Source organism: Sinohyriopsis cumingii, chromosome 2, assembly GCF_028554795.1.
Source record: "Sinohyriopsis cumingii isolate HCF-2022 chromosome 2, ASM2855479v2, whole genome shotgun sequence".
NCBI classification, from domain to species: Eukaryota; Metazoa; Mollusca; class Bivalvia; order Unionida; family Unionidae; genus Sinohyriopsis; species Sinohyriopsis cumingii.
The window spans coordinates 157,705,382-157,777,470 of record NC_142962.1 but is presented as its reverse complement, the minus strand read 5'-3'; the positions used below and the strand labels follow the sequence as shown (position 1 = coordinate 157,777,470).

General features: G+C 37.6%; 1 protein-coding gene across 1 annotated transcript; it reads right to left on the bottom strand.

Annotated features, from left to right (window-relative positions):
* Positions 1-11,544: 11,544 nt before the first annotated feature.
* Positions 11,545-57,453, bottom strand: LOC149806178 (target of rapamycin complex subunit lst8-like). The gene is made up of 9 exons (XM_089951092.1): positions 57,230-57,453; positions 50,685-50,736; positions 44,965-45,127; positions 35,006-35,081; positions 32,470-32,544; positions 29,428-29,505; positions 25,447-25,571; positions 13,039-13,181; positions 11,545-12,530 (listed from the first exon to the last, which is right to left on the bottom strand). The coding sequence occupies exons 1-9, from the start codon at positions 57,350-57,352 to the stop codon at positions 12,412-12,414; spliced, it is 954 nt and encodes a 317-aa protein (XP_089807218.1). The 5' UTR covers positions 57,353-57,453; the 3' UTR covers positions 11,545-12,411.
* Between the last annotated feature and the right edge of the window lie 14,636 nt (positions 57,454-72,089).

Sequence of the window (72,089 nt, the reverse complement as noted above, 5' to 3'; positions counted from 1 at the left end):
TATCCGTACGTCCCCCAAGCATATCTTCTGGGCGGTCTACGAAGACGTTTGTCACCCTAGGCCTCCCTCCCGGAGATGTATGTTTCGGGGTTCCCTTGGGCTCAGATGGATGCGAAGGCACCCAAGGGGTTCCAAGATGTGAATGTCCTTAATTAAGTAACCGATGGGCCTCTCTGACGTCATAGGGCGCCAGCGGGGTTGCCAAACGGGTGTGCCGTCCATTTTTTTTATTTAGAAATAAGATGTTTATAAGAATATGAATATCGAAGACATCAATAATATATTAACCGAGATTTCAAAATTAAAAAATCAAGGAATTGAATTATCTGATGGTCTCAACAGCGAAAGAATATTATCCGATTATGAAATTATTAACGAACAATCGAAACGGGGGCGTTTTACTCTGGCCCGCGAGTACGCTTTTATAAAACGATTACAACATACGATTAATGAAAACCTGTACCACAATGACGTAAATGCATTCATTGGACTATTTACTGCCGTTGAAATAACACCAAAAAAAACTCGGACGTGTTTATGAACGACGGCGGGAGATTTCTAGTAAGATCAAAAACATTAGAAGGATTATAGACGAAAACTCCGTGGAGACCCCAATTTAATGGCATACCTGTTCACGTAGCGTACGGAAGTGAATTTTTACGTTGTATACATTTTTTTTTCCCCGATAGGTCGTGGTAACGTGCGTCTGACGCTGCCACAGGGAAATTAGAAATTACGGAGCAATTTGCAATAATGGTAGGCGAATCACTTACTACTCGGCTAGCCAGAGAGCGGCTAGCAGCGCTTAAAAAGTTCATACCGTTACGAGACAGGGTCCGAAAACAACTTCAAACGCGGCAACAACTACAAGCTGATTTTGCTGTTGGAAGCGAACAACTCTTTGCCCCGGTAAAAAGCGCAACTGTGCCCGTCCTCGGTGCGCTTGAAAAGATAGCGGCTCAGACCGAGCAAACAAAAGAGTCTCTGAAAACACTTCCTGCGAAAATAGCGGTTGCTACAACACACCAACGGAGGGAGAGGCCGCCACCACTCGCTATAACGGACCCACAAGAACCTTATGTTACAATGGCCGATGAAGAAGAACTAGGCGCCACCGCAAGAGAACCAGAAGAAGAAATACCGGAAAAAATACCGGAAGAAATACCGGAAGAAATACAGAAAGAGTGGAATATACCCCGTAATGTACTTAAAAAGAGCACAATAGACACAATTAGAAATCTTGACGATGAAAAATTAGTTAATTTTACTGTTACAAATTTTGCTAAGGGCACACGAGATGAGCATATCAATAGCGGCTACGAGAAAAATGTAAATTCGGTGGAAAAATGGACAAGAATAGTGTATTTAGCAAGTAGATATAAGGATATAATACCACGTGGTGATACCGATTACAAAGCATTCCTCGAGAATGTTAAAAGTAGGAAACCAAAAAAAGGAAAAGGATACTCTGTTGGTAAAGACGTTACTTGTCCTGGTAATGTTCTCAGTGATATATCACGGCTGGAGGTATTAATCGGAGGAAAACGAGCCGGAAATAACTCTCCGGAAATAATCAATGAGGCCGCTGATATTTGCAGGCGGTTATTTGCCGGTGGTATCATGGACATTAATGTATATCGAACGCTCATAGACGAACTCGTGGACGGTTTTGATGACCACGGTCATTACAGCGATTGACCAATCACTAATTGGAAAACACTGGTGTTTTTATAATAAAGATGATTATACACTACAACCATGATAAACCAGTCAGCGTTTACGTGGTAAACTCACGATTGCCTGTATACCGCGCGTGGTACGGAGACAGTCTCGGTAGCACCATTGCGGGGTTATTTACAAGAATGGCTCCAAAAGTGGCGCCGTTAGCTAAACAATTATCTATGAAGGCCATTGATGTTATTCGTGATAAGGGAATCGATGTTGCCGGAAAGGCGTTTTCTGCAGCAAAGGACAAACTAATGTCGTTGGTGAGAAGAAAAAAACAAACGCCGCTGCGTTCTACAACAGTGATGCCTGCAAATGTCAGCAGGGTAATAAATAACGCGGTGGAAAAAAAACTAGCGTCGATGGCCTCGCCGATGATGGCGGAGCCGTCCACTGATGCAACAACCAACGCGCTCATGAACGCGATAGCGGGAAGTGGTCTTAAACAGGATTCAAAGAATTTACGACGAAAACGACGTTGATGAATTGCAATTGAAAACATCAACATGATAAATAATAAAATGTTTGCGCGAACCGCTGATCCCGCGTTTGATATGGATGCCCCAGTGCGCAGGGATGATTCTGTCCGTGATTATCAATTTTATTCCTATCAACCACCACAAGCCGACCTACGATCGCGAATTGAACTTCAAGTCCAAGATACCAGTAAATACTTTTTGCCGTGTGAAGCGTTTATCGAAATTGAGGGAGAACTTGTAACAAATGCTGCCGATAATGCACCATACGCAAATGACGGTCGTGTTCGAGTTGGTTTTGTCAACAACGGTATCATGGCGTTATTTGAGAGTGCCAGATATCTTATTGACGGGCGAGAAATTGAATCAATAGAACGCGAGGTTGATGTTGCAACGACGATAATTGGGCTAGCAAGATACTCAGATGATTATACAAGATCGGCGGGCCCATCTATGATGTTCGCAAAGGATACCACTAATAACGCTGATCATATTCAGTACATTAACGTGCTGACGGGAAGAGATGACGCAGTTGACCCACAGGCTGAAGCAGCCAATCCAGACCGCAGGGCAAGACCAGGCGCTGATTTTACTATTATAAAAAGTACTAACGATAATTTTAATCTAGGGTTTGCAACACGAGTAGCAACATTGCAAGGACAACGCCGACAGTTTTCATGCGCGATTCCACTCCATCACATATTCGGATTTTGTAGAAATGTCAGAAAAGTTATCTATGGGGCTAAGCATACAATCGCTCTAACGCGAAGGGGCGATGATAACAATGCAATATGGCGTGCTGCTGGCGTCACTAACGGTAAAGTCGTTTTAACTAAAATAGCATTGTGGATGCCGGTGTTGACTCCATCAGTTACCACGGAAGCACGATTGTTATCATTTATGGAACAGGGAGGGAAATCGTTGTTGAGTTGGCTAGCGGTAACAACTGATGCTAAAGAGGATAATGTCGCTGATACATTTACATGGCACCTGGCATCAAAACAAGGCGTTTCAGCCCCGCGTCATATATTTATAGCGCTACAGAATAGGGATCGATTGGGTAATCAAGAACGCAGCCATATGATATTTGATCGATTAGGAGTCAAGGAGGTTTCGCTGAGAATAAACGGACAACAGGAACCATCCGAGGATATACAGCTTAATTACGACAACAACCATGTCGCACGTGTGTACCATCGATTGCTGTCATATATGGGTCGTGATCAAAACGTCGACACCGGTTTGCAAATATCACAACTTGATTTTAAAAACCTGTATCCGATTTATTACTTTTCGCTGGAACATCTTGATTTAACGAGACAGTCCGTCGTTGATATACACTTCCGAGCTCGTATAGCCCCGGGTGGTGTTGATTATAGAGCGGTTGCTGTCATTCTCAGCGATAAATCAATGCTGTTGGAAGGTGTTGGTGGACGAATGAGAATCGTTGATGCACCAGTGGAAAACATGTAATTGAAAACATAAACGCGTTTACAATAAAAATGTCGTATAGTGTTGTCGGTGTAGAGTTGACCGATGGTCAAGTCAAGAAATTACGATCAAAGTCGGCTAAACAATGTGGAACCACAATAACGTTAAAGCCGTCACAGATGGCAGGTGGTAATCATAAGATATCGTTAACGGCGCGTCAAATAAAAGATTTCAATGATGCAATGAAGAATAAAAAGGGTGTTCAAATAGATTTTTCGGCCGCAGCGATTAAAAACATGGAAAAGACCGGTGGGATATTTCCGCTGTTAGCTGCGATTCCAGCGTTGATTTCCGCGGCGGCCCCAGCAGTGGCGAAGGCGGCGGCGTTAGGAGCCGTTGGTACCGCGGCGGGAATGGCATTGAAGAAGGCAACCGGGAAAGGCTATAAAAAAAAGAAACGAGGACGACCCGTAGCCGGAAAGGGTCTAAGACTACCGGGAACCCCGTATTCATGGTACTCGGGGAAGGGTCTAAGACTACCGGGAACCGTTTATTAACGCAAGAGTCAATGACTCCTATGTCTAATTTTGATTTAATAGATGCCGCAAACGCGTTAGCGATAAAAAACTTCAGAGGTGTTTTTATGAGGGATCAATTACCGACAAAACCAAGGAATATTGAAACCGGTATAGTTAACCTCGATAAATCCTCCGGAGCGGGAACTCATTGGGTTGCATACGCAATTGATCCGCGTGCGATCGTCTATTTTGATTCATACGGGCTAGCCCCGCCGAACGAGTTCATGCGGTATATCCGGGCGTGTTCAGCCCCGGTTTTTTATTCCACGCTGCCAACACAGCAATTAAGTGACCCACCGATATGCGGCCGTGAGGTATTGAACGTACTCGTGGCGATTTCATCATCGCGGAAACCACCTCATGTGGTTGTAAACGAATACACTAGTGGGGTCGTAGAGGCCCGGCGGGTTAATTAAAAACACTGTTTTTTTTACAATAATAATGATTGATATCTGGGGACGACCGGTTTCGGCGCTGAAAGAATCCACGGAAACGCTCGCCACCGATGACATAAAAAAACTAATCGAGGATGAAATCGCTGATACGTTAAATCTAACCAGTGTTGACCCGGGCGAAATAGTTGTATTTCAAGACCGCCAGGGTAAATTGAAATCCAGTAATGTGTCGCTGGATGACGTTTTAACACGACAGCGTGATGCCGCCGAGAACACTATCGCCCTGTATACCGGCGACGGACGACTTAAATCAGGTGAATCCATCTTGACAATAACGAATAGGGTAACATTAATCCAAGACGGTTTTATAAGGTTAGATAGATTGGTCACTGAGCTTGACGCGCAGGTAAATAAATTCGCCGAGGTGGAAAAGTCTGTCACAGGTATGCAACTCACTACCGCTAGTTTTTTTGGGACCCCGACGGTAACCGAACCAAATCTTGAAAGGATAAAAAGTACTATTTCGGAGTTTACAACGCTGTCGGGCCAATTTTACACGTTACGAAAAAATGTTAACAGGATCGATGACAACTTTGATAAATTCTTTGGTAAAAAAAATACCAAGCTGGATGAAATTACAATAACTATAAATGATATCACTGCGTATGGACAGGAAATAGGAACAATCAAAACTGATGTTGCAGCGAACAAAGTGAATGTAGTCGCGCATAAACGGGAAATAGAAATAATCGGCGCTAGTATTGCAACGATCATAAATAATGCAGACGTGCATGAACGGGAAATAGAAATAATTGGCGCTAGTGTTGCATCGATCAGGACTAGTATAGACGTGAATGGACGGACAATAGAAACAATCAAAACTGATGTTGCAGCGATTAAGGGGAATATAGACGCGCATACACAGAGAATAGGAACAATCAGAGCTGATATTATAGATATCAAAGACAGACTACCGAGAATAATAGTGCAATTTGAAAAAATAAAAATCCCTTATGAGAACACCATCAACACAGTATACACGATTCGGCATGGATCATTCACTTGGACTCCTACACAGAATATAGTAAATATTACCGCAACTGTTAAGGGCATTTATCGATTGACACTGGTTTCAATGATGCAGTTTAATATATTATCGTCGAGTTCATTCGGGTTTAACAATACAATATCAACAATTATAGACAAGGACGCAACTGAACCGTTTACAATTAGAGCCGTTGATAGAAATTTAACCAGGGCAAACATTACATGGTATGTGGAATTTGTAGCGGATCTAAGTAATTAAAAACACTAGCTCTTTTAAAATAAAAATGACCACCAAGGTAATTGAATCAGAGGTATCACCGACGTCACATCAATATCGATTCGATACCGTAAAAGAATTCTCCTCGAACTTGAAAACGCTTTCCGAACAATACCGTGTAAAAATAAAAAAATACCGCCGAAAAATAACCGCCATCGACGCGGCCGTGTACTCGGTGTCAGGTATAGTAGCTGGTACCGGTGTCATTTTATCCACGGTGACCATGATGGCCCCGATCGCTGTTCCAATCGCTATCTCCGCGGCGACAACAATTGCTGGAGTCGCCAACGCAATCGCTAGAAAGATATCATCGTGTTCTCAAAAAAAACTCAACGAGTATACAGTAAAACATCAAATAGTATCCGACGCGTACTCGAAATTATCCGGGTTGATCTCGTTGGCGATAGATAATTCGTTTATATCCGATGTTGAATTCTCCACGATGGTCCAGTTGTATGACTCCGCGATGTCAAAAATCGAGGATTTTCAACTGGAAGCTGGAAACCACGTCGCTGAAACCACTTCAATGGGCTTAAAACATTCTCCTGAAAACAAGCAGGTTGTTAATATTCGGTGTTGAAATTAAACACTAGAAACAGCGAATAATAATAATGTCGCTGAACCCCGAAGGGTTTCAATTACTTCAACGGATCGCGGAGAACACCACTCCGGTACAAACAAGTATGATATCGATAACATCAACGAAGCCAGAATTCAGTGTAAACTTCCCTTCTCCGATTCCAGTGAAGGAAATAGCGCTGGCAAAATTGCGAGTATATCACAGTTGGCCTAATATCCGAGCGGATGCATTTAACGGACAACAACCTAATAACTCGCTGGTTTTTGCATGGACAAATAAACCCAATGGGACCCCAGACTGGAAGGAGGTTACAATACCAACTGGGTCATACCAAGTAGAACAAATCAATAAAGAATTTCAACGCAGGATAAAATCGATCACAGGAAAAGAATCAAAAATCGCTATTACGGTTCATGAACCGACGTTATCGTCGACGATTGAAATAAGCACACCGGGGTATATGGTTGATATTTATAACAGTTCAATAAGAACCATACTAGGTTGGCCCAAGAATCCACCTCATGAAATCCCCGCGGACTTGCACACGAATGCGCAATCGTATCATGAGATTAATCCCGGGTATCGAGATGATTTGTCTATTATAAAAAACACGTTATTACCCAGTTGGTTTATATTTCAAGACAGGAATACCATGCAATGGTATTTTCAGTATAATAAAACTCCTGAATCGTTCACCATATTCACAGTTAATTTAAATGATATCGATAGTTTTTTTATCGAGATTAATCGTAATTACCGATTGCAACTAGAACAACTACGGAAAACAAAAGCACAAAAACACGTTGAGGTGTTAAATCAACTCATATCAGACATGGAATATATTAATGAGCGAATCGTTAAAATAATATCTGCTAACAGCGATGATAATACACAAAAATTCCTAACCGAGTATAATATCACAGAAGCCGATTTACCCGATTTCAAGTTTCCAGGATACAACGCGCCAGAACTAAGAAAGTCTCTTAATGATTTTCTCGGTCCATCAACTATCCTCAGACACGATAACGGAGATGGTGGTAGGTATATTGCTCCATACAACGTAAATATCGCATCGGTGATAGCAATCAATCTAGTGTGTGATGTTATCGAAGGGAGTTACCAGGTAGATACCAAGCAATCAAATCAAGCTCAACAGGGGTATATCCTTTATTCATTTTCACCAACAGCCCCTCCCGGATTCTTAATCGTTGAGAGCCCGATTAATCCGGTCTATATGCGATGCCATAATCGGTTTTTAACGAGAATTAATTTCAGACTTACCGATCAGTCAAATAACCTAATTGATCTACAAGAGGAGGAGTTAGTGATCACTCTGTTTGTAAGATCATTGTAAATAGCCCCTTAGCAGCAGGGGGGGCGATGACATCGACGCGGTCGTCGCGCTTTTTACCCGACGCTGACGACGCTAGGATCGGCGCGCAGAAAGTATTAATTAAACCAAATGACGATTGGACGACCCCCCGATGAAACGTTGTTTTTTTTTTACCGGGCGCTGACGACACCGGATCCGCTGAGTGCAGAAAGTATTAATTAAACCAAATGACGATTGGACAAAATGTCCGATTCGCGCCTCCTGCTCAATATCTAGGCATATTAATACTGGGATTACAAACAATATCTAGGCATATTAATACTGTGATTACAAGCAATATCTAGGCATATTAATACTGGGATTACAAGCAATATCTAGGCTTATTAATACTGTAATTACAAGCAATATCTAGGCATATTAATACTGGGATTACAAGCAATATCTAGGCATATTAATACTGCGATTACAAGCAATATCTAGGCATTTTAATACTGTAATTACAAGCAATATCTAGGCATATTAATACTGTGACTACAAGCAATATCTAGGCATATTAATACTGTGATTACAAGCAATATCTAGACATATTAATACTGCGATTACAAGCAATATCTAGGCATTTTAATACTGTAATTACAAGCAATATTTAGGCATATTAATACTGTGACTACAAGCAATATCTAGGCATATTAATACTGTGGCTACAAGCAATATTTAGGCATATTAATACTGTGATCTTACATCTGATTTTCTCAACTAGTGAACACACAAGAGACTATATTTGTGCTCAGATTGATTTAGTAATCAAGTATATATCATTAAGACATTGGACTGGCTCAGTTATAAGTAAGATTCACACATATAATTACAGAAGTGATGATCTACCCATATTAAATAGGTGATCTTGTTTCTGGTGTCTGAGATTGATAACATTCTAGAGGCTAAAGTTCTGATCATATTTTGTATATAAACCTATATCCTGAAGATAATAATGAGATGCTCTGATTGCTAAAGCACATTAACAATCTAGAAACCTTATTCCTTATCAGATTTTGATCATTTTTGGTAGGCAAACTTGAATAACCAAGCTATCATATGACTTCAATTGTGAGTGAGATCCATGCATATCAATGAAGATCCAGGCTGATTGGATTGTGGGAATCGAGCCTACAACATTCTGATAAGTCTAACACCTTCACTATGGAGGCACCACAGCTCTTGGGATGTCAATGGATACCAAGTTCAAATTCCAGGAGAATGAGCCAGCTGGAAGATCAGGTGAGGGGGAGTAAGCTAAAGACAGACACAGGAATCCATGACTGCACAGATAAGTCCCCTTTTAGAGCCAAGTGACTGTACATACTTTAATGGTGAGGCTATCTATAGTCCCTAAGTTATGTGGCAAGTAGCAATCCTTGGGAAAGTTCTGGTTGTATACATTTTTGTGGCAAGTAAGTGGTTTATTATGTACAGATTGTCCAGGAAAGAAGCTACATGACACCAGCTCTAAGCTTTCCTTTCACCTCTATAGAGTTTTATTATGTATGTGATTTGCATTCACTTGCAGACATATGTCGACTACCCTGGTAAGCAATGTCAGACTCAGCTGGACTTCTTGTTAGCAATGCTGCCAAATTTGATGGCAAATAGACATCATTTGCAAAGCTGTAAGGCCTTCTTCCCAATAAGTTTTTCCTCAGATTTGGTCAAATACTCTTCAGAAATTTTGATTAGTTTTTTTCTAAAGGTTTTTATTTTGTGAGCAGTCATATTTAATAGTGGATCATCATTTTTAAAAGATTTTCATGCCAGAATGCTTTCTGTCAAATTTGGTGAAACTCTGCACATGTTTGTTAGATGTTGTTTCAAAGATTTTATCTTTTCTTTAAAGCAAGCTCCATTAAATAGCAGATCAGCATCATCTGAATCTAAATGCTGTCAAATTTGACTTAATGTTGTCCAGTGGTTCTTGAAAATAAGTTATTTAAATGTTTTTCTATTTGTAACAATGGTGGCCATATTTGATGGTGGATTGGCATCACTGTACAAATTGACTGACAGACTAAAATGCTTTCAGTCAAATGCATTCAATTGTATTCCCCAGTTCTGGGGAGAAGTCATATCAAGCTTTCATTTATTTTTTTAGAAACAAAGGCCATAACTAAGAGCATATAGGCATTTTTCATGCAAATTTAAAACCCCTTTATGCCAAGATGCTTTCTGTCAAATATGGTCAAATTCAAAAAGTGTTTTATGAAAAGTCATTTTAATTTTTAATATATATATATATTTTTAACTGTGTCCATTTTTCACAGAGTAACATCATCTGTATAAATATGAAAAGCCTGTATGCAGCAATGCTTTCCATTAAATTTGATCATACTCTGTCTGTTTTTGAGAAAAAAATGTCGTTTAATGATTTGCTGTTTTTTATAACTCCAGCCATATTTGATTGCAAATCAGCATCATTTGTATCAAACTGCATACATGCCAATCCCTGGTGAGGAAAAAGTGTAATCCAGATGAACAAAAAGAGTAATCTGAGCAGGAGAGGAAAAAGTGTAATCCAAGTGAACAAAAATAGTCATCCGAGCAGAAAGAGTCATCCACATATAACATGATAAAAATTCAATGAGCATATGTACAAAATAATTTAGTTATCGCTCTGGACTTTTAACATCAATAACTGCTACAAGTTTTCATATATAACACTTTGAGCTTTAAAAAGCAACAGTTTGAAAAATATTTTTGCTCTAACACATGCATTGACTATAATAAATCTGCTTGACTCTTAGCACCAAATACCTACAGATATGAATTAGAACAAAGAATCTGCAAGCAAAGATTAAAAGTTAGAAAACCTGTCTGTTCTCTCCTAAATAAGCCATACAGCTGCTATAAATAGAAACCAAAGTCAAAAATTTAAAGTAAAAACCAGCATGTTTCTTGGAAATAGGGCAGCCGCTATAAATAGAACATAATACTGTTAGGAAAGTGTATGCAAGTCTACGGACAAGCGTACACTTGTCATAGTTACAAAGAAGCTGTCTTTTCTAGAATATGGTCTGTGGGATTAATGGGCTCTTAATAAAAATGAGAAAACAAATTATTAATTTTTTTGGGATGGGGATATACTGGAAACGCATAATCCGAATACATTTACGCATAAGGTGTAATTTAGTGAAAAAAAAGTGTAATGATTATGCCAAAAGCATAATAATTGGCATGTATGAAACCGTAAGATCTTTACCCCAATTTGGTAAAATTCTTTTGTTTAAAGATTAAAATACTTTTAGTAAAACAGACATTATATGTGATGGTATTATTTGTACAAACTTGAAAATTCACCTGCCAGAATACTTTCTGAAAAATCTGACTGAATTCTGTTACTGGTTTTAGAGAAGTCAAGAGGGTCTTTTATGTTTTGTAATAATGACTATATCTGATCGATACTTTCTATTGGATTTGGTTGAATTGTCTTCCAACCATTTAAGAGTTTTTCTGATTTTGGTAATGGTGGCCATTTCTGATGGTGGACCAGTATCCTTGTAACAAAAATTGAAAGGACTCTAGGCAGGATGATTCATGCCAATTTTGTCTGAATACTGTTTATGAGAAGATGCTGAAAATTGCAATTAATGATGGATGATGCATACTGACCAGTCACTCCATATATGCATAATAAAACTGAAAATCATAACACTGTATCTAAATTATATTTATTTAATAAACAGTGACACACAGAATAAAATAAATATTTCATTTATTCACAAAGTATATCTTCCAGCATTCCTTCAGTACTGAAACCTGACACCATATATGGAAACATATTACATGATTTAAATTGATTTTAAACATTCAGAGTGTCACAGGTTTTAAATTTTGGGCTGAAACTCAAGTTTGATACTCATGAACTTCAATGGGTATGAAGTCAGGCCATTTATTTTCAAAACTTTCTGAACATGTAACTTGAGTTCATGCTCAAAACTGCAAAATCTGATATGATACTTTGAGTGTATCCTGTTCAGTGAACTTCTGCAGTCAAAGACAGTTACTCAGATTAAAGAAAATCCCAAATGTCCTATGATTCTAATTTGATTCTTAATAAATTTAAGGCTTTCAAAGTTTGGACTTCAAATCTTGAGTTTGATTTTCTACATTGCGCTCAAACATTTAGAAATTATGAGGCCAGATCTAATGGACATAAAACTCTATCTGTAAAAGTACATGCAGATTCAACATACTCCATATAAACTTGTTGACATTCTATTTTGATCAGGTTTGGAAGCAAGAGATCTTGATGTATGGAGCTAAACAAATGTACACTGGATATTTCCATACTCTAATTCTAAAAAATAGATGCATGAACAATGTACATAAAATTTATGATGTATTTTAGGGAGGAACAAGTACCACACTACTAATGTGGTCCCAAACTGTATAACGAACAAGTTACCTCCCTTTCTGGCAAAGGCCATCAGAGTATCTCAAGAGTCAATCACTGAACAAATTTCCAAATTCGCTCTTAATATTTGTATCACTTAATATTTGTATCACTATTAGGTTCCCTCATTGTACATATTCATCTCTGAACGCTAGACAGATGACAGCTTTCTGGTGGCCACTATATTCCTTCTTGATCTCCCCTGTGTCCACACTCCATAACCGAGCCATGTTGTCCGAGGAAGCTGGTGAAAGACAACATTAAAAAATCTTTTGCTTTAGAAAACATGAAGGCATCTAATATGACCCAAGCACATCTCCTTTCAAACACACATCCAAAGAGTGCAGTTTTGTAACATCTGAAATTCATCTTGCTTGATTATTTGATATATATATTATGTTATTTTGGATCTTCAAAATCTTTTTTGCAAAATTAAATATTTACATATATATATCTCACTAATTATAAGTTGAATACAAAACAAGTTCTAAGAATTTATTAAATGATTTCTCCATGACTCTAAATGCTTGCATAATTTTGGAGTCTTGGTGCAAAAGCTGCTGACAATCCTCTGATACAAAAAGATGATGCAATCCTTTCATAAACCTTCACATCAAACTATGACTGTCAGATGGATATTGTGACTGTTACATACTGACTTCAGTGACATTGGGACAACACAAGACAAGAACCTCAAGTGTGTCTGATATTACTCACCTACATGATGCTGACATTTCTTCATTTGGCCTTACCTGTAATGATATACTGTGAGTCACCACTAAAAGCACAGTCCCACACCCATCGCTGTGTGTTTTCCTTAAGTTCTGTATGGAGAGTCCAGTCTGTTGTCCTCCAAATCTTAGCTGTCTGATCAGCCAGGCATGTGGCAAGCAATCTAAAAGAATAAAGCAAAGTAACTGTTTAAAATGAATGCTATATAAAGTAATACAGCACAGCTTTATGTTTAAAACAAAAACAACGATCACAACATCAAATGTCAAAATTATTGGTTTACCTGAATCAAACATGTATTCGCAAAGCTGCATGAAAGAATAATACAAACAGTTGCAGTTTTGGGGTTTGATACTGCATTTGGTAAAATAGTTATATTTGTAACTAAAAGATATAATCGGCCTTTTAAAATATAAAAAAGTATCTCCTTTAAAAACTCAAATCCTTTTAGAAAATCTCCTGAACTTATCCATGAAGGAAATCCAATCATACAATGCCAATTCCTGGACCTATCTATGAAGGAAATCCAGTACCACTATGCTAATTCCTGGACCTATCCATGAGGGAAATCCAATCACACAATGTCAATTCCTAGATCTATTCATGAAGAAAATCCATTAACACTATACAAATTCCTAGACCTATCCATGAGGGAAATCCAATCACAATGCCAATTCCAAGATCTATCCATGAAGACAATCCAGTAACACTATACAATATCCTAGACCTATCCATTAAGGAAATTCATTTATACAATGCCAATTCCTACACCTATCCATGAAAGAAATCCAATCACAATGCCAATTTTCTTATACCTATCCATGAAGGAAATCCAGTAACACAATGCCAGTTCCTTGACTTATCCATGAAGGAAATCCAGTCACACAATACAAATTCCTAGACATATCCATGAAGGAAATCCAGTAACACAATGCCAATTCCTGGATCAATCCATAAAGGAAATCCAATCACACAATGCCAATTCCTAGACCTATCCGTGAAGGAAATCCAAATACACAATGCAAATTCCTGGACCTATCTATGAAGGAAATCCAATAACACAATGCCAATTATTGGACCTATCCATAAATGTGATGTGATTTGGATTTTTAATGTAGCTTTAACAATTTTCAGTCATATCGCTACAATGTCTGCAATGTGGCAGTTTATAGTGATGTCGAGCACTGGGGCATCATGCTGCAGACATCTAGCTTGATGTCCCACCCAGTCACATTATCCTCACACCAGGCCGACCTGTCCTAACACTAACCTTTTAATGCTGAGCGCCAAGCGAGGCAGCTGTTAGTACCATTTTTGTTAGTCTTTGGTATGACTTGGCCGGGGATCAAACACACGACATCCTGCATCCGAGGTGGATGCTCTAACCACTAGGCCACTGGAGCGGTTGACCTTTCCATAAAGAAAATCCAATCACACAATACCAATTCCTAGACCTATCCATGAAGGAAATCCAGCAACACAATGGCAATTCCTGGATCTATCTATGAAGGAAATCCAATCACAAAAAGCCAATTCCTGGAGTAATCCATGAAGAAAATCCAATCACACAATGCCAATTCATTATCTTTTTTGTTTTTATTAACATGATGAAATTGCTGAAGTAGAGGCTTTGTGATGGAGAAGTTCTGGATTTGATTATCAGAGCTGTGAATAGCTTAGTGGGTGCCAATCCACGTTCAGTAGCTTTCTCCAGCTCTTCCAGTTACCTAACTTAATTAACAACATTCAACAAAAATTTTAACTTTCTGAGAACTCAAACCAACAGCCACCTGAAGAAATAGATCAAACTGAATTTTTAACAAGGGTGACCTCTTAATACAGGTTCACCAGTAAAACTTTATTCTTGAACAAATACTATGTGCTAATACCATTATTATTATTATTATTATTACAGTGAACTCTGCTACATCGTGCTTCATTAAAACATGAATCCAGATATGAGATCATCATGGCATGGCTACGAAACTATAATTTTAACTATGACTAACTGCTTCCAAATTTGTTTTATTATCACTGCATCTTTCTTTATTTGAATAAAGATGTTAAAAGTCTTTAATTGTTCATTTAAATTGTGTCAACAGTCAATGTTCATTTAAATTGTGTCAATAGTCAATGTTCATTTAAATTGTTTCAACAGTCAATGTTAATTTAAATTGTGTTGATAGTCAATGTTCATTTAAATTGTGTTGATAGTCAATGTTCATTAAATTGTGTCAATAGTCAATGTTTATTTAAATTGTGTCCACAGTCAATGTTCATTTAAATTGTGTTGATAGTCAAAGTTCATTAAATTGTGTCAATAGTCAATGTTTATTTAAATTGTGTCCATAGTCAATGTTCATTTAAATTGTGTTAATAGTCAATGTTCATTAAATTGTGTCAATAGTCAATGTTTATTTAAATTGTGTCAATAGTCAATGTTTATTTAAATTGTGTCCATAGTCAATGTTCATTTAAATTGTGTTGATAGTCAAAGTTCATTAAATTGTGTCAATAGTCAATGTTTATTTAAATTGTGTCCATAGTCAATGTTCATTTAAATTGTGTTGATAGTCAATGTTCATTAAATTGTGTCAATAGTCAATGTTTATTTAAATTGTGTCCATAGTCAATGTTCATTTAAATTGTGTTGATAGTCAAAGTTCATTAAATTGTGTCAATAGTCAATGTTTATTTAAGTTGTGTCCATAGTCAATGTTCATTTAAATTGTGTTGATAGTCAATGTTCATTTAAATTGTGTTGATAGTCAAAGTTCATTAAATTGTGTCAATAGTCAATGTTTATTTAAATTGTGTCCATAGTCAATGTTCATTTAAATTGTGTTAATAGTCAATGTTCATTTAAATTGTGTCCATAGTCAATGTTCATTAGTCAATGTTCATTTAAATTGTGTTGATAGTCAATGTTCATTTAAATTGTGTCCATAGTCAATGTTCATTAAATTGTGTCCATAGTCAATGTTCATTAGTCAATGTTCATTTAAACTGTGTCAATAATCAATTACCGCAGCTTAATTTTAACTTATTTATCAAAGATTGCAGCTCTTTAAAAAGCTGATAATTGATAACCTAATTATTACTGAACTATTACTGCTAATGCCATTAAATCTTCTTTGTGTTTGTCTTCAATGCATCCTGTGTGCAAGCATTGCTTAGTCCAGGCTAAACAATAGCTAACAAATTTTGGCTCATGTGGCATGCACAACCAAGCACCAAACAATGTGGTGGTCAAAAAAGCTTCTCGCCTGAATTTACAAATTCATTAATTTGCTTACTTAAATAAGTAATTGCTAATCATCAAAGATTGTTGAAATCATCAGGCACTGCTTTATAAATAGAACTGCCTTAATGTGACTTAGTTGTGTTCTTAGACAATCATCATGCAATTAAACAAGCAGTGAATCATACTGTCCATTAACCCCACCTCCAACATGACTCAATTTCATCGACAATTATTCATTCTGCAGTCAAAAGAATTATCTACATTATTCTATTTGGAATCTAACAAAGAAAATTTTAGTTGTTTATTTTATACATAAACCACTTAATGACCTCATCAAATACACATTCATACCAACTGAACTATACCTGTTACTTCTTTCCTTATGCTATTTCAGGATTATTTTTCCACTGAATGTAGACACATCATGATTGATTCTTACTCAAATGTGTGCATCTCATGCATTTTTTTTCAAGTAATTATTCACTGTTATGGATGCAATGACATTGGATAGCGAAAACATTTATCAATACTTTAACTTTAGTGTTCATTATATGTTCCAATGCATGGTGCTCTGCTTAATATCAAATGCAATTACTGTGTTTTCATGATTTTTTTTTTGTTTAATATGAACTGATCCAAGATACTAACAGTACCAAAGAAGCAACAGCTTGATGTCTATTGTTATGAGTTGTTATGGTCATAAACGTAAGTAACAGAAAAGAAGCAAAACCAACAAGATTTTTAAAACTTAACAAACAATTTAATTATTAAAGTGATCAATGAAAAATGTGAGAGGAACTTACATTATGATGAAGTGAATCCAAATTAGTCCCTATAAAAGTCCACGAAGGTCCTCAATGAATGAAAAATCCCTAATGATTTTCAATACCAGAAATGTACTGGTCCTGTGATGTTGTCAAGATCTTTCAAATAATTAATAACAGTTCCAGAACAATATTATAGTGCAGATAATGAGCAATTTCTATTTCCAATGAACAGCCCAAACAGATGTTATTCCTTGCAAAAAATATTGAAGTACAACATAAAATACATCTGCAGACTTACAATAGGAACACAATAAGTGTGAATGACTCCAAAAATCAGAATGAAACTAAATGCTTAACTATTTTCTTATATACACCATATATTGCAACTGTACTTAGCAACAGACCCCATGTGACTGCATACACTATTGATTTTGACGAACTAAGCATATTCACGTGACCTCACACAACTAATGGAAAACAACAGAATTATTCTTGAAACTTCCATATCTTGTCAGTCACTGAGAAACTATGCCATAAGCGCCATTTAAGTCTTATTCTTACAATTTTATTACTAATTGTCAACACATACGTAAACATCTATTTATAGATCCTACACAATTTGTGTTCTTAAAACAGAACCAGGTCATGTACACAGTTTATAACAAAAGGTATTCTATATACATTACAGCCATGAAAAAGAATAATATTTTTATATAGATAAAATCATGTGCCAGGAGTTACAAAAAATATAGATACACAAAACACTATGTAATCTAACACATCTGTTCAACCCAAGGGAATATACACTTATCATTTTCTTTAGTTATGTGACTTGCCTCACAACTGCATCATTATGTTATATAACATAAGGGCAGTGTTTTGACCCAGACCACCATTCTATACTGTTGACCTACCATGCTATACTGTTGATTTACCATGCAATCCTTTTGACCCAGACCACCATTCTATACTGTTGACCTACCATGCTATACTGCTGAATTACCATGCAATCCTTTTGACCCAGACAACCATGCAATAATGTTGACCCAGACAACCAAGCTACACTGTAGACCCAGACTACCATGCTATAATGTAGACCCAGACCACCATGCTATACTGTAGACCCAGACCACCATGCTACACTGTAAACCCAGACAACCATGCTATACTGTAGACCCAGACCACCAGGCTATACTGTAGACCCAGACCACCATGCTATACTGTAGACCCAGACCACAATGCTATACTGTAGACCAAGACCACCATGCTATACTGTAGACCCAGACTACCATGCTATAATGTAGACCCAGACCACCATGCTATACTGTTGACCCAGACCACCATGCTATAATGTAGACCCAGACTACCATGCTATACTGTTGACCTAGACTACCATGCTATACTGTAGACCCAGACCACCATGCTATACTGTTGACCTAGACTACCATTCTATACTGTAGACCTAGACTACCATTCTATAATGTAGACCCAGACTACCATGCTATACTGTTGACCCAGACTACCATGCTATACTGTAGACCCAGACCACCATGCTATACTGTAGACCCAGGCTACCATGCTATACTGTTGACCCAGACTACCATGCTATACTGTAGACCCAGACCACCATGCTATACTGTAGACCCAGACCACCATGCTATACTGTAGACCCAGACTACCATTCTATACTGTAGACCCAGACCACCATGCTATACTGTAGACCCAGGCTACCATGCTATACTGTTGACCTAGACTACCATTCTATATTGTAGACCCAGACCACCATGCTATACTGTATACCCAGACCACCATGCTATACTGTAGACCTAGACTACCATGCTATACTGTAGACCCAGATCACCATTCTATACTGTAGACCCAGACCACCATGCTATACTGTAGACCCAGGCTACCATGCTATACTGTTGACCCAGACTACCATTCTATACTGTAGACCCAGACCACCATGCTATACTGTAGACCCAGACCACCATGCTATACTGTAGACCCAGACTACCATGCTATACTGTTGACCCAGACTACCATGCTAAACTGTAGACCCAGACGACCATGCTATACTGTAGACCCAGACCACCATGCTATACTGTAGACCCAGACCACCATGCTATACTGTAGACCCAGACCACCATGCTATACTGTAGACCCAGGCTACCATGCTATACTGTTGACCTAGACTACCATTCTATACTGTAGACCCAGACCACCATGCTATACTGTAGACCCAGACCACCATGCTATACTGTAGACCCAGGCTACCATGCTATACTGTAGACCCAGACTACCATGCTATACTGTAGACCCAGACCACCTTGCTATACTGTAGACCCAGACTACCATGCTATACTGTAGACCCAGACCACCATGCTATACTGTAGACCCAGGCTACCATTCTATACTGTAGACCCAGACCACCATGCTATACTGTAGACCCAGACTACCATGCTATACTGTTGACCCAGACTACCATGCTAAACTGTAGACCCAGACCGCCATGCTATACTGTAGACCCAGGCTACCATGCTATACTGTTGACCCAGACTACCATGCTATACTGTAGACCCAGACCACCATGCTATACTGTAGACCCAGGCTACCATGCTATACTGTAGACCCAGACTACCATGCTATACTGTAGACCCAGACCACCTTGCTATAGTGTAGACCCAGACTACCATGCTATACTGTAGACCCAGACTACCATGCTATACTGTAGACCCAGACCACCATGCTATACTGTAGACCCAGGCTACCATGCTATAGTGTAGACCCAGGCTACCATGCTATACTGTAGACCCAGACTACCATGCTATACTGTAGACCCAGACTACCATGCTATACTGTTGACCCAGACTACCATGCTATACTGTAGACCCAGACCACCATGGTATACTGTAGACCCAGGCTACCATGCTATACTGTTGACCCAGACTACCATGCTATACTGTAGACCCAGACCACCATGCTATACTGTAGACCCAGGCTACCATGCTATACTGTAGACCCAGGCTACCATGCTATACTGTTGACCCAGACCACCATGCTATACTGTAGACCCAGACTACCATGCTATATTGTTGACCCAGACTACCATGCTAAACTGTAGACCCAGACCACCATGCTATACTGTAGACCCAGACTACCATGCTATACTGTTGACCCAGACTACCATGCTAAACTGTAGACCCAGACCACCATGCTATACTGTAGACCGAGGCTACCATGCTATACTGTTGACCCAGACTACCATGCTATACTGTAGACCCAGACCACCATGCTATACTTTTGACCTAGACTACCATGCAATCCTTTTGACCCAGACTACTATGCTACACTTGGGTTTCATGGTATTATTATTATTTCAGTCAAATGGCATTTACTTTACAAATAATTCAATGTAAAATTGTATCAGTAGCAATTTCTGGTGGAAAAGTGCTTCATAGATTTATTCAAACTTTCCCTTTGTTTATTTTTCATACCGCATGCTATTAAGCATACAATGAGGTAGCCAGGTCAGCTGTTTGCACACTTCATTCAACATGTGTCTAAGTTTTTGTCCTTAGTAATGTACTCTTCCAAGATTCAGCTTAGCATTCCTTGGAAATTTTGGACCAATGAGTATCAAAAATGAAATAGTGACTATAGTTTTGATCCATTATCTGTTCTTGGATTAACCTAATGAGTAAATGTCTGCTAACAATTCATGTCAAACATGGATGGCTATTTTATGAAAGTCTGGTGAAAACCAGTGAATATCTTTGCTCTGCAGTCAGAATACAATGCATTTTGCATATACAAAACTCAGCTGTTTGGGGTATTTTTCTTACAATGCATTTTGCACATATAAAACTCTGCTGTTTGGGGTATTTTTCTTACATTTTGCACATATAAAACTCAGCTATCTGGGGTATTTTTCTTACTTACAATGATTATACTGGTAGTGCACTTATCTGACCAAAATGAGCAAGTATTTTGAAAGGCGAGTTTAATTTTTGGTGGCATTCTATAGTTTGTATACTGCATAGGATCAAATTTTCAAAGAAAAGAATTTCCCAAGTTTTTGTCACTGGTTAGGATATTTAAAAAAGACCTTATTTACCTTTGTTATTGTTGAAGAACTTTTATTCCCATTATTTTGATTTATGGATGAAGTTTGCGTTATAGAGCTTACAGCTTGGTCTTAGTCCAGATGTGCATTTATCATAAGATGGATAGCTCTGCTTGGTCATTTTTACTTCATGACTTCAAATGTAAATTGTTTAAAAAAATGAGCTGATAACATCTTTTTTAAAATGTTTACACATTTGGTAATTCATTCACTGCACTTTCAGAAGCTGGCATTGTCTCTTGTGGAAATTTAATTTTCTCTGTTCTAATAACTGCTAACAATAGTGCACTTCAGACTAATTCAGGCAGATTTTTTGAGCACATGGGAGCAGAAATATTGGTTAGCAGTGTGTTTAGATCATGTAGAATTTCAACAAGTACAATATCCAAAGAAATTTTAGCCACAGTACATGAAAGTAACATAGAGGTATGCCAACATTCTCTCCACTGTGCATGTTGCAAATTTGAACAACTTCACCTTACACCTGTCAATCTTTCAGAAGCTCATAATATCTGTGAGTGCCCCTTTTCAGATTATAAACAATACATATCATAATCTTGATCCAGAAAGTGTTATCGTGCAGTAAACACTGACAAAAATAGTATGAATTGTTCAAATTTGACAAATTAGTTCTCTTTAATATAAATCCAGTATGATGAATACATTAGTAGTGTAAAAAGTACAGTTCCTCCACATCACTCCATCATAAATGAGATGGGGTGAGTTATAAGAATAGCAATTTACCCTTAGTATTTATCCCAACAAACAAATTGCTAAGCAATATTGTGGCTCCATTCAAGGTTAGCCAATATAAATCACACTGGTGATATGACTTGATTGAACTGAACTGAGATGAGCCATGTTTGTACATCAATTCACATGACATGTCTATATTTGATGATTGCATTTCTCGGGAAAGCAAATGCTTCATTTATATGGTCAATATAATTCAGTAACCACTTTAAGCAGTATGAAACAACTGTGGCATTAGGAAACATCTAGCTGTTGATCAGAGAAAGCAGGTGACCATTTTAATATATAAAAATCTTAGGAAATATCTTGGGGGAAAATGGGAAAGGACACTGAGATCAGGTGACTACAATACAAATCTTAGAGCATGTTTGACTGTATTTTACAAAATTTCTGAATACATGATATAACCAATGCAGCAAGCAGTAACAGAGCAATCCACAGCATTACTGTTAGTAACACAGTACTCCATAGCATTGCTAGTAGTACCAGAGTACTCCATAGCATTGCTAGTTGTACCAGATTACTCAATAACATTGCTAGTGGTAACAGAGTACTCCATAGCATTGCAAGTAGTACCAGAGTACTTGATAGCATTTCTAGTGGTAACAAAGCATTCCATATCAAGGCTAGTAGTAACAGCACTCCATAGCACTAATAAGACTAGTAGTAACAGAGCACTCCATATCAAGGCAAGTAGTAACAGAGCACTCCATAGTAATATCAAGGCTAGTAGTAACAGCACTCCATAGTACTAATAAGACTAGTAGTAACAGAGCACTCCATATCAAGGCAAGTAGTAACAGAGCACTCCATAGTAATATTAAGGCTAGTAGTAACAGAGCACTCCATAGCAATGTTAGCAGTAACAGAGCATTCCATAGTATTTTTAGGCTAGTGATAACAGAGCATTCTATAACAATAATAAGACTTGTAGTACCAGAGCACTCCATAGCATTATCAATTCTAGTTGTATCTGAGTACTCAATAGCAATATGAATACTAGAGGAACAGAGCACTCAAAAGTAACATCAAGGCTACTAGTAAAAGAGCAATCCACAGCATTGTCAATGTCTTGGACAGTTTTTAAAATTATCTGCAAAAACCTTATTATTATATGCTCAATTTTGTCTCCGTTAACTTTACATTGTCCAAATCATGCAGATACACCTTCATAGTGCATGCAGGTGCACGACACATGTGCCTAAAAATGATAGGAACTACTTTCTATTGTAAACAATGGACACTAGAATATGTATGTGGATGAAGTAAACCAACTGTTTGAGCCATCTGAATGTAGAGATGCTAAAGTTGACAATGTGGATGAATTCATAGACTCACAAAAGAAACTGTAAATAAATCAGTCAACTGAACGTGATATCAGATATGTCCAGCAATGGCTGTACGATAGCAGACATGAGATATGCTGCACTGAAAATGTCTTTCTGGAAAATTTAAACACATATTTAACTGAGATGTTTATAACGATTCACAAAGCGAATGGTTCTGACTATGAGCCATGCTCTTTAAATTCTACAAGAAACAGCACAGAAAGGCATCTTAAGGCCAAGGGGTATCCTGTCTTTCTTAGAGACCACCCATTTTAGAAATCAATCAAAGCACTAAATTCTAAAAATTTGCAACTGAAGAAGGCTCGTTTTGGAAGAAAAACAAGAGCATCAGAGCTGATAAACCATGATGACAAAGAAGCTTTATTTTCAGCAGGTGAAATGGGCTCTCACACGTCCGTTGCTTTGCAATTTTCCAAGGTTCTACTTTTGGGGGGAAATGTTTAGATTTCAAGGTTGAGAAGAGTACTGAAAATTAAAGCTTGGAAATGTATCAGCTTCCACAGGTTCCAATATCTTCAATATACTGAGAGGGATAGGAAAACCTTTGACGATACTGGGAGGGATGACTAGAGAACAAAAATACCTTGCATTTTTCCACCAGAACAGAACCGGTGCAAGATCCTGTTCATCTTACCTGCAGTATTTGAAACGAAGACCCTTGGAAATGAAAGATCACAACAGCCTCTTTTATCTGACACAGATTCCAATGTAGAAACTGACAGAAGCTTTGCAGATATGGTAATTATATTTGTAAAGATTCAATTAATGTTCTTATTTCAAATAAGAAATATAAATTAAGCAAAAACAGACGTAAAATTTTTCAGGCAATAAAAAGAATGAATGAAAATAAAAGATATCAAAGTAAACAAAAAATATGTGAAAAATCTGTAATAAAATGAGTACTAGGCACATACCAAACAATTTTCACAATCAAATGCATCAATCAGCTGTCAATCAATGTTGCAAGATATATGAAAATATAATTTTTTTAAAATGTTCATTGGAATTTTTAAAAAAAATAAAAATATATTTTACTGGACAAAATAAAAAAAATTGCAGGTATTATCTGAGACCAATGGGGAGGTTAATCAACTGGGAACTCTGATGAAATGACCCACAGAAAGAGCAGAAATCCAGGGGAGAATTACCAACCATTCAGTAATTAAGATTACTGTGACAAACTGTCAAAAGCTGGGGTCCTTCCAGCATGGATATTGCAAGTGACTGGGTATAAAAATATGTTGCATATAATTGGCAATAAAAATGAGAATGAATCTAGTTGCCTTTCTGCATCCTGAATCTCCTCAAAATGTACTTTGTGGGCTATTTCTGCTAATGAGAATTACATAGGTCCCGAATAATGATCCACATCGTGGAAATGTACTATGTATTATGCAGGCCAATAATCCAGACTACATTTGGAATCACATTCCAAAGAAGAATTTACGGCACTCCAATTTGAAAAGAATTTGTTGTTCACTAAAAAACAATGTTTAATCCGGCATCTTCTTGAGAATTTAAATTAAAAGACTTTCATATTTTTCCAGCTCATGATTCGAAAATATCAATGGCATAACAGAAACAGTTATGCAACTTGTTGTCAATGCAGGTCCCTCAAGCCACATGTACATCGTGTGGAAAACACCCAGGAGATAACCAGAAGTTAGCTCAGTTGACAGAAAAATTAAATCTCTCCATTTCTGACCAGCTAGGGACTTTGTCCAATGGTGTAGTCATTCATAATATGACTTTGAATTTAAATTTTAGATAGAGCAAAATGGGATTTCTTTTTAAATGAATGAGTGAGTGCGCAGTAGATTATGAAGTTGAAAGGTCACTGGGTGGAGCTATGTGCATATGAATACTGTTACTGTGTATTGATGAATCTATGGTTGTAAATCTATTTCAGAATAAAGCATAAATTCAAATACATTATTTTGTGTAATGTATTTTATTATTAAGTATTAGGTAATAAAACCAAATAGCATATAATAAAAGGTTGCTTTATTTGTATCCGTAAATATGAACTTGTTGTTTTTCTGAATATACTGCACTCCACAAGGTTGTGCAGTACTTTCATGCAAAAACTTATTCATATTTTCCCATACCAATGCAGCAACCTATAAATATAATGAAATTAGTAACTGTGTACATAGATCTGTAGTAGGAAGCCTGAATGCAACACTCACGTGGAGTCTGGGCTAAAGAGACACTTGAGCAGATATCTGTTATGAGCCTTGAAGTGAGTTTTGGGATGAAGCTGGGTTGGGTCATCACCTCTTCCTCCTGTCAGTGTCCAAATGTAACAATTTCCCTGAAAAAATAAATCGAGAGTCCCTCAAAGGGGCTGAGAATCTACTGGTTGAAAGAATTCACAGGAATTCATAAGTTTGTTTCTTCCAACATTTTACTAACTGCTGAATATTTCAATAATTTAAGATATTCCACAAAACTCCAACATACCAAGTTTAGTGACAAAATATCTTCTTGTAAGTTTGAGTTAAAATGTTCACATGTTCCAAAATATCTGTCATTATCTTTACTTCGAATATCATGCCACTGATTCCCCACAGATTCCAATATACCTAATTTAGTACGCTAACCAAAATAATTGTTCACGTACTCAAGTTTACATGTTAACATGTCCAAAAAAATCTTTGCCATGGCCTAGACCCCTTAAACCTGTTATTATGGACAGATGATCGCTCATCTTATCTCAGTTACCGTAAAGATATACCTACAGAAGCAATTTGTTTCAGTCCATATATCACATTTTTATTTATAAAAATACAAGAGAACTAGCATCATTCAGAGGATGATGGGATTGATAGAAATACATTTTATACCTGTTATCTTGCTCAGAAGCCATTACAGACAAAAAACCTGTCAAGATATTTGATCCTGAAATCAATGTCCAATTGCTGCCTATCAAATAAAACAAATTCTAATCAAAATTCATTGCATACGTATAAGTGACAATGTTCATAAACTTGATGAAGAACAAACATGCAAGCCATGAACTTTCACCTGACACCAAGGTCATGCAAGTCTAATTTTCAACAAAGCAGTATAGACGAATTGGTAGTTGGACCTGCACCAGTTTCATTTTGGTTCAATGACATACAGAAAGTATTTTCATATCATGTCAATGCCACCATTACTTCAAGAAGAATAGCAACAAGATTTTTGCCTTCAATTTGACCTCAAAGTCAAGTAAGATTTTTGGGTCTGATTTTCAATAGCGTTCTTAACAGCATGGACATATTGGTGGTCAGGTCATCAAATGTGAAAACTGTATGCTGATACAATCATCCATCCTGAGTGAAAGCCATAACAGTATTTTCAAGATGACTGCTAAGGCAGCCATATTTGCAGTTTAATTCACATCATTTTTGTTAGTGAAGTGAGACAAAGCAGTCACTTTTCTGGAGCCTCAACAGTCTGCTATGGTTCTGGTTCAAGATTTGCATTGGCATAAACTTTCTAAAGCAATTCATGGATTTTCACTGGCATAAACTTTCTAAAGCAATTCATGGATTTTCATTGGCATAAACTTTCTAAAGCAATTCATGGATTTTCATTCGCATAAACTTTCTAAAACAATTCATGGATTTTCATTGGCATAAACTTTCTAAAGCAATTCATGGATTTTCATTTGCATAAACTTTCTAAAGCAATTCATGGATTTTCATTGGCATAAACTTTCTAAAGCAATTCATGGATTTTCATTACCAAGAAGCATCATGAGGCTCAGAACATTCATTCTGTGACATGTTTATTTTACTTGTGCATTATAGTTTTGATTTAAGCTTTTGTTTATATATATTTCCTAAACTCCTTGAGAGTTTCTAACTGGATTTGGGCTCTACATTCCCTAAACCACTTGACGGATTTTGTTTGCCTACATTACTAAACCCCTTGATGGATTTTCTTTGCCAACAGTCCTAAATCCCTTAATGGATTTTCTTTGCCTATATTCCTAAACCCCTTAAGGGATTTTCTTCAAACATGCAAGGAGTTATTATGAAGCTAAGACAATCTAATCTTTGACATGAAAATTTGCTCCTTTTTGATCATGGGATCGAGGTCACAGCCATGGACAATGTGCATTGAGGTGTTAGTACAGATTCTGACACTGTTTAAAAACACTATGATGGTTCTGTCTGCATACTCCAGATGAATTGTTATAAAGCTATGACCAATATGTCTGAGTGGTTTCGATAGAAGCCAGTCACCGCCATTTTATGCTGGCATTTGCTTTTACATGAATTACCATCTTTAATTTCAAAATTTCAGAAAGGTTCATTTTGAAAGCTTTAAACTTTATCCCCATATTCCATCAGAGATGTCTCCTCCAATGAAATCAGCATCTCTTTCCACTATTCAAGACAAAAAGATCTAAGCCTAAAGCACTAGCTTTTGACCAATCTGACATCACTGGAAACACTTTCTTGATGCACAATTCAATATACTTCAATTTGACATCACTGTAAACACCTGCTTGATGCACAACTCAATATGCTTCAATTTGACATCACTGTAAACACCTGCTTGATGAACAATTCAATATACTTCAATTTGACATCACTGTAAACACCTGCTTGATGCACAATTCAATATACTTAAATCTGACATCACTGGAAATGCTTGATGAACAATTCAATATGCTTCAATCTGACACAACTGGAAATGCTTGATGAACAATTCAATATGCTTCAATTTGACATCACTGGAAATGCTTGATGAACAATTCAATATGCTTCAATCTGACATCACTGTAAACACCTGCTTGATGCACAATTCAATATACTTCAATTTAACATCACTGGAAATACTTGATGAACAATTCAATATGCTTCAATCTGACATCACTGTAAACACCTGCTTGATGCACAATTCAATATACTTCAATTTAACATCACTGGAAACGCTTGATGCACAATTCAATATACTTCAATTTGACATCATTGTAAACACTTGCTTGATGCACAATTCAATATACTTCAATCTGACATCACTGGAAATGCTTGATGCACAATTCAATATACTTAAAGAGAACCATAAATGTTAATTCTCTTTTCTTTCGTACCCATTTAATGACAAGCAGTGATTACGTGTTAATAATAAAACAATTATGACACTCTTGACTTTTGACTATAAAAAGCCAAAAAGTGGTTTGTAAAAAGATATAATAAAAATTTATGTAACATGGATGGGATGGAATGATACACAGACATAACTGTCAAGCAGATGATGAAGAATACAATATATAAACAATACCATAAAAAAATCTACATGTTAACATTTCACTTACATATTTACATAACTATGTACAACAAATAAAAACATGAAAAACACAAATACAATATCAATACAACATACATTTTGTGACATACATTAAGCACTGTACGTGAGAAAGCCTGCCAGTAGCTTCTCATGGGTCGGTGGTTCTTCCTGGGGTCTTCCTCCACTATTTATACTGGCCGCCATGTATAACCTATCTTGTGCTGAAAAATGGTGTTAAACCTTACCACAACAACAACTATAAACAAATCTGTAATGTCTGGAATACAATTCTAATATTTAACAATTTCAACACAAATATATTGTAATCTAGGCCAGTATTGTTACGTTTTGCACAGAACTACTGCAATTCACCTTACACTGATTTGTGGTACTAATTTTAGTTTGTGTGTTATTATAAGACTTCAGTTTTCCTTATTATCTGACCAACTGGCAACTTGCTTTTTTCTTAAGTCTTCTTTTAGGTTGTATTTTTATCAGCTAAGTAACTAAGATATTAATTTCATGTGTGTGTGTGTGTGTGTGTGTGTACATGTATCTATGTATGTATGTAAAAAAATGTGTATGTATGTATGTGTATGTGTGTGTATGTACATATGTATGTATGCATTTATGTATGTATCTACGGGGTTTAACTGTACAACAGCACCATCCTAGCAACATAGTTCTAAAAATATTTAAGAAAACTAACTATGGAAAACTTGAATAAGATTATCCCTTCCAAATTAAGAGTAAACATTTAGTACTTCAATATAAATGGCAAAGATCTTAAACAAGCTATAAGTTGCTATCTAATAGAAAGACACAAGAATATATTTTCTCTTGCAAGAAAAAAGATAAAAGGGATGCAATGTTCTTGGTATTACCTTGTTGTTCACAGCTGCCATCATGGTTCCCATAGGGTCAATACTGATTGATTGGATTGACGCATCTTGCTCAGGAACCTGCATTGTGGAAAGAATGAAATAAAGCTCTATTTGGTACAAATTAACTGAAAGTAATTGCTGATTGCTTGTAGAAACAGTACAAATCCAGCATTTATTTCTGTTCAAGATGAATTTATTTATTAAACAATTCCTTTCTCAAAAATTGAACTTTCACTCAAGCGAGACTGAAATGTATCTATTATCTGTGGATGTAGCCTTATTTAGTGATTTCTATCACACACACACACACACACACACACACACATCAGATAATCTTGATCAATCAGATGCTTGCCAAAAGCATGAGTTATTGTTGTTGTTGTTGTGGGGTTTAACGCCATTTTTCAGCACACGATAGGCTATACATGGCGGCCAGTATTAATGGTGGAGGAAGAACCCGGGAAAGCCCCGGAAAGAACCACCGACCCTCGAGAAGCTACTGGCAAGCTTTCTCACATACCCACATTGGCTGAATCTTAGACTCGAACCGCCGCAGACAGAGGTGAGATGGCAGTGATCCGTAACGAAGAACGCTTTAGACCACTCGGCCACTCGGGGCCCCAGCATGAGTTATAAAACCAAGCATGTTGATGCACAATGAGGTCTTCCTGGACTTGCTATTAGTTGGGACATAAGCATGCAAATGATCTATAGATGGTATTTTTCTACACAAGGCCAATGTTTATGTGTTGCCCCTGATTTTTCCTGTGCTGAGTGGTGCAAGGGCACAGCCTAGACAGCATGGTGGAAACAGTTTGGCATGTACAATTAAAGCATGGTCATTCCACCAGGCCATAAAGGCCTACGAAAAGCATTGTTTATGGTCTCCACAAATTCTGCCACAGGTAAAATATTGCCATGAACAACAGCATATGTCACAGATAAATAAACTTATCAGTGCAGTAAATATTTCATATAACAATCCAAAAGGGACCAAAAAAGTTATTGTTAAATCAAATGATTTATACCATAGGAGATAATGGAAGGGATATTTGGCTATGCATAGAAATAAATGATATATTGTTGTATTAAAAGCTAAGTTTCTTGCTTTTTTATTATTGTTTCCATTGCTTTTCAAAACAAAAACCAACATGACCTCTATTTGATCCAACATGTGAATGTGTGCCTGCATAACTTCATTTCTGTAATTTTGAGCAACTATTTCTAAGTCAACTTAAGACACTGAGATTCAACCTTGTGCTGTGAATGTAGGTAGTTTACAAATGGTTGAGTATTGGGGGCGTGGAGTATACAGTGACAATTTTACTTGGCTGCAGGTTTCAAAAGTCTGTATATGATGTTCAGTACACATAATAATCTTTATCTTTTGATAAAAGTTTGACCCTTGCTGGCTTCCAAATTAACCATGGTAGAGGAATGGTAACACTTTCATAAAGAGGCTATCCACAGCAGGTGAACTTTTTATGACATAATTAAAACAAGTTTTCAATTCATGTTCATAGTAATTTGTTTATTTCAACATCTGACCCTTGTTTAAGAGCATTTTAAAGATGAGAAAACAAATGCAAGGAATCTGTTCTTAAAATAGGTATAGTTTACATCAAATATAATAGCCACAGAATTAAAGACTTAAGTAATCATCAGATTTCGCACTGCATAATTCTAATAAACAAAGAATGTCCACAATGGTACATTTAAGATCATTCCGATTGTCTAAATGAAAGCATGCATATCATTGTGTATAATACATGTAGCTGAATATGGAAAAATTATTTAGAGATATAATTGCTGATAGTCCAGTTACCATAAACGCAGAATTATGATACAGTAGCTATTCAAAAATTTATACTTTTATAGCATATATTTACCTCTGCATTTTCTAAAGTCACTACCCATATAAGTTGCCAATAACAAAGACCAGACCCTGCACTCAAAAAAAACACTATTCACACTCAGAAAGCTAATGCAGACATGAGACTACAGCAATACAAACCAATCGTAAAGTCTTTGGATATCAATGAAGTTTTGGAAGATATTAAGCATAACTGAAATAGACCTAATAATAATGGTTGCAATGGAAAGGGCCCACCTTACAACAGTCTGCCTGGCAGGGTCTACAACACAGCATAATGAGCAGGGTAAAGAAGTTTAGGAAAATAATGTTCAGGGTACATAACTTCTCTAAAGAATGAAATGGAATGCTGGAAATGAAACTCATTCAAGGTCTCAGCACTATAAAGCAGCATGAAAAACTTGGTTGAAATCATGAGGAAACAAAGCCAGGAGGGCATGTAATCAGGGGCAATAACTCTTCTAAAACAATAATGTGAAATGTTGGAAATGAGACTCATTCAAGGTCTCATTATTATGAAACATTATGTCAGCAGGGGTGATATCATGTCAGTAGGGTTGACATTATGTCAGTAGGGTTGACATTATGTCAGTAGGGTTGACTATGTCAGTAAGGTTGACATCATATCAGTAGGGTTGACATTTTGTCAGTAGGGTTGATATCATGTCAGTAGGGTTGACATTATGTCAGTAGGAGTGATATCATGTCAGTAGGGTTGACATTATGTCAGTAGGGTTGATATCATGTCAGTAGGGTTGACATTATGTCAGTAGGGTTGATATCATGTCAGTAGGGTTGACATTATGTCAGTAGGAGTGATATCATGTCAGGAGGGTTGACATAAAACAATTTTTCTGCAGAAAATAGTGAAAACTTAAAGCTGGAGGACAGACAGCCTGGGCACCTTAATGCCTGTAAATAATGCTGTGGAATGCTAGAAATCAAACTGTTGATGGACTGATGGATAAATACTGTGATTGATAAAGGTCACTGATAACTTCACAAGCAGGCCCAAATTGGACTCATTATAATTATTATTTGTCAGCTCTACTTCTACTTCAAGTGAAGTTGTTACAAAAATAATTTTTTAAAAAGAAATACGCTTTGAATTCAAATGTGCTCAGTATGTTTTGTCACTTCATGGTCAGTAGACTGACATTAACTCTTACTAGCTGTTCATTGTTATCTGTCTTTAGGTCCCAGATGTGTATAGCTCCACTCTGGTCACCGATAAACAGCTCACCCTGTAAGTACAAAATGCAAACTTTATTATAATGGAGCAACTCAAATAAAAGCTTTTTAATCGTACATATTGTACAAAAAATCATCATAGGAATCGTTAAAAAGAAGAAAATATTCTCCGAAAAACAAAAGTCATAACATGACTTAATGCAATTGTCCATCAGATACATTGGTCTAAATCTAAATTTGATTGCTGATGAAAGAAAAAAAGTCCAGAATAGAACTGTTTACTTAATTTTAGTATATACCTGTACTATATCTTCTCACACACAAGTCAGGTCCAAGTGCAAACTAAACAGACCCAGATCTACAATAGTAAAGTGTGCCAAAAAATCTATTAGTAATAATCCATGCACTGTGATGTGAGCAATCAGTAGAATAAAGAATAGAGACCCATATCTACCAGTGCATTATGCAATGGCTGTTCATGATCTATGTTGTTTGGAGTTTGACTTGACTAATAAGTGAGCATATACCATACTCTAAAATACTAAGAATTTTAAATGTCAAGATACTTTGAGGCCTACAATAATCAATACAAATTTAAAACAACCATGACAATTTTCATAGCACATTTACACTATGAAATTATATACCAGCAATTTCTCATGGATGCATGATGGATACAAGGACTGACAATATGCTCTCCTGTCCTTGCAACCCAGATTTTTAAAATTAATTTTAGATCATAAATATAATGCATTGATCAACTATTATTATCCCTGTGCCTGAAGGAAAAACATGGTAGACCGTCCATCCCTCACTCCCTCCATCCATCCATCCATCCATGTCTGTTATTAATGTAGTGTATCTCCTCTTACTCCATCCAAGATACAAACTTTAAACTTTGAAATATAATTAGGAGTGGTCTACATATTGGCATAATGGTTTCTACATTTTTGAATTAAGACTCATAGGGCAGGGGCTAAGGGACGGGAGATGCTTCAAGATTTATAAAACAACTTTTCAGATATTGTTGATGTGGATCTGAAATATGAATTTTATCATCAAGATTTGGGATATATTATACGCAATGTGCTTGGATCACACCTGAAGTGTTACCTAAGGGGCATGGGAATCTTCCTCCTGGTTGAAAGTGTTAAGATCCCAATCCTATAACCAGGTAAAGGTTTGAAGGAAATTAGGAGGCAAAATCAGATGTGCATTCAATACAGATATCATGTCATTTCCCTGGTGTTATAACTTTGAAACTGTTGAAAAAAACACCATATAACCATGTGTAGGTCATAAAGAAATTAGGAGATGAAATCAGACATTTATTCAATACTGAGCCTGTGTCATATCTCCGAGGTAGCGGATTTGACCCTCAAACGTAACTCGAAAACTTCTGAGATCTCCACTCTATAACCATAAAAAAGTTACATGTTGTAAGGGCATGAGGAGATGAAATCTGACATACATATTCAATAGACCCTGGGTCATGCACCTAAACAGGGGGCTAGCCCCTAGGTCATAACTTGAAAAGCTTTGAGATCCCCATCCTATAACTTTATGTGCATGTCTGAAGGGCATAAAGGAGATGAACTGAGATATATATCCAAACCAGACCCTGGATCATGTCCCTGATGTAGGGGAAATAGGTGAAAAGTCAGAAATTGTTAAGATTTCCAGCTGATAATCATGTATACATTTAATGGGCATCTGGAGATAATATACTTGTGTATTAAATGCATGCTCTGGGTCATGCCTTTGGAGTAGGGGACTTGCCCTTGGGTCAAAACTTGGAAATTATTAAGATCCCAACCAAATAAGCATATAGAATTTTAACTGGATATGATGGGATAAAATGAACATTTACAGTTCTACAACATGGACCCCTCAGTCAGGCCGTGCCCCAAAAAGGCACAGTTTGTAAAGTGTAGGATATGCAAAGACAAACCACTGACCAAATTCTAGCTCAGCTCTTGTGTTGATCCAATTGAATCAACTTTTTCCTTTACATGTTTAACATAGGATTAAAGATCTTATGGTAAAATTATCTAATGTTGCTAATTATGAGAATCATACTCATAAATACTTATAAAATGTGCAATCCCAAGATATCTGCAAATACTTATAAAATGTGCAATCCCAAGGATATCTGCAAATACTTGTAAAATGTGCAATCCCAAGGATATCTGCAAATACTTATAAAATGTGCAACCCCAAGGATATCTGCAAACACCTACAAACTGTACAGTCCCAAGATATCTGCAAATACTTATAAAATGTACAGTCCCAAGATATCTGCAAATACCTATAAAATGTACAGTCACAAGGATATCTGCAAAATTCCCGTTTCTCTCTTCCAATCTCAATGCACAAACTTCCTTTCCAACCCCATCCCATTCCCCAACTTCTCTCCCTCCAACCCTAATGGGGAAAATATTGGAACAAAAGCATTCCCCTTTCCTCAGGTGACCTGTAGTTATGAAACATTAATACATATTCAAAAACACTAACCTGGTTTGGGTGTAAGCATACACAGTTGACTGGAGCATTCACCTGAAAAATTCGTTGGCACTGAAGATTTCGTGATCTGAAAAATATTGCTTGACAATATTAATACGGTTATGGTCGTCTTTTTCCTACTGTCACGTAAAACAACTTGAACTCAAGGACATCCAAGATAGCTCTGTTTCATTTTAATGAAATACAAAACTGGGACCACAAAATAGTTATTAAATAAAGATATTCTCCTAAAAATCCCAGCTCATGGAAGTAAAATGGCCACAGTGTCACTTTGGCCAGGACAAAAGAGGATATGCTTACTGCCTATTAAAACAGTGTCAACTTAGTGATCAGAGTTTACATGTGAGCCCCTTTCGGCATAAAATTATCTCACACAGAGAAGGGAAGAACTGAGGTAGCCAATCTAAGAGGCCCTGACTCTAATCTAAGGTGGATTGGATGATTGCCATAGATTATAGGTTACAATGGTTGAGTGGAACCTGTAAAATAGGTCAGGCCTAAGTTGTCCCCATCCATACTCCTCACATCACCTAAAACAGGTTGGCCTAATCTGCCCCTCCTACTCCACCTGAAACCTACTGAAAAGCAGATCTAACATACCCCGTCCCATATTGGAAAGTAGATAGGAAGTTGGATACAACACCAGGCCCAAATGAACCTTGAATCCAAACCAGTCCCAAAAGGTCCTGCCATGTGACTGTTATGACTTTAACTGAACAAGAATTAATAGGGAAAACTCATTTAAAAGTTATTCCAATCAATTCACCCAATCAAGATTTCACTAAATATGACATGTAATATTCAGAGTGGGTTAGATGTATATTTTCTTTGCAGTTTTGGAGATCACATTTATATCTGCTGCCCAAAAACATTAATATATTGGTGCCTAAAAACAAATGAGTGGAAAACAAAATCACCCAGTAACAAAATTAGCACCAATTATCATATGCTACCAATGGAATAATCACCATGTTTATGTCTAGAGGAATAACTGCAAAATGTCCATTCACTACGAAACTGTCATACATGCTTTAGAGTTAAAACTTTTTGTATTTTCCAACAAAAACACCATGGCAGTAATCTCCCACCAATCTCTGCTATATATTAGTGGTATTGAAAATTTACAAATCTAACGAGCTCAAATTTCATCATTGTATGAAACAAAAATGAAAGCATGTGCATATTACCGTAGCTTACAGTACACTACATATGTTGCTGTCCGGTGTCATCTGGTTCAAGTCCAAGAGTCCAGCATCTTCAAGAATATTATTGTAACTAACAATATACTATAAATGTTGCAGTCCAGTGTCATCTGGTTCAAGTCCAAGAGTCCAGCATCTTCAAAAATATTACCGTAGCTTACAGTACACTACAAATGTTGCAGTCCAGTGTCATCTGGTTCAAGTCCAAGAGACCAGCATCTTCATAAGCATTATGTTTTCTTTCTCCCAGTATTTCTATAACTTGCAAAGTTTACCAGTTCATGAAAGTACAATATCCAAGTGGCAACATTACTGACAAAACAATGATGATTCTGAAACTTGGGCATGAGGAGTATGACCTTGTGCTTCTGTAAGTGACATGTGTCAAGTGTGCAGCATGTACAATATGATCACAAAGTATTGTTATTGTACAAAATAAACCACACAGTTAAGTGAATATGGGACTTCAGCTGGGACACTGACCATGTGACAAAGTCATAATTCATCACAGGAGTTTTCAAATAAGAATTTGGTGCCACCTTTACAGGCTAAGTCTTACAGGATCTGACATGTCTCTCAGGAAAGGTCACTTGTAAAACTAGATCTGGTCCTAAATGATCTGACATGTCTCTCAGGAAAGATCACTGTCTTATAAAACTAGATCTGGTCCAATAGGATCTGACATGTCTCCCAGGAAAGGTCACTTGTAAAACTAGATCTGGTCCTACAGGATCTGACATGTCTCTCAGGAAAGGTCACTTGTAAAACTAGATCTGGTCCTACAGGATCTGACATGTCTCTCAGGAAAGGTCACTTGTAAAACTAGATCTGGTCCTACAGGATCTGACATGTCTCTCAGGAAAGGTCACTTGTAAAACTAGATCTGGTCCTACACGATGTGACATGTCTCTCAGGAAAGATCACTTGTAAAACTAGATCTGGTCTACAGGACCTGGCATATCTCTCATGAAAGGTCACTTATAAAACTAGATCTGGTCCAATAGGATCTGACATGTCTCTCAGGAAAGGTCACTTGTAAAACTAGATCTGGTCCTACAGGATCTGACATGTCTCTCAGGAAAGATCACTTATAAAACTAGATCTGGTCCAATAGGATCTGACATGTCTCTCAGGAAAGGTCACTTGTAAAACTAGATCTGGTCCTACACGATGTGACATGTCTCTCAGGAAAGATCACTTGTAAAACTAGATCTGGTCTACAGGACCTGGCATATCTCTCATGAAAGGTCACTTATAAAACTAGATCTGGGTTACAAAAGAAACAAATACAAATCAAAACAAAACTTTTATTACATTAAGTAATGTTTACAGCAACAATGGAATTTTATACAAATATTGGCACAGACCTAATGAAAATAAAAGCAATATACTTACTAGTAAACACCAATGGTTTTCATTCTTCTTCCCCTTTCTTTCTTGTAGTCCCATTATTTTTGTGTGCTGAAAACCTCTTGTCAATATAAACATACCTTCAGGATGAGTAATGGCAAGATGGCCATCATCGCAGGAATATGGGACGTTGTTGTTGTTGTGTGTTTTAACGCCATTTTTCATCACACGATAGGCAATACATGGCAGCCAGTATTAATGGTGGAGGAAGAACCCAGGAAAACAACGGAAAGAACCACTGACCCACGAGAAGCTACTGGCAAGCTTTCTCACATACCAACATTGGCTGAATCCTAGACTCGAACCACCGCAGACAGAGGAATATGGGATGTAACATTGGTACCATTTTCCTTTTGGTCAAACTAGGTATTATAAGAAGTCTCTTTGTAAAAACATCATTGTCATTGTTTTGGGAAAAGTTCAGATAATATTTTCAAGATGGTGGCCATGTTGAGGATCATTTTGCATCATTCTCATTTAGGACCAACTAAATACCCAACATGTCTTCTGACGAAATCCCATGGTAAAATGACATCTTAAAAGGAGCATTAATAACAAGATTTTCAAGACAGACACCATCGTGGCCCTACTGGACATCAGATTTGCACCATCTTAACTCAAGATGGACACCATTGTGGCCCTGTTGAACATCAGATTTGCACTATCTTAACTCAAGATGGACACCATTGTGGCCCTGTTGAACATCAGATTTGCACCATCTTAACTCAAGATGGACACCATTGTGGCCCTGTTGAACATCAGATTTGCACTATCTTAATTCAAGATGGACACCATCGTGGCCCTGTTGAACATCAGATTTGCACTATCTTAATTCAAGATGGACACCACTGTGACCCTATTAGACATCAGATTCGCACCATCTTCATTCAAGACAAACACCATTGTGGCCCTATTGGACATCAGATTGCACCATCTTAATTCAAAATGGACACCACTGTGGCCCTATTGGACATCACACTTGTGCCATCTTAATTCAAGACAGACACCATTGTGGCCCTATTGGACATCAGATTTGCACCACCTTAATTCAAGACAGACACCATTGTGGCCCTATTAGACATCAGATTTGCACCACTTTAATTCAAGACAGACACTATCGTGACCCTATTGGACATCAGACTGCATCATCTTAATTCAAAATGGACACCACTGTGGCCCTATTGGACATCAGACTTGCACCATCTTAATTCAAGACAGACACCATCGTGGCCCTATTAGACATCAGATTTGCACCATCTTAATTCAAAATGGACACCACTGTGGCCCAATTGGACATCAGATTTGCACCATCTTAATTCAAGACAGACACCATTGTGGCCCTATTGGACATCAGACTGCACCATCTTAATTCAAAATGGACACCACTGTGGCCCTATTGGACATCAGACTTGCGCCATCTTAATTCAAGACAGACACCATCGTGGCCCTATTGGACATCACATTGCACCATCTTAATTCAAAACAGACACCATTGTGGCCCTGTTGAACATCAGATTTGCCATCTTAATTCAAGACAGACACCATTGTGGCCCTATTGGACATCAGACTGCACCATCTTAATTCAAAACAGACACCACTGTGACCCTACTAAACATCAGATTTGCACCATTTTAATTCAGGAACAACAAGACATCTTAAGTCTTCTGGTGAAAACCCCATCCTGACATGCTTTCCGTTTTGGCAAAGTAACAAGAACATTACTTTCAAGATAATTGCCATGGTGACCTTATTGGATTGGCATCATTTCCATTTAAGACCAACTAAGCTATATAATTGTTTTGGAAAAGGTTGATATGACCAGCCATCTAGGAGAGATAATAAGATTTTCATGATGGCCACTGTGTGGGCAAAACATCAGTACCATTTTCAAGATGACCACTGTGTGGGCAAAACATCAGTACCATTTTCATGATGACCACTGTGTGGGCAAAACATCAGTACCATTTTCATGATGGCCACTGTGTGGGCAAAACATCAGTACCATTTTCATGATGGCCACTGTGTGGGCAAAACATCAGTACCATTTTCATGATGACCACTGTGTGGGCAAAACATCAGTACCATTTTCATGATGACCACTGTGTGGGCAAAACATCAGTACCATTTTCATGATGACCACTGTGTGGGCAAAACATCAGTACCATTTTCATGATGGCCACTGTGTGGGCAAAACATCAGTACCATTTTCATGATGGCCACTGTGTGGGCAAAACATCAGTACCATTTTCATGATGGCCACTGTGTGGGCAAAACATCAGTACCATTTTCATGATCACCACTGTGTGGGCAAAACATTAGTACCATTTTCATGATGGCCACTGTGTGGGCAAAACATCAGTACCATTTTCATTTAAAAGCAATCAGGCAACATAAGAAGTCTTTCAGTATAAACCCAATACTGACATGACCATTCATTCAAGAGAAGTAGTGATAACAAAATTTTCAAGATGTCTGAGCAGCACCATTTTTCTTTAAACCAACAATATATTATAGGAAATCGTTTAGTAAATACCCAATGCTGACATGACCATCCAGTCAGGGTCAAGTCCATTTTAATACAGGGCAATCTAGTGATGACATGACCATCCTCTCAGGGTCAAGTCCATTTTAATACAGGACTATCTAGTGATGACATGACCATCCTCTCAGGGTCAAGTCCATTTTAAAACAGGACTATCTAGTGATGACATGACCATCCTCTCAGGGTCAAGTCCATTTTAATACAGGAATATCTAGTGATGACATGACCATCCACTCAGGATCAAGTCCATTTTAATACAGGACTACCTAGTGATGACATGACCATCCTCTCAGGGTCAAGTCCATTTTAATACAGGACTACCTAGTGATGACATGACCATCCACTCAGGGTCAAGTCCATTTTAATACAGGAATATAAAGAGATGACATGACCATCCAATCAGGATCAAGTCCATTTTAATACAGGACTACCTAGAGATGGCATGACCATCCACTCAGGATCAAGTCCATTTTAATACAGGACTACCTAGTGATGATATGACCATCCACTCAGGCTCAAGTCCATTTTAATACAGGAATATCAAGAGATGACATGACCATCCAATCAGGATCAAGACCATTTTAATACAGGACTACCTAGAGATGACATGACCATCCACTCTGGATCAAGTCCATTTTAATACAGGACTACCTAGTGATGACATGACCATCCACTCAGGGTCAAGTCCATTTTAATACAGGAATATCTAGGGATTACATGACCATCTACTCAGGGTCAAGTCCATTTTAATACAGGACTATCTAGTGATGACATGACCATCCACACAGGGTCAAGTCCATTTTAATACAGGACAATCTAGTGATGACATGACCATCCACATAAGGTCAAGTCCATTTTTATATAGGACAATCTAGTGATGACATGACCATCCACACAGGGTCAAGTCCATTTTAATACAGGACAATCTAGTGATGACATGACCATCCACATAGGGTCAAGTCCATTTTAATACAGGAATATCTAGGGATTACATGACCATCTACTCAGGATCAAGTCCATTTTAATACAGGACTATCTAGGGATGACATGACCATCCATTCAGGGTCAAGTCCATTTTAATACAGGACAATCTAGTGATGACATGACCATCCACTCAGGATCAAGTCCATTTTAATACAGGAATATCTAGGGATTACATGACCATCTACTTAGGACCAAGTCCATTTTAATACAGGACAATCTAGGGATGACATGACCATCCACTCATGGTCAAGTCCATTTTAATACAGGACTATCTAGAGATTACATGACCATCCACATAGGGTCAAGTCCATTTTAATACAGGAATATTTAGAGATGACATGGCCATCCAGTCAGGGTCAAGTCCATTTTAATACAGGGCAATCTAGTGATGACATGACCATCCTCTCAGGGTCAAGTCCATTTTAATACAGGAATATCAAGAGATGACATGACCATCCAATCAGGATCAAGTCCATTTTAATACAGGACTACCTAGAGATGGCATGACCATCCATTCAGGATCAAGTCCATTTTAATACAGGACTACCTAGTGATGACATGACCATCCACTCAGGATCAAGTCCCTTTTAATACAGGAATATCAAGAGATGACATGACCATCCAATCAGGATCAAGACCATTTTAATACAGGACTACCTAGAGATGACATGACCATCCACTCTGGATCAAGTCCATTTTAATACAGGACTACCTAGTGATGACATGACCATCCACTCAGGGTCAAGTCCATTTTAATACAGGAATATCTAGGGATTACATGACCATCTACTCAGGGTCAAGTCCATTTTAATACAGGACTATCTAGTGATGACATGACCATCCACACAGGGTCAAGTCCATTTTAATACAGGACAATCTAGTGATGACATGACCATCCACATAAGGTCAAGTCCATTTTAATATAGGACAATCTAGTGATGACATGACCATCCAAACAGGGTCAAGTCCATTTTAATACAGGACAATCTAGTGATGACATGACCATCCACATAGGGTCAAGTCCATTTTAATACAGGAATATCTAGGGATTACATGACCATCTACTCAGGATCAAGTCCATTTTAATACAGGACTATCTAGGGATGACATGACCATCCATTCAGGGTCAAGTCCATTTTAATACAGGACAATCTAGTGATGACATGACCATCCACTCAGGATCAAGTCCATTTTAATACAGGAATATCTAGGGATTACATGACCATCTACTTAGGACCAAGTCCATTTTAATACAGGACAATCTAGGGATGACATGACCATCCACTCATGGTCAAGTCCATTTTAATACAGGACTATCTAGAGATTACATGACCATCCACATAGGGTCAAGTCCATTTTAATACAGGAATATTTAGAGATGACATGGCCATCCAGTCAGGGTCAAGTCCATTTTAATACAGGGCAATCTAGTGATGACATGACCATCCTCTCAGGGTCAAGTTCATTTTAATACAGGACTATCTAGACACCAAAAGAAATCTTTCTGTGAAGACTTCATCTTGATATAACCATCTATTCCTGGTCAAGTAGAAATAACAAAGATTTAAAGATGGCTATTTTAAGTTATGGCTCCATGCACAAAGTTTGGCTTTTAAAAACATATTGAATTTTTCCAATGATTCAGAACAAAGCACAAATGCAGTTTTGTATTTATTACCTGCCCCGTCTTTAATGCTTTAGAAATATTTTAGTTTTACAGAATGAATGATTTATTTAATTCTGATTTACAACATCTAAAAATACCGATATGTGGACATGAGTGTAGCTTTAATTTGGGTGTATGATACGGTAATGCAGATTAAACATCTGTTTTGTACACCAGATCAACCTTGTAAGAAAAATGGGTATGTAAAATACTTTAAACCTGCAGTCTTCACTCAGCAATTCATATCTTCATCATTATGACCTATTTTAGGACCAAACTAGTCCACGGTACCTGTAAGAATAATGATTATTTCTTCTGTTTTGTGATTTAGATACATTTTAGTATTAAACAAGTTTGTTTTGTGATTTAGATACATTTTAGTATTAAACATGTCTGTTTTGTGATTTAGATACATTTTAGTATTAAACATGTCTGTTTTGTGATTTAGATACATTTTAGTATCAAACATGTCTGTTTTGTGATTTAGGTACATTTTAGTATCAAACAGGTCTGTTTTGTGATTTAGGTACATTTTAGTATTAAACATGTTTGTTTTGTGATTTAGATACATTTTAGTATTAAACATGTCTGTTTTGTGATTTAGATACATTTTAGTATTAAACATGTCTGTTTTGTGATTAAGATACATTTTAGTATTAAACATGTTTGTTTTGTGATTTAGGTACGTTTTAGTATTAAATATGTCTGTTTTGTGATTTAGGTACGTTTTAGTATTAAACATGTCTGTTTTGTGATTTAGGTACGTTTTAGTATTAAACATGTCTGTTTTGTGACTTAGGTACGTTTTAGTATTAAACATGTCTGTTTTGTGATTTAGGTATGTTTTAGTATTAAATATGTCTGTTTTGTGATTTAGGTACATTTTAGTATTAAACATGTTTGTTTTGTGATTTAGGTACATTTTAGTATTAAACATGTCTGTTTTGTGATTTAGGTATGTTTTAGTATTAAACCTGTCTGCTTTGTGATTTAGGTACATTTTAGTATTAAACACGTCTGTTTTGTGATTTAGGTATGTTTTAGTATTAAACATGTCTGTTTTGTGATTTAGGTATGTTTTAGTATTAAACATGTCTGTTTTGTGATTTAGGTATGTTTTAGTATTAAACATGTCTGTTTTGTGATTTAGGTATGTTTTAGTATTAAACATGTCTGTTACCTCAAACTACTATGAGCATGTCTTTTCTTTTGACATTATTTCACTTGAAAGTTAAGTAAAACTTGTTTGAAGCAAAGGTTTTTAAAATTCTAAATTTTGAAAGAACTAAATTCACAAATCCCTTTTTTTCTGAATTCTAGTCAGAAGATAAGTCACTCTGCCCTAAAATTTTAGTCCCGCATGGACTCTGTATGCATGCAATCAGTATGAAGAAAATGCACGTAGAATTCACACATTTTTCTATATTATAATTTTAAACCATATTTTATCCACAAACATTGTCAAATGCATAATGTACAAATATAGGATTTGGTTGATTCAGTAGGAAGCTTATCAAAGCACTTTCTCCCGACATTATTCCTAAAATCATACAACCAAACAGTTTGCATGGATCAGTTCAGTCTTATCAAAAGTTTCTCACAAGCAACTTCAGTAAGACATCCATTTTCTGCCACTTTAAATTCTGATGATTCTTATTTTCAGATCAGAAAAATACAGTAATATGGCTTTTTTATGTCTAGTTATAAAATCAATATCCCTACAGTTTTGCAACCATAAGAAAATTTGAGGCCAAAAATACGATACATTTTCCAGTATCATTCACTTCACTCACTGGATGCTGTATGACAAATTATTTTTATCTTTAACAGTTTCTCTATGACTCCTGACAAGCAGAACTGAGTCTAAGAAAGTCACAGAATCTGTTTGTCACTCCCCTCTTACAGAACATGAAATTGTTTTACATAATCCTGTTTCTTTAAATGCAACTCTCAGATCCAAAAATGTAAAATTGTATTTTCAGACTATAAATGTCTCAGTACTGTACCTTAAAACAAACCCAAACAAACAACAACACCAGAAAGACAGATGGACAAAGGTAACACTAAAAATTACAACTACATTTTTAGTAGTGCAATGAAACTTTGAGGCAACTCGAAAAATACCTTCATATTTACAACTTAATACCTCAAGTCCCAAATTCTTGCAGAGTTATCTTCTCCTCCTGTGTACATCCACTTTCCATCCTCATGAAAACCCACTGCAGTCACGTTCTTGGATATTCCATCATAGTTGATCACAGGGTTGGGATTGTTGGAGTTGAGGTCATACATACGAATATGCTGATAACCTGAACAAAAAGTTAAAATCCTAAGGAAAAATTAAATATTTTTAAAGTAAACCTACCAATTAGATTAGTTAATGCAAAAGAAACTGACACAAAGAAGTACCACAAAATGCTAAGGTGTCAATTTTGACATGACTTGGTCCGGAAATCATACAACTACAGAGATTGAGCATGAGCTTGTTTCAACCAATAACAAATGATGTTAAATTTAATTTCTAATTTCTGGTTTGGAGATAGAAGAGACTCAGTAATAAAGTTTTATGATCTGCACACCTGAATTGGTGACATATTCTAATGCTGTGTAAAAAGTTTCAAATTTAATATGAAATTGCCTAAAAAAGAATAAAATGCAGTTTGGAACACTTGCAAATACACAACTGGCCTATTTTAAAACAAAATAAGGTCTACCTATCGTAAAGTGTCAGAAACCAGATTCCAAGTCAGGTCATGATTCAATTTATACAGAGCCTAATAATACTGTGCAACTTGGGAACCTTTCCCAAAATGGAGGCAATGTCTAGGCTGAATATATCTCAAATGCACATAAAACATTCTAAAAGAAAAACCAGGTCAAACTGAGTGGATCAATCAATCTATTTGATAATGCACTCAGGTCAAACTGAGTGGATTGATCAATCTATTTAATAATATACCCAGGTCAAACTGGGTGAATCAACCAAGCTATCTGATAATGTACCCAGGTCCAACTGAGTGGATTAATTAAGCTATTTGATAATGTACCCAGGTCAAAGTGAGTGGATCAATCAAGCTATTTGATAATGTAAATAGGTCAAACTGAATCGATCAATCAAGCTATTTGACAATGTGCACATATATAATTTTCTCATACAACACATTAATAATAATAATAATAATAATAATAATAATAATAATAATAATAATAATGAGGACTTTGTATAGCGCCTAATCTTTAGAAGCTCTACACGCTTCACAACATTAGACAACACCTATAAGATAAAAACATATATAATGATATGATTACAAACACAAACACCATGAAATTAGAAAACATAGAAAAAACATGCTGAAAATATTTAAGGTAGGAAACATTATTAGGTCTTTAAGTTTGTTCTTGCAATCAAAATAAGTGAGTTTCGAGATCACTCTTGAATGGTATCACTGCGTCTTTGTGTCTAAGTTCAGTGGGCAATTCATTCCATGTTGCTGGGCCCTGGTATGCAAAAGAAGGCTGTACATATGACTTTGTTTTCATAGTGGGAATAATGAGTATACAACTGTCAGAAGAGGAGCGTAAGTATCTTGCTGGTGTGTACACATGGGTGACGTTGGATAGGTATGTTGGACTTCAGTGATTCTGGATTGAATGGATAGCCAGTGTAGGGTACAGAGTAGCAGGGAGGTGTGCTCTGATCGTGGTACTCTAAGTATGATCTGAGCAGCTGTGTTTTGAATGTTTTGAAGTTTTTGGAGTAGATATTGAGATGAACATGACAGAATTGAGTTACCATAGTCCAGTCTTGAAAGTACTAATGAACACACACACGTGTTTTAGTGGCATCAACTATAAGATATTTGCGAATGGAGCTGATGTGTCTCAGCTCAAGATATGCAGCCTTGCATATGTTCATGACATGTTGGTGCAATGTGAGAGTACTGTCCAGATTAACACCTAGGTTTCATACTGATTGTGTGAATTTAATGTTGGTGTTGCTGATATTTATTGTTTGAGATAAAGGATGTGAATGAGAAAGTCTTTGTGTTGTAATCAGAATGGCCTCAGTTTTATCATCATTCATCTGCAGCTTGTTACATGTCATCCATGATTTCACATCAGAAATGCACCTCTCTACACCTTGGATGGTAGCACCAACTTCAGTTGGGTGGCTAGATTTGTATATTTGGGTGTCATCAGCGTACAGTTGGTGAGACACTGGATGATGATCTATGACACTTGAGAGCAGCTGAGTGTATAGAATGAAGAGAATATGTCCAAGAACAGGTCCCTGTGGAACATCACAACACAGATCAACTGGGCTGGAGTGTATTCCATTTGCAGATACAATCTGCAAACCAAGTAGGACTTGAACCATAGTATGGCTGTATCATGAATGCCAAATACATGCTGGAGATGGTGAAGCAATATATCATGGCCTACTGTGTCAAAGGCTGCAGACAAATCAAGGAGGGTGAGGGCTGTAATATTTCCACTATCCAACGCAGAAAGAAAGTCATTAACTACTTTTAGAAGAGTAGTTTCATTACTGTGGCAAGGGTGATATGCAGATTGTACATTGCTAAAAAGACTGTTTGAATTCAGATGAGATACAAGTTGGGATAAAACATCCTTTTCTAAGATTTTTTATGTCAGTGGGAGATTAGAAACTGGGCAGTAGTTCTTTAAATCGTTATGGTCTAGTGTTGGTTTCTTCAGCAGAGGCTTTACAATAGCAGTTTTGAAAAATGATGGGAATTCCCCTGGTGAGAGAGAGGCATTAATAATATCAGTTAATGAAGGCAATACTGGATCTAAGCACTCAAGCAGCAGTGATGTTGGAATTGGATCAAGTTCACATGACTTTGGTGCACTCTTCCTCAGGATTGTACGTACGAAATCCATAGAGACAGGTTCAAATGCTGCTAATGGTTGCCGCTCAAATTCTGTATCCCAACTGTATGGTGATGATGAATCAATTGAAATTGTGGTGTCAAGCTTATCTCTAATGGTTTGTACTTTGTCACGGAAGAAATTTGCAAACATGTCCGGAAGGTCGACTGGAGAGAAGGTATTTGGAAGTGGTGTAGATTTGTTCCTTGACATTAACTTGTTAGTAATCTTGAAGAGCTCTCTGCAGCTGAAACTTTCCATGATCTTAGCAATGTAGTGGGCTGATTTCGCTGCATGGACTATATTTGTGACATTCTTCTTAGCAGCTTCATAGATTTGCTTATGAATAGTGAGTCTGGTGGAAAGTCAAAGCCTTTCAGCTTTACGGCGGTCTCTTTTAGCAGTGCAAAGCTGGTCCCTAACGCTGCTATACCATGGAGAACACTTTTGAATTGATACTTTGCACTTGGTAGCTGGGGCATGTTTGTTGAGTAATGAATGCAGGCAGTTATCGAGTTGTTCTGCTGTTGGAGGTAAGCAAGTTGTTAGGTTTTCTTGGATGTCATGCATTAGTTTGGTTCTATTTATTATCAGGGATCGTCCTGGGCTTCGCCAATGTCGCAAATTGCGATTTTTTTTCCTTATTGGCGACAAAAATATCCCATCTGGCGATTTTTTTGGTGACAGACTTTTTGGTTATTTAATTTGTACATACAATCATGGATTTGGATAAATTAAAAGGAAGAATGAATGGAAGCCACAAACTTGACTAAGCAATGCATTGGAATCAATCTGTTACACAAACGATCCTTTGTTCGTATTGACAACCCCATCGTTACAGTGCATTGTTACATCATAATCTGCTTATGCTGACATCTGGGCTGAGTACTGTATGCTGTGTTACAGTCAATCATGCTACCGAACTATACCTACAACTGACCGACTTCTGAAGACGCGAATAGAACAGATACAATTAATTGAATGGCTAATCCTTCTGTTATTTTTTTTTTTTTTTTTTTTTTTTTTTACATATACCAATACAATAGTTTTGTTGAACCTTCATAGAAAACTGCTAACCTTTGAAGTACCGACTATTGCGTATAAATACAAAGCAAATGGAAAAAATCTCAATCACAATTATATCTGTCGCCAGTGCAGCATTTTACTCATTGATCTTTTCCTTTTGCCATCAATCCCGTGTTACAGCTGCAGAGACTTAAACTCCGCAACAAAAAATAGCAAAAAAAAAAAAAAACAGTTTTGCATAATTAATAATAATTATTTATTTCTCAAAATACAGGAGTGAAAGAATACCTAAATTGGGTGTGAATTTATGCTTATATATACGGTCCAATATCGCCAGGTGTTGACTCATGTAAGTTTCATTCGTGGGAATGGAGATCCTATTCTGTTTGTCGAGAAAATTTATACAGCATTCAGTGATCATTCTTGGGATTTAGGAAGCAATTCACTACAAGCTTTGTGAAGTTAGCCATAAGGGGGGGCTGCTGAGAGACTACTGGTGTCACCTGTCAGCACTGTAGACAGTGAATGTGGATTCAGTAAGATGAACCTCATAAAAACTTAAATCAGAAATAAACTCTGCATCTCATCTCTCGAGAATTTAATGAGAATCAGCATGTACAGATGTGAAAAATTAGACTTTGAAACTGCATTCAACAAGTGGGCAGCCCTAAAATCGCGACGGATCTTCATGTAACACTTTGTAACATTTTGTTAATGCTTGTTGTAATTAGAGTATTAACTAACCCATCTTTTGTAATTTTCATTGCCTGTTACATTAATAGACTAAATTAACACTTGAAAAAATGTACACTACTTGTTCTGGCGACACTTTTTGAAAATTGGCGACAAAATATTGAGGTTGGCGATTTTTTTGGCGACAGCTTTTTAAAAGCCAGGACCTACCCTGATTATACAAAGGTTTCTCTTAGTAGCAGATAAAGGTGGAGGGTTAGGGACTGATAATTAAGTCAAGATGGCATATAATGCAGAGGTGATCTGATGCAAGTTCGTGGGATACCAGGGAGGACCGTAGAATGTTATCATCAGGTCTATGAAGAATCCAGTCTAAAATATGACCATGTTATGGGTGAGTTGATTAACTGACTGTTTGAGGTTGAAAACATTAATGGGATCTATGAGTTTTGATGTGTTTGGGTTTCTGGGACAGGCAAAGTGAAAGTTGAAATCTCCAAGAATAATCACGTTGCTACCTATCGAATTTTTATACTCCAGGAGATTCGGAAACTGCTCCAAAAAGAGAGATTCAGTCAGCTTGTTTTTTCTACTAGAAAGAGGGCGGTATAGGCAGAAAAAATGGACTGACCTTTGCTCCAGTGTTATTGTGGTTTGGACTAGTTCAAACAATGTGTGGTCGAAACTGAACGTTGTGGTGTGGTTAAGACGTTTGATCATGGAGTTCTTTGTGATGACAGCAATTCCACCTCCGTGAGAGTTACGGGGGGAATGACTTGATGGAGTAACCAGTGGGTGTTAGATCAGCACACTTTGGCTCATCGCCTGATGTTTTTAGCCATGTTTCTGTCAGGAAAAAGACGTCAATATTCTGGTCGTTGATATAATTAACTATTTCTGTAGGTTTTCCCGGTGGTCCTATTGATTGGGCATTGAATAATGCAATACGCAGAGGTATCTCTTGGATAGCTGACATGAAGGTTGATGAATTAATAGGGATTTGAATTAGGTTATCTAAATTAACAGTCAAATTTTTTAACTGTCGAGCCGGAAAGGGCATAAGGGAGATAATTGGAATTCTTCTTCCTGTCCTAAGCCGGCCAGCTTTGAAACAACGTTTCTTTTTTCGCTTCTGTTTACATTTAGGTAGTGATGAATGTAGTCCCAGTTTGTTTAGTCTAGAGCACAATGTAGTGTGGAGAACCAAGGAGTGGTCATTTAAAACTAATACTAAATTTAAAAAATGCATCATACCTGCTGCTGCTAACAGCTGCTTGTCTGGAGTGGTTTCCAAGTCATTTACCTGCTAAGTACTGTTAAGGAAACATAAAAGCATAACATATGCAAGTATACCAATAAATCTGCCCCTCATCTGTAATGATACTGATTGGCGGTTTAGGGGCTGATATCACCTATTCATTAAAACATGCAAAAATCTGCTGCACACATCACTGCATATTTTATACACTTACTGGTATTTCTTGCGGTTGTGGAGCTACTGTTAGGAGAAGGGTTCTTTTGATGGCATGTATATTATATTTCTGGAGCAAATCGTATCTTTGGTGACTTGAAAATCCACATGGAATAGCATAACCCTCTGTCCTGTGGCAATTTTGAATTTTACACTGGATATAGTTGATACCAATTACTGGCATGTTATCTAATGTGTATGAGGTCTGTTCCAAAAAGATTTGCATGCAACAAAATTGCAAATTTTAATGACTAGGTGACATCAGACCCACATATTGTCCAACAGTATCAACACAGATTTGGGGGTTGGGGTTGGGGTTGATTTATTGGACTAATATACAAGTTGGCCAACCACATGCAATCTTACGAATCAAACTCCTCTACATCTGCATGGGCATTAGAACTAGTGTGATGAGGACAGCCATAATGGGCAGTTACATCTGGCCTAAATCTTTCTCCAATTATCAATTTGGCTGTGTCTACAGTCTCCTGTTAGTGTTTGTTGAAAAGCATATCAGACTTTAATTGCTTATAAATATTATTTATTATAATATGTTCATGTAATACTGTGATAATAAAGACAGTTTTGACAAAAAAAACGTGTATGTTAATTATTAATTTCCTGTGTCATTTCCAAAAACATTACATTCCAGACCGATAAAAATGGGACATTACTCATCTACACAAAAATGATAACTAGAGCATTTTTATCATTGCAAGTACATATAATTATGGCTGTTTAGTACGAACTTGTGTATTCTGATTTATAACCAATAAAAATTGTCTTGCTGGTTGGAAAAATAATGTACAAAAATTTAATTTTTATTACCCCACTGTTATATGTGATGCATCTGTCTGACCGGTTACGTGATGATCAATGGCTTGTCCTTTAAGTAAACTAAATAGTAAGATGTGCATTGTGGAGTCATTTTATATTATGTTTGAATGAAGAAAACTTAAATACTTTTATATATTTAACATTTGACAAATTTCAGATTTATAGACAAACTGTCAGTGTATGTCCACATTCACCTTTATGTGAGTAAATTTGGATTCTAATTTTACCAAAAAAACAAACAGCTGCATATGACATTCAGTTTGCATGCAACACATGTGTTACCCCGTTGTGAAAAACCATCATGGAACTGAACAAAGGTTGTTGTTATGTGACCATTACTGGTAAGTTACATGATATAAGAGAATTCTTTAAACAGAAAGCAAATACAACTAACACAAATTGCTTAGTTCAGAAGTCACCCTAAGCAAGCTGGCATGTCACTGAGCAAACACAAATGTCAAGAGGAGCATAAAGAACCAATATTATATATTGCAAAATGAAAATAGTGCAACAAAGAATAAATCTAGGACTATATCAAGATTTTAAAGTACATGTACTAATACATTACAGATGCAATATACTAAATAATACATTCTACATAAATATTTATTGTTGTAAATTACATGAGAATTCCCACTGGCAGCCAAATTTGTCAAGAGAATTGCCAAGTTATGGGGCAATGAAGAAGGTGAATACAAAATAGTATTAACAGATGTGGTTAAGCTTCTTCCAGCACCAAACCTGCCAATCGCTGGCTCCCAAATATTTTATGTATTTAATATAGAGAAATAACAAAAAAAATTGTTTTTGTTACACGAGTTACATTTCTACCCTAATAAAGTTTTAATACCAATTTAATGGAACAGGAAGCAATGACATATCTTTTACTGCTGTGCTTTTTGTAAATGGTCACTAACATCTTAACAAATATTAATGAAATGTTTCACACGAGATTTATTTGTAAATTCCTAATGTAATGTTTGAAGTTGTCTTGATGGATTATGAGTGTATGATAAATGGACAAATTTTATGTACATTTTGGCCATACAGATGCTGTTGCTAATGCTGCTTTTATTCATTATGTAGTTTTAATAGATTTATGCTAATTATTATCCAAATAATAAAATAGATGATTAGTTAAATATCTAATTTGTCCGTCATGTTACATGAATTACAAGTTAATGACAGCAATGCTCTGACAAGCAATATATGGAAAGGAAAACTGACAGTTATCTTCCAACTGTTATTTAATAAAAGATGGAATACTAGACCACTGATCCATAACCTATTTGATGTGAAAATGAAGCATTTAAAATCTGGGGTATTTGTCCCACTGGATGGCTGAAGAGCATATTTGTAGCCATTTACATAGTGAGAGCTTCCCAAAAGCTGCCATACTCCTGAGAAAGTCACCCTTCCTCCAAAAGAACAACCCCTAAATTATTCTGATGCTTTGATAAGGGCAGCATCTAGTCCAGGTGAAATGTAAGCTATATTTTTCTCAACAATACACTAACACATTAACTGTCTGACTTTTGGGGTCTAACATCCCCATTGCTCGTAATTTTAATTATACACATTTATTTTAACTTTATATGTATATAATGTTTAGCTTACTAATAACCTTAAGACCACTCCAGTGCCATAAGTGGCTAGCGTGTCCACCTCAAATGCAGGAGGTTGTGGGTTTAAACCCAGGCTGAATCATACCAAAGGCTTATAAAAATGGTACTAGCAGCTGTCTTACTTGGCACTCAGCATCAAGAGGCTAGTGTTAGGACTGGTTGGCCTGGTGTCAGGATAATGAGACTGGGAGGGACATGATGCAACATGTTTGTGACATGATGCCCCTGTGACAGACATCACTATAAACTGGCACACTGCAAACATTGTACAGATTTCACTCAAAATGTTAAAGCTACTATAAATTAAAAATTTAAAAATAACTAAAAAAAGACATACAAATAACCAATTCATTTGAAATAGCAAAATAAAATTAAATTTTTCATCACAAAATGGTGAAAAGTAACTAACTCTTGCCCATTTGGAATCTGTAATATGTCTACTGAACAACCATATCATGTACACTATGGGCATAAGGGTAATGGAGAAATTCATTACTGAACCCCAAAAATAAATTTATTACGAGAGAAAGACCCAAGCCTCCCATCAGTAAAGCAACCTAGAATGATGAATGAATCCGTGCATTTCATATGTTCCAGATTAAGTTTCTAAAGAGTAGGTGGCAAAATGTTCTAATTAAGAACAAAAAATCTGTCTTCAGCCTCCTCTTAAGAAACAAAATATGGGTATTACCCCCCAGTCAATCAACCCAGAGGTCTCACTAGGATTGTAAAACTAGGAGTCCTGGACTCCCATTTTGGTAAAAATAGGAGTCCCACCATCAAAAGTTACAGTCCCTTCTTTCCTACAGAATCAACACAGATGCGAGTGCATCTATTTTTAGATGGAGAGGTTTTCGTAATGTAATCACTCACTATAATATAGCTTCATTACAACAGTCCATTGACAGGATCGCAAATTTATGGTTTACTTATTTGTATACATACTTGTAGTAAATTTAGGCAAATAAATAGTATCTGATTTGCTGTTTTTTCCCGTATTTTTCGCAAATACGTGTCAAGTCAGAAAACAGCTTAGACCTTAAAGTGCATCTCGCAAATTCCACAACATAGCATTGTCCCATAGGTTTCTGACCTGCATAATTTGCATTTTAAAGTTTAATCTTTACTAAAATAATACCTAGGCTTTGGTTTCAATGATTTGTATATTTTTTCTGAATATATTTGCCTGATGATTTAAGAAAACAGACAATCTAATAAACTGGTACATCCCAGACTTAGCTAAGTCCGCCATTATTTCCTGTTAGGCCTACTGGTTCACTTACAGTTTCAAACTAATTTTATGATGAAATAGTGTATGAGGCAGTTAATAAATATCCAGATCACCGATTCTGATCTTAAAACACAAGTTTGTATATTTTATCATCAGAGGATATCATGCAGGAAATTGATAGTTGCTAACTTACTCGGAAAAGGGTTAATGGTCAATCAGCTATCAAAACATAATGCTTGTGAATGGGCAAGAGTTTGTTTGTCAGTGTAATTGATATAAAAACTAGGCCTAGCTACTGATGCCTTGATGAATACATTTTGCTACAACACTATAACTAACCAGGCAAAGGTGAGGGGCATTTAAAAAAAATATGGTATGGTCAGTCAATGTACCTCTTAAATAATCACAGGGCGAAGTCATTTTTGCTTTCCTAACAGAAGATGGTGAAGTTTATATTTTTAGGCGACTTGTCACCCACTTACGAATGGCATTTTGTCTAAGTCTCAACATGTCTTGATTCTGAGGTCACGTGCACTGCTTATTCCATTACATTCGCAAATGAACACAATAACAAAAGATAAAGTTGTTTATTTAATGTACTTTTATAAATGACCACATGTACATCACTTGGTCTTTCTGCCTCTGAATTCAATCACTGTAAATATCAGTACATTTTCCAACCCAGCCACCAGTCAAAGCCTTTGAACTTGCGGCCCAGCTATTGCATCATGTTTATTTTTATGTACTCTTATAAAATGGCAATGTGTATGTACATCAAAGGGTCTCTCAGTCACTGAATTCTGTCATTGTAAATATCAGCACAGCTAACTGATCAACACACTTTCCCACAAAGCAGGTGGCTGAAGCAGGACTGGCAAGTCTTTGAATTTTGCCGCACACCTATTACATGCGTATGGAGGACCAACGCCTCTGTGATTTTCTGTGTCCCTGATCAAAAATTGGCATCCAAATATGCGTAATTAAGCGTTTCCGAGATCTCTGCAACCCCTGATCCCCACCATTAATTATCCCCTGGACAACTACCCCTATGACGTAGTTATTCCCTGTGTAAGGCACATACACTGAATAAATAAGTAAAAACAAAAATAAGAATGGTGCATGTGGTGGCCATGTGACATTAATAAGAAGACGCCTTCATGTAACAAAGTGGACAAGTTATATCAAATAGGTTCAGCTGCTTTAATCAAACAAAAGATATGTTCCGATACAATATATTACCTGTAAACAACTGGTATTATGACCTTAATTAAATGGCATGCTTCTGTATAATTAGGATAAGTTCCAAAACTCTCTAACTGTACAGGTATTATATCTTTAATCCACCTACTCTAAGTATAAACATATGCTCCTATGCAAGAATTGAATTCTATGTAAAGGACTATGGAACTTTGAAAGTACTAAGTGGGTGACACTAAGGAGTATACACTGGGGATAACTGGAATTTAATGTAAATCACAACAATTATTTATTTGTTTTGTTGCAGTAATTGCATTTGGTATTTATCATACATTTGGGTTTCAATTCATAATTGTTATTATACTTAATCAACTAAACTTGGTTATTTTTGGACACACAGGATACCACCCCCATGTTTTCATGACTCACGATATGTCGGCCTATTCTGGACACAGCTTTAAAAAGATGTAATGTTTATCCATCGGGCTATAGAAATGAAATACATTACTTTTGGCTGTTTCTGTCAGTATTTCAGTCAAGTAATTAGGTCAGGTTTATAGCTAGTTTTACAAATGCCAATAAATGGCATTAGATATTAATCAAACTAAACCGCTCTTGTAAAATTTTTTTAGCAAAGTTCAACATTTTATAAAAAATAAGCTATTATGCAGAAGAGAAACAACAATGAATAGGATGTAATTTGTTTACAATGAATTTGTTCATGGGGAAGAATTACTAAAGAATTTAGAAACAGACTATATGCTAGGGAATTTCTTGAGAATGCCATTCTAGCGGCAAGTTGACATTTTGGGTAGCTGATGATATTGTAGTGTGGGACAACTTCTTGCAAAATTGGAAACTTGGATTAAGATGCAGAATTTTTAAGGTATACATTTCCATCTTTTATATAATGTATTTCTTTGTATAATTTTTAAAAATACATAGTAAATATGATTTTCTGGGTTACAGGTTTAAGAAGGTCATGGAATGGGTCTTCATGTTGGCATTTAGAAATCAAATTTTCATATGCCTTTCGATTCGAAATGTGGGATATTTTTGTACTCTTTATGAATATCACTTCTTAAAGTACAATCGTTCTTTCTTGATAAGTATTTTTGACCCAAAATAGCACGTGATCTAATGTTTACAGAAATGACGTATCGTTGCGCAGAATTACCCGACAAGCAGAATAGGCCGACATGGTGGTGATGCAGAAATAGTATGCTGAAAATAGGTGTGGTGATGAATTTATTGATGAAAATATGAAATTCAGACTCAGGTAAATACTAAAAACCCTCTCATCATGTTTGCATAAGTGTACATTACCACCAGAACATTTATGTGTGAATATATCATTTTCGTTCTAAGAAAGTAATGAATGAATGCAATATACAGACGACGTAATATATGCCAAATCGAAAACACGATACAAGGATACGGAATCCGGGTGTTGCACTGTTCTATAGCATATTCCACTATGTGCCTGCCAGAATCGTATTGTGTGGTCGTAACCTGCTGTGGCCAGAATTACTGGGTCACAGCTAGCATCAGACGTCCCCATGCTTGACCAATTTTCTAATTATGAAAAATCCGACATACTCAAATGTACGTCCTACATCTATAGTTTCCCGAGTCTAGTTGTCAAAAGGCTTTTACTCCAAACAATGTCATAATTCAAGCGCCTAGTTAGGAAACAACACTATGCATGATTTTGTACGCTTTGGGTTAAATAGTAGCGTAATTCCGTATCGTAGACAGTTTTTAATATGCACAGTTCTTATAGTACCTCAAAAGATCGCATTGTTAGTGTTACATACTGTTTACGATGTCCTCCAACGGCAATCCGAGATTAATATGAATATAGAATTTTAAAACTCAGTCTCAGTTTTCTAAGACAGTTTATTAGAATGTATACACGCGTATTGTATAATAATATACAGGTGAAAAATACAAATATGCTCATGATGGAAGAAATGCCACATTTTGAAAGAAAAATAAGGTCAAAGTAAGTATTTTTATATTCAATGTACATATAGGGAGGGGGCAATCTGAACTTATTTAGATCAAACAGAGATGGTATAAATTTGTCGGTTTGGACTGCAATATGTTGGGGTGGTGTTGGTGGTAGTAGTAATGCCCTGTATCTACGTTTCAAAAGTAAAAATAAAACAATTGTACGTGAAGACTCATTTATGCGAAGAATGCCATCCTCACATAAGCACATATCTCACATACTAATAACATTTGCTTCATATGTGTCTTACACATTGATAAAACTTGCTTCATATGTCTCACACATTGATAAAACTTGCTTCATATGTGTCTCACACATTGATAAAACTTACTTCATATATGTCTCACACATTGATAAAACTTGCTTTATACCGTATATTTTAACTCGTTTGCCTGATACGTACCAGTGTCAAAGGCGTTCTAAACTCTAAAGAGAATGTGTCAGTAGTGAATGGGGACGATTCAGGGACAATGGGACTTATCATTAAAAACACCCCTGGAACGATATAGGGTCTATGTAAATTTAACATGGAGAAAAATCGTGGGACTGTATAGGGACAATGGGAATTAACATGGGGGAATAGTTCGTGGGATTGTCTGGAACAAGGGGAATTTAACATGGGGAATAAATCGTGGGACTGTATAGGGACAATGGGAAATTAACATGGACATAAATCGCGGGACTGTATAGGGACAATGGGAAATTAACATGGAAATAAATCGTGGGCCTGTATAGGGACAAGGAGAAATTAACATGGGATTTTTTAAAAAAAATAAAAAAATAAAATAAAAAAAGGGGGTTGGCAATTAAAAGTCGATCTCTTTTCGAGAAATTGGAATGGCCCTGAAAAGGGCCTTTGGGTTTCTTCTTCTTCTAACTCCTCCACTTCTTCCACCATCCCCTTATTTTTCCCAAAATTCATTTCTTCTTCCTCTTCTTCTCCTTCTCTGTTATCCAGTCAGGATGGCCCATCTCTCTAAATTTCTGTTGGATCTTCATCCAGTTGTTATTTAATCTTTCAAACTCTAATTTCTTCTTCTTATTCTCTTCTTCCTTTCTCTCTTTGCTCCATTTTTCTTTTATCTTCATCACTTCTACTTTCATTACCTATCTAATTAGTTCTTCTGCTTTTATCAACTGGTTACAACCCCACTTTACGTACCACCAGTCAGTCCAATGAAAGCTATTTTCTGGGAAGCTCCTGACTTCTATGATATGATCCAAGGCTTCCTTTAAAGTACCTACTCTCACGTAAGGTGGGTCAATGAATCCTCTGATTCTTTCTACTTCTTCCTCAATCATTCCCCCTATTTGATCTTTTGCTACTCCAAGACTCTTCACATTGTTCAGGCTACCTTCAAATCTTCCTTCCTTATTCAATCTTTCTACTACATAAGTCCCATCCATGATCCAAAAATAGCTATGTATCAGATCGTTAAATAATTTTGTCACCTCCATCTTCTTTGTTTATTCCTTAGAATGGTGAGAACGACTAATACTGTGGGTTCTTATAGTGAAAGCGCGGACGTGATGGAAAACATCCCCCAAAACAAAATTTATATTACCTAGATCATAACCAAACAACGCGCGAACGTGAAGGAAAACATCCCCCTACTTTTCTCATTTCATATGATCTACTATCCACATACGTGAAACAGCAATAAACAAACCCCGAATCTACTATCCACACACGCAAAGCATTAAAATGAAACCCTAATCTACTATTCACACTAACCAACTTAAGCTCTTACATAACCCAATAATCTACTATCCACACAAACGTACGTGAGCGCTTACAAACACACACACACACACACACACACACACATACACACACACAAAAAACACACACTCACACAAGAAAAAAAAGAGTCAGTGTTTATATTCACACTACTCTACATACACACATTGGCAAATCGATTACTATTTCTTTTCTAGAGTATTGGGTAGCCCTGAAAAGGGCTGTTTGTTTTTGAACTCCATGGCACCTGGTTAATGATGGCACCTTCCAGGCCTGGCACCACACACAAATCTTCTTCCCCAGTCTCTTTTCACTCTTTTTTGGGGGAGAGCAGAGGCGGGATAAGTGGCTTCAGAATCCCAATCTTCTGTCTCTAGGATTCTGAAATTTCCTCTCTCCTTTTCCTCCTCTTCTTTTTTTCTTCTTTCCTCCTCCTCTTTCATCCTTCCCTCTTCGACAATGGCCTCCGCGGCCAGTTCATTTAGTATGCGCCTGGCATATTCCAGGTGCATCTGGAGTTCTAGAAGCTTTACAATTCTGGTATTCATTGTCTTGTTAACGAATAAACAGGGTAGCCAGACTGCCCAGCGATTTTCAATTTATACTAAAAGCGCGGACGTGAAGGAATACATCCCCTAAAACAAATTTGATCTTACCTAGATCATAACTAAACAACGCGCGGACCTAAAAGAAACACTCACTCACTTTTTATATTACCCGTCACTATTCTAAAAAAGTTTATTAAACAAATAATATACCATCCACATACGTAAAGCAATCCAATCAAACCCCAAATCTACTCTCCCCACACGTGAAACAGCAAAAAAACAAAAACATCATCATAATCTACTATCCAAACAAACGTAAGTGAGCACTTACAAACACACAATCATATACACAAGCACATAAGTAGTGAAGGGGGTAAGATTAGCGACAATGGGAATTAGCATTAAAAACACCCTTGGGTCAGATTAGCGACAAGGGAAATTTAACATGGAGAAAAATCGTGGGTCAGATTAGCGACAAGGGAAATTAACATGGAGAAAAAAAAATCGTGGGTCTGTCTAGCGACAAAAAAAAGGAAATTAAACAGGGTGGGTCTTTATAGCGTCAAGGGAAATTGAACATGGGATTTTTTTTTTAAAAAAAAAAATAAAAAAGGGGTAGGCAATGGAAAGGCTATCTCTTTTCGAGAAATATGGCTGGCCCTGAAAAGGGCCTTTGGGTTTTCTTCTTCTTCTTCTAATTTCTTCTTTTTCTCCACCAAGTTCTTATTTTATCTCCTACACTCTTCTTCTCTTTCTTTTTTTTCTCCTCCTCCTCTTCTTTCTTCTTCTCTTCCTCCTCTTCTTTCTTCCTCTTCTCATTTTCTTCTTCTTTTTCAATTTTTTCGTTCCATTTGCGTATTCTTATTCTTTCCTCTTCATCCTCCTTCTCCTCCTTTATCTCTTTCATGACACCACTAATCTTGTCCTTTGCTTTTCTTAAGTTATTAATTTCCATCTTTACACGATGGGGACTATAGGAATAATGGTCTTCAACGAGTCTTATTAGCATCTGTTCCATTATTCCTAAGTTGTCTAAAACGTCTTGCAAGGTTTGTATTTTGTCCATTTGGTTAGAAGCCATCTTCTTTGTAGAATGGTTCCAACGACGAACGTGGTGGGTTCTTATACTGAAAGCGCGGACGTGAAGGAAAACATCCCCCTAAAACATAAAATTGATCTTACCTAGATCATGACCTAACAATGCGCGGACGTGAAGGAAAACATCCCCACTTTTCTCATTTCATATAATCAAACCCAAACTATACTCTCCACATACGCTAAGAAACAATAAAGAAACCTATAATCTACTATTCACACAAACATACTGGGGACACCACATAAACGAACTAGTCAAAAGGTGTAATAAAGACCTTAACCTCCTTACAACCCTTAAAGGAACCACCTGGGGATCCAATCAAGAAACCTTACTAGCTTTATATAAATCGTTAATTAGATCTAAACTAGATTACGGATGCCAAATTTACAACTCGGCACCGCAAAATAACCTCAAAAAACTAGATAGCATACAAAGAAAGGCCCTAATTATTTGCACTGGTGCACTACCATCCACATCACTAGTGGAACTTCAAATCTTAACTGGAGAACTGCCGCTCCACCTTAGAAGACAAGAACTCACCCTCAGATATGCAGCCAGGCTAACAACACACCCCGACACACACCCCACCCGGCTAGCTATAAATAAATGCAGCATACCTTTTAGAACTAAATTATCACAAAACATACCAGCAGGGAAATTAGTCCATCAATTAGTTGAACAACTTCCTATAGACAAACTCCAAGCAAAATTGCAAATCACTATGACAAAGAACCATGGATAAATATCAACCCCACAGTTAACACCCTCATTACGAAATATGGCAATAAAAACGAACAGGAACTCAAACTAAACACAATCTGTACAGAAGAAATCAACTCAAAATATTGCAACTACATTAAGATTTACACTGATGGATCCAAAATTACAGAACCACCCAGAACAGCAGCAGCTTACGTAATCCCCGAACTTAACATTAAAGTAGGAAGAAGACTACCTAACCTCTGCTCTATATACACAGCTGAATTCTGGGCCATACTTGAAGCACTCAAATGGATCAAAGAGAACAAAATACCCCAAGCGGTAATAATAAGTGACTCGCTAAGCGTCATAAACTCAATACTTAATAACAACACCAAATCAAGAGAAAACTATCTTAGGCAAACCAATTTATTGTTAAAAATACTGAACAATAATAACTTACAAGTAGAATTTATGTGGATACCATCCCATATTAACATACCAGGTAACGATATGGCAGATATAACAGCTAAACAAAAACTAAACGAAACCACTCACATCAACCTAGATTATAGCATATGCGAACTCAATAGCATATCTAAAACCCTCATTGATAATAAATGGCAGGAATTATGGAACACAAGCACTCAAGGCAGGAAACTAAAAACCATCATTAAAGAAGTATGTAGAAATAGGAAACCACCCAAAACAAAAGGCAGTGAACAAAAATTCATAAATAGAATACTCACGGGCAAAACCAAGCTGGCTAACAGCTTCGGACAGTACATAGGACCACAACCACATAACCCTAACTGCTACCACTGCAGGGTCCCAGAAGACATAGAGCATATTTTTAACAACTGCCATACACTTGAAAAAGAAAGGGCTAAGTTTAAAGTTAAACAGCATAAAATTGGATCCCCTACAACATACCCAGAATTCTTGATGAACACAAACCCCAATATTAATCTAACATTCAAAAATATCATAAGTTTTATACACGAATCCAATCTACTCAAAAAAATCTAAGAAAGTAAATCAAAGACCAGTTAAAAATATAACAAATCACTGTTTGGGAATTATGACGGCCGGCTCGGTCTCGTGGGTTCACAGACTGACACAGCCGTTCATAGCCCGAATAATAAAAACCAGTCAAGGACGAATATTACAAAATCACTGTTTGGGAATTATGACGGCCTGCTAGGTCTCGTAGGTTCACAAACTGACACAGCCGTTCATACCCCGAATAATAAAAACCAATTAAGGCCACAAAAAATTAAAATAGGAAAATAGGAATTAATTAAAACAGGACTCCATAATAACATACAAACAACCATAAAAACAAGTTTTCATTCCAAACCAATAAGATAGGGAATCAAAATAAATAAGGAATTGATGAATAAAAACAAACAAAAAAAAAAAAAAAAAAAAAAAAAAACAAAAAAAAAAAACAAAAAAAAAAAAAATACTCCTAAACGTCTCCTTGTCTCTTAAACAACATCTGGCTGAACTTTTAAATCAAGCTTCCACAGCTATTTCTACTAACATACTCAGCCAAATCCAGGCAATGCTGGCAGACGACACTGAAGAATTTGAAACTTCCACGCTGGCAGCGGCCCTGGAAGTATCATCATCCAGCGGCGATGAAGCTGATGAACCTGCACCACCTAAACAGAGTGGAAAAAAGGAAGGCTCTGTCTACCGGAATATCGGACTGGGAAAGGCAATTGATGATATCAAAAAAGCGGGCCACTTCGTCAATGCCACAAGACCGGGTGTCCTAATGTGACCTCATCGCTGCCGACCAATCGTGGCGGGAGTCACATACTGCTTGGTTTGACACCTGGGGCATTTCAATCCAACTAAGAAACACGAGTGTGTGGTGTGACTATTCCCACTCATGTCTATTAGCCTTTCAGTCAGGTTGTTAAGGACTAGTTAGTCCTACACCTGAGTGGCTAAATTAAAAAGTACTCTTTGAGTACATAAAAGCCTGGGGGATGAGGCTCCTTTTCCTTCCCCCAGGAGTAATCAAAAATCACGCAGTGCGTGAATAAAAAAGCGGTACATGTTCAAAAGAACGAAAACCACTATAATCCAACTAACTAACTAACTAACCTCAGCTCTTACAAACACAAACACACAAACACATACCCTCACATTTTTTAAAAGAGTTAGTGTTTATATTCACACTACTCTACCTACACACATTGGCAAATTAATAGTTATTTCTTTTCTAGAGTATTGGGTAGCCCTGAAAAGGGCTGTTTTTTTTTTGAACTTCATGGGCACCTGGTTAATGGGGGCACCTTCCAGGTCTGGCGCCGCATACACATCTTGCTCCCCAGTTACTTTTTACCTTTTGGGGGGAGAGAGCAGAGGCAGGATATGTGGCTTCAGAATCCCAATTTTCGGTTTCTGGGATTCTGAAATTTTTTCTTCTTCTCTCCTTTTCCTCCTCCTCTTCTTTGTATCTTCTCTCCTCCTCTTTGTATCTTCTTTCCTCTTCTTCTTTATATCTTCTCTCCTCCTCTTCTTTGTTTCTTCTTTCCTCCTCTCTTATCCTTCCCTCCTCCACAATGGCTTCCGCGGCCAGTTCATTTAATATGCACCTGGCATATTCCAGATGCACATGAAGTTCCAACAGTTTCTCCAGTCTCGTGTTCATTTTGGTGTTGATCAATCAACAAGGGTAGCTAGACTGCCGAACGAGTTTCAATTTATAGTGAAAGCGCGGACGTGATGGAAAACATCCCCCTAAAACATAAAATTGATCTTACCTAGATCATGACCAAAAAACACAACGCGCGGACCTAAAAGAAACACTCACTCACTTTTTTATGCTACCCATCACTATTTTAAAATTTTTTATAAATCACTTCAATAGACTATTTACATACGCAAAGCAATCCAATCTAACCCCAAATATACACCTCAAACACCAAAAAAACATCATTTTAATCTACTATCCATACCAACGTACTTGATCACTTACAAACATAAACACAAACTCACAAACACATACCCCTACATTTTTTTTTTAGAAAGAGTGTTTATTTTCACACTACTCTACCTACACACATTGGCAAAGTGATCGCTATTTCTTTTCTAGAGTATTGGGGTAGCCCTGAAAAGGGCTGGTTTTTTTTGTTTGCTATGGCATTCTTTTTTTAGTTTCTAAGAATGCGATGTCCTCTGAGGATAGACTTTCTGGCGATAGGTCTGCTTCTTCGAAAAAAGAAGAAGAACTCTTTGGTGTCGATCCGACAATCGACAAAGCCTCTGTCAGCTTCAGGTTGCTGCTGCTGTTGTTGTTGTTGCTGCTGTTGCTGCTGTCTCTGAAGTCTGTACTTCTCCGTCCATTCTTCTTTCTCCCTGTTCATTTCTTCTCTGAAGAGCTCTTCTATCAGGTCTTCAGTGATTTTTAACATTCTCACATTCTCTATTTCTTCTGGCTTCGGTATCAGACTGTGTCTGACCCTATGCAAATTCACGTAGGCTTCGTTGAGTTTAGCTAGTTTGGAACACATCTTCTTAGGAGGATGAGTCGACAATGGATGGTTAGACTGGAAACAACCCCGGTTCTTAAAGTCAAAGCGCGGACGTGAAGGAAAACATCCCCACACGGTTTTCGAGTCGCAACGTTCAGTGAGTGTCATGAGAGGGATAGTAAGAAATGAAAGAGCATCAATCCAACATTCTTATAGCTAAACAAAAGACAAAGGCATTTTTTTCAAAACACAACATTTTTTATTCAAAAATCACTTAACACTAAACAACAACTCTAACATTTTTAACAATAATCCAACAGGATAACATCAAACAATCTTTTCAAATCACAAACATTTTTTCTCAATTGACAATCTACTTTAAACAGGGCTGACAACGTTGTGAATGAAATTGTGATTTCCACTTTTGGAAATCATTAGGCCATTGATGGACACTACGTTTCCTAGCTTGAGACAAAAGATAAGCATAATGGTCACAAAACCATCGATCTACTTTCACATCATTTCTAGAAGAAGAACGAGGATCAAAATGAGTCACTAAATGTTCTAAGGAATAGCCCAGGCTGCGATGATGCAGAAATTACACACAGTACTGTCCACACACCAAGGAATCTGTGCCTTGTAATTTCACGTTATTGAATCGGGTGGTCTGAGCATTTCTTCTCATAAAGTCGATGATATCGTCTTCCAAAGGGGGCAATCCGTACGAATCGAAATATTCCACACATCCTTCTTGAGGAAAGTAGACGGCTACCCAGTGGGTTCCTGGGAGATGACTGTCGTCCGTGTTGATCACGTAAGCTTGATGGTCTTTAGGTTTGCGATGAGGGAGTTCATCTTTAGCACAGACGACAGGATTCCAAGAAGCCGTATACGAACTGTGGTTCAAAAGGTAATAAAGTTCCCAGGTATCCATTGTTTTCTGTGTTGTTTTTTTCTTCTTCACAGGTAATAATAAGTCGTCAATTCGATCCTGACTTTTTGCTTGAAAATGTCTGACGAATAAACGGTTATTCGTTCTGTTTCCTCACTCTGATTCAGGAGAGCTTCGATACGATGGATCTCTTGAGTGGTTAATGGTGGACAAGAATGTTCACGCAAGTCTTTATACCACTGGTGCAACACGTCTTTGTTCGAGATGAGACTCCAAGCTTCGTCCAGATACTCGTCCAATTTTTCTTCTTGACTCAACATCAGGCATTTATCGTGTTGAATTTGACTGGGATGATCGTTTTGACATCCATAGCAATTTTTCTTGATCAATTCCGTCATTTTGTCGACCAAGTGTTTGGCAAAACAGGAGACTAAATGGGCTTCTTGTTCTGGCCATCTCGATTTCATCATGATCACTTCTTCGTCGTTGTCTTGAGATTCTCCTTCCATGGTCTCCTCACATTTCATGTCCAAAGTTTCTCCACTAGGTAAAGAGGGATAACAGTCTTCCATGACTTCTAGTAATCTAGAATGACTTCTCTCAAGCTGTTGATTTCTATGATATTATCGAATTCTGCATACAGGATGACGTTCACTGTCTTGTCCAGTGGTTCTGCAAACTGAAGTTCCACACGAATCTGGCCTGATTTTATAGGGTGGAAATGTCCCTCGTCGCTACCTTGGTCTGGAGTGAAATCGAAAGCCCACAAAGCGTAGCCTCCTGCATAATCTTCGTACGTAATGCCGTGACTGGTGTTGGTTCCTAACTGGCCGGTGGCTTCGTACAGGGACAAGTACTATCTCAAGTAATTGTTCTTGGTAAAGTCAGGTTCGAAAGGTCGGGTACACAAGGTCTTGCCATCGCGACTGACTTCGATTTTCTTCACCTTGAAGTGTTGAAAGTTGAAAGGATTTTCTTTGAAGGCTCCGTTGAAGGCTGAATTCTCGACCATACCAAGGATTAAACGTTTGGGTAACTGTCCCTGAAACAGATGATCTTCGATCATGGAATGATGGCTAGCGGGAATGGTGAACGTTTTCACTTCCACCCTTCGTATGGGATACTTGGCGGTCGTTCTGCTCAACGTTTGATTGATGTCGTTACCCACTTTAGGTAACACTTCCACGCGTCGTACGTAGAGTTTGGCCTCCTCGATTTTGCTTTTAGGATTGCCAGCAGTATTATCAGCCAACAAATGGAAAGCGGCACTGCTACGATTCAGTCTCAAGCGGACATTGACCCCGTTCAGCAAATATTTCTCTTGCAACCACATGTCCAAATGCAAACGATCCATCAGTTCTAAACTCTTCTTATCTAAGATTTTGAGTTCTCTTTGCTCAAAGCCGGAATTGCTTCCATCCAATTTTTCGAACTTGCCCGCTTCGTCAGGTTCCCACAGCACACAGGCATTGAGATGAGTATCCTTGGCATGTATTCCGTACGTCAAGAGATTTTCCAGGTAGGCACGGTAAGGGTATGTATCCATGCTGCTGCTGACCAGTTTGTTATTCAAGTACAAGTCCACTGAGCTGAACAAGGAATGCATGAAATTGTTGACGGGAGCTATGTTCTCACTGTCTTCTACTGCACCATTATCCTTATCTAGAACTTGGACTTTCAAGTACAAGTAACTGCTATTCAGATCGATGTAATCTTCGGGCAGTCCTTTGATTTCAAATTCGATGGGAGCAGAATCGGCCAGTGAGGAGACGGGGTGAAATTCCACCCATTGGGATTCTTGCATCGTCATCATCGTGGGGGGCATGGCAAACAGATCCAGTTCCGTCTTGGAACAAGCGCAAGACTCTCGGTGCATCATTTTTTTGTCTCTTTTCTCAATAATCGAAAACGTCTAAGTCTCGAACGGTTCTTCTTTTCTTGGCCTTTCTAGCTTGAAGTCTGGTGAAAGGGTGTTTTCTTCGTCGTCGTCTCTTTCTGCCTTGTCCTTGCTGAATGCCTGACTCGGTAGCGTGCAGGGCATTTATAGGTGTGTCTCGTCGGCCTAAAATCTCTTTGCCCGTTTGCAGCAAGACATTTTTGCCAGCCCTCATGAAGGCTTCTTTAGGGTTTTGTTTGTCGATGATGACATTTTGGAGAAATTCTTTGCCTTGCGTCAGTGCCGCATCTTTCAAGGCGTGCAATCCGCGTGTCACCATCGGTTTCAACACTGGGGCCACCGAACGAAAGGCCGATTTCAGCATATCTCCTAAACCGTGTCCTCTCTGTCGAGCAACCCCTCGGTACACTGGATACATGACTTACTTACGAGTCGTGAGAAAACCGTTTTCGAAAATGGAGTTTCACCGTGACTTTTCCTTTGGTGAATGGAATATTTTGTCCCAAATCTCCTTTTATAGCAATGTTGATCGTGTCCAAATACGACTTGCTGACAGGCAAATAGTGAGGATGGACAAATTCGCGGTGGATGTGGTAAGTGTTTCCACCTTCCTCGTCAGTGACCGTGGCAGAATTTACTTTGAAAGGAATGACACGCAGTAACGGCACAGAGGTGTGTCCCACCACGTTGTACTCCACCACATCGGAGTACACAAAGATCAAATTCAGTCCTTGGTTCAGTTCTACCGGGTAACGAAAATACCTTTCAAAATGCCCGTTGTTGTCAATCTCTGCGATGTGAATCGTTTTGGTCTGCTTATCCGTGACCAAATTGAGCTCTCCACCTAAAATGTCATGCAATCCAGGGCAAAATTTAATACGTATACCTTTTTCCTCACTTTCAAATCTGATGAGTAGACGGTGAGACAGTTTGTGGTACTCCATGGTGACACGTTTTTTTAGTCCGGTCAGAACTTTGTCAAAGGCTGCATAGAATTTGTCCGCGATGGTCTCCACCAGATGTTGACCACTAAAATAATGACCTGAGTTAATTTTAAAGTGATACACGTAAAGAGGAGGAGAAGTGTCACTGCTGAGTATTGGGGTCTTGGGAAGTGATTTATGTTGAGAAGTGGTCGTCATGGTTTGCTGCACTGTTGGGTCCAGAATTTCGACGTCAAAAGTGTTTTGAGTTTCAGTGATGTTTTTGATTTGTGTAGGGTGAATCATTTCTACTAAAGCCACTTCCCAATGGGCTTCGTGATCTAAGGGGATGGCCTGAGGTAATTTGGCCGTGTAACAGCACAACGTGTTGTGGGGAAACACCTCCATGGAACTGTCACTGGGTAAGGTTAAGTAAAATTGGTTTTCGTGACTCATAATTCCAGAGTTCAGTGGCTGTCCGAGGGGTTACTGGAAGTCAGAGGCGTGTCTCCGTCCAAAATGGGGTTCTGCTTGTTGTTGTTGTTATTGGAGTGGTGACTGACACTGGCACTGGTCACAAGGTTCCCGTTCGAGGAGAATTTCAGGGAGGGATTAGGAAGCAGGTAACCGATGCAACTGCTCAATAAAATGGTCCACAATTGTTTGTCTCCTTGTTGCAAACTCAAATTGGCAATGGCTGCCCCGATGACACAATACACCACGAAGATTTGGCAGAAAAAGACGATTTGCGTTTTAGGCACACGTTCTCCACACCACATCCACAAGGGTTGTTTTTGTAAATCTTGCACAGAAGAACTAGGTGAAGAAGGAGTGGTCGACGTAGCTGCGTCTGCTGTGTGAAAGGGCATGATGGTCACTTCTTCTTTTTATAGTCGATGACTTGCGAAGCGTCGATCCAAGAATCGAAACTGGGTGGATATCCTTTCCAACGTACTTTGACTTCTTTGACACGTCGTTTGCCCACTTTACGGGTTCTGCGTTCGAGAATGCTTTCGATGTCGTACACGTCGTCTTCTTTTTTGGTGACACGTTGTAACTCGGGTAAATAAAACGTTCCTTTGAGTACTTCTCCGTTCATGTCTTCCAATTTATAGACGGCAGGATGACGACCATGCACTCGTTCAGTGACGCGAAACAATTCTGTCGTCCAGTTAGGTAAGTAACCTTTGTCGAAAGTGCGTTTGGTTTTGCCAATGCGCACCCAATCTCCTACAGTCAACTCTCCACTTTTCTTGGGGACAGCCTTCATCGGGGACGTACCAAACAGACGCTCAAACACCAGCACTTCGTTGTCGGGAGTCACGTCTTGCGGGGCACGTCCGATGCTTCGATGGCAAGATTGGTTGTACGCTTGCACCAGGTGCGGTAAGATGTCGATGTACTTCAGAGTGTGGTGATGCGTAAAATATTTCCACATGCGTTCTTTCAAAGTACGTTGAAAACGTTCCACGATGCTGGCTTTGGTTTCGGGATTCTCGGTGGTAAAAAAATGAATGTCACGTTTCTTTAATTCTTTTTGGAAAGCTTGGTTCAGAAATTCGGTGCCTTTGTCTGTTTGCCATCGAAGAGGGTGACGACCGCCTTGTTTCAACACCCGTTGCAGGGCTCGCACTAACTCGCTGCTCGACTTTTTAAGTCAATTGCACGACCGAGGCAAATTTGGAAAAGACGTCGATGACACAAAACAAATATTTGTAGCCACGATTGTAGCTGGCCAAATGAGAGACATCGGCTAAATCGGCTTGCCATTGATGATCGATGCCTTCCACTCGGGCGCGACTTCTGGAAAACTTGTGTCGAATGGGTTTGTGTAAAGTGTAGGTAGCTTGTTCTTGTAACCATCGTTGCACTTGAGGTAAACGGAGACTTTTCAGTCGAGTTTTGGCAGCACGATACAATATTTGAACTCCTGCGTAACCTGCAGGATGGGAGGGATCGTAGTAAATGCTGGCTAATACCTTCTCCATGTTTTTTTTGGTGTGTTAATAGGTCACCCACTCTTCCGTGATGCTACTTTGGGTGGGACGAAAGGGTTGTTTAGAAACGGATTTACGTGTCCGATGGCCTACGGGAGTAACAGTCGAAGGTAGTGGTGGTGGAGGTGGCAATGGAATGGCTTTGTTCTTCTTTTCTTTTTTCACTTCTGGTTTCCCTTCTTTCTTTTTCACTTCTGTGGAAGGAAGAGTGGACATCATCTTTTTAACCCAAGCTTTCATTTCTTCTCGTTGGGGTGTGGGGGACGGGGTCAACAAGGATGCTGCAATCTTACTTGAAATGGGAGCTGCAGACGGTGTTTGAAACACTTCTCGCATCTCTTCTTCCTCAGGTCTTCGTGGGGTAGCATCTCTGGTGACCCCTGGGGATGGTAGTAGTGGTGGTGGTGGTAGTGATGATGGTGTTGGACTTTTCATCAAGGTCTTAAAATCTTTCAGAGTGGGTAGAGCTGTTTCGTCTAAAGCTTTCTGGTGAACGAGTTGCAGTCGTTGCAAGAGTTGACCGTACTTTTGCGATTTTTCTGTTTCGGACAAATCTTGGCGATCCATCAAGGACTGCAATTCGTGTTGTAACTGGGACATCTCGCTCAAATTGGGATTGGGAGGTAAATGCGGGGTGCGTTGTTCTTGCCTACGATGGTATTCCATCCATCGTTTGTAAGGCACTAAAGCTAGATGTCGTCCTTTAATGGGGCGTTGTCAGGGGTCGATTCTGAGATTTTGTTACTTCAGAGGGCCTTTTTATCTTGCTCCCACCAGTCCTCCCAACACGGTTCCCAAGACTCCTTTCAGCAATGGACCTAACAAGAGGGGTAAAATGCCTCCACGTTGGACCAACATCTTGTTCTTTTGACGAATGGGAATTTTCTTTTGAACCATTTGGCGAAGAACGTGACGATGTTTGCCTAAGCATTGTTTCTGGTGTTTGGACAAAGGGATCGTGCCTTTCAAAACGTTCAAACAACATTAGCACACGGTATCG

Coding starts and splice junctions, on each gene's coding strand:
- LOC149806178 (XM_089951092.1), bottom strand. CDS start 57,352: ATGGGGACGTCTGATGCTAGCTGTGACCCAGTAATTCTGGCCACAGCA. Junction 45,128..50,684: donor GCAGCTGTTAGCAGCAGCAG/GTATGATGCATT, acceptor CTTTTTGTTCAG/GTTATCAGCATATTCGTATG. Junction 13,182..25,446: donor CTCTTTAGCCCAGACTCCAC/GTGAGTGTTGCA, acceptor TTATTCTTTTAG/ATTGCTTGCCACATGCCTGG.